Below are 72,089 nucleotides of genomic sequence, written 5' to 3' on the forward strand. Positions count from 1 at the left end.
TGTCCTCATATTTTAGAGGAAGTCAGGCACAGAAATGTGGACTTGGCTTTATCTAAACCTCGTTAGCTAGAAAATAGAATTTCCCTGACTGGTGCTCTTAAAAATAACCAGCTCATTCAGCCTGGGCCAGGGTCTGCTTTTCTAGTGAGAAGCCCTCTGTTTTTTGCTTTCTTTTCTAACTCCACATCTCTGTTGTTCAGCTCATACCTGCATCTGTTTGTTCTCAAAGAATCTTTTTTTTTTTTTTTTTTTATCCACCGAGACTCTGGACAGATAAACCTTTCAGACCCTGCCCACCACCAAAACTTCAGGCTAAGAACTTATCCTTAGAATAAGGACACACAAACCTCACATCAACCCCAAACACCTAAGTCATGTGTCCCAGCCTCTCACTGGGACCTTATCGGCAGCCACTCATCGTCATCTGGTCCCACATACCAGCCTGCCTGGATGGCTGTCAGGTGGTGTATGCTGCTCCCTCCCATACAGTTCAGTTCTGTGCACCCTGTGTCCTCTGTGTGTGGCTTCCCTTCCTGCTTACTGCTTGTACTCACACCTCAGTTGTTAGCTCAGAGACTCCCTGAAGGCTACAGCCCAACCATGCAGGCTAGTTCAGAGTCCTCTATTATCTTCTTGTGCATGGGTGAACATCCTTTCTCCTAGTTAGTTCTTTGTAATTGCCTGAGTGCTCATGACATGTCTTAAGGCTCCTTGAGAGATGCCGGTTATATCTTTCTCTTACACTTGTGTCCGAGACTCTGACTACTGACACACGTGTGCTGAGGGAGACCGGATAATTAGGTTCAGGCATACCCACCATCACTCCAAACTCCACAGAATGGAAATTACATGTTGCACAGTGACAGACACTCCCTGTATTTGCCACCTTCCAGATGACCTAATGGCCTCACCATGCTTATCCTGAGTGGCATCATATCCTGTCTTCAAATTATCTTGCTCCTTATGCCTTTTTCTCAGTCTCCCCATCTCAGAGGTGAAGGAGCACTGATGGACTCTGCTTGAATTATTCCTTCTGAGGAAAGCCTCAGCCTATAGTTTTGCAACAGTAATAACAAGTATGCAGTCCTTATGGGACCCTCATTGAACTATGCCAGATACTTATGTTCTGAATCATTGCTGGTCTATACACCTATCATTATCCTACACACATTTGCAACATCTCCACAGCAGCCTACTTCATCTACTCATTTCATTTTTTTTTTTATTTTTGTTTTTGTTTTTTTAAATTTATTTATTTTGGGAAAGAATGAAAGAGAGAGTGGAGAGGGGCAGAGTGGGGAGAGAGAATACCAAATAGTCTCTGTGCTGGGAGCGCAGAGCGCCACCCACTGCTCCAACTCACAAACACAGAGATCAAGACGTCAGCGTAAATCAAGAGTCAGGTGCTTACCAGAGTGAGCCACCCAGGTTCCCCTACTCATTTCTTTATCATGAGCTAATTAAACAGGAGTAGACAAATTAAAGTTTGGAACATATTTTAAGAACTTATTATGTCTTATAAGGATAAGGAGACCATGGAATAGTTCAGAAAGTAACGAAAGGCAGGAGCTCAACCATTCTCCAAATGCACTGACAGTGAAAACATGAGATTAGGGGCTCCATTAAGGTACAGTGTGAGGGATTCCGTTAGAAATGTTCAGTTTCCCAGGAGGCCAGGGTTAACATTATTAAACACTATTTTAAAATGTTAATTTTATCCTTGTAACTGAGGGTTGTCTGAGCTATGACTTTTCCCAGGGAGTGGCTGGTTTGGACTCTTGGAGCGGAGCCAGTGGATAAAACCCTTCCTGGGCCTGCATCTTCTGATGCTGTAGAGTCCCTCCCTTCTGTGCCAGAGCACTGGCCCAGATAGCGTGCGCAGCTGGGGAAGAGAGCGCTGCTATCAGCGGGGCCAGGCGACTTCCAGCCTGCCATGGCCTCTGGGGCACCTGGGGAGCGGTTGCGCGAGGAGGCTAGGTGCCCGGTGTGTCTGGATTTCCTTCAGGATCCGGTCAGCGTGGCCTGTGGCCACAGCTTCTGCCTCAGGTGCATCTCGGAGTTCTGTGAGAAGTCTGACAGCGCGCAGGGCGGCCTCTATGCCTGCCCACAGTGCCGGGGCCCCTTTGGGCTGGAGAGCTTTCGGCCCAACCGGCAGCTGGCCAGCCTGGTGGACAGCGTGCGGCAGCTGGGGCTCGGCGCGGGGCCAGTGGGAGTGCGCCTGTGTGCGCAGCACTGCGAGGAACTGACCCTCTTCTGCGAAGTGGACCAGGAGGCACTGTGCTGGGTCTGTGACACCACTGCTGAACACAGGAGTCACCACACCATGCCTCTGCAAGAGGCAGCTCGGTGTTACCAGGTGAGAGTCCCTGTGCGCACCCTGCAAAGCGCACGTGGAGAGGCCCCCACTGCGAGTGTGCAAATGCGGCCCAGACATCCGAGCGGACTGAGCCACAGGTGTTAGTGACAAACCCTAGGGACAAACCCACACGATACTATCCTGATCTGTGCCCTTCCCACATCCTGTCTCTCACAGCCCACATTCAAGTTCGGTCTCCTTGCCTTATAGTAACCCCCTTTTGGGACCTCTATTCAGGAGTTCAAATGCACCCTTATTTTAGACTGTCCCTTTTCCCATGAAGTCTTCCCTAGCTTTTTAGTTTCATCTTTTTTTTTTAAGTTTATTTATTTCTTTTGAGAGAGAGAGCAGGGGAGATGGCAGAGAGAAAGGGAGAGAATCCCAAGCAGGCTTAGTGCAGAGCCCCTAGTGGGGCTCAAACCCATAGGCCTTCAGATCATGACCTGAGCCAAGTCAAGAGTTGGATGCTCAACTGACTGAGCCACCCAGGTGCCCCTTCTCTTGGTTTTATTCTTGCTGATGCTGACATTCTGGTTCCAACAGCAAGACCTCTGGTGTGGAGAGTTGTGTTATCCAATTGGTTCTTCGTTACAGGTGTGTGTCTTTATTTTAAATACTTCTTAATAACTCCCAGTTGTATAATGCCTTGCTTTTTCATAATGCTTCTATGTTGATTAATATTGTCACCAAAACAATGCCGGGGTTTGGACACTTGTTAAGAATAGTGTCTGTGAGTACACAGCTCTGATCACTTGTAAAGTCTGCAGATGCATGTGAACCCTGAAGTAAGAGTCCAGTAGGTAAGCACACAGGCCAGTCTCTGTTCAACACCTATTTGGCAGCTGATGATGTGAGCATCCTCAATGCAGACAGGACTCGTATTGGAGTATTTGGCCCTCAAAGTGGCATCTGTGAAACTCTAACAGAAGTTTCCCTACTGATGCTCTTCAAGAGTTCTTTGACATATCCTGATCATGTCTTTTTTTTTTTTTTAATGCTTATTTATTGAGGGAGGAACTGAGAGAAAGAGAGAGCAGAGGAGGGACAGAGAGAGAGAGGGGACAGAGGATCTGAAACAGCTCCAGGCTCTGTGCTGGAGCCTGGAGGATCTGTGCTGTCAGCTCAGAGCCTTGATGCAGGGCTCAAACTTACAAACAGTGAGATCATGATCTGAGCCGAAGTCGGATGCCTAACTGACTGAGCCACCCAGGCACCCCATCTGATCATGTTTACATTCCCAACATCTGGAACAGCTACTACCACAAAGGAGATCAAAGTCATCTTTAATCTACTGACATGTCTAACTGAATACTATCACAATGAAATAATTTGCAAACATTGAATTTCTAAAATAATAATGTTATTATTTTAATTTTGTTTTACTTTTTAAATTTTCTTAATATTTATTTTTGAGAGAGAGACAGACAGAGCATGAGCAGGGGAGGGGCAGAGAGACAGGGAGACAGAGAATCTGAAACAGGCTCCTGGCTCTGAGCTGTCAGCACAGAGCTGACTCAGGGCTCAAACTCAGGAACCTGAGATCTTGACGAGCCAAAGTTGAATGATTAACCGATTGACCCATTCAGGTGCCCCTTAACTTTGTTTTAAATTAAGGTTTTGAGACATTTCTTACCTCAACTTCCTTGTTGACACACCTAGAAATATCTCTTAGTTTTTTGTTTGTTTGTTTGTTTGTTTGTTTGTTTTTTGTTGTTGTCATCTACAAAATTCAGGTGCCAGCTACTTTCTACCTACACTTTTTTTTTTTTTTTCAACGTTTATTTATTTTTGGGACAGAGAGAGACAGAGCATGAACGGGGGAGGGGCAGAGAGAGAAGGAGACACAGAATCGGAAACAGGCTCCAGGCTCTGAGCCATCAGCCCAGAGCCTGACGCGGGGCTCGAACTCACGGACTGTGAGATCGTGACCTGGCTGAAGTCGGACGCTTAACCGACTGCGCCACCCAGGCGCCCCTCTACCTACACTTTTAAAGCATGTTGTCCCTGCTTTCTTTTTATCCAGAAGTTACCTCAATCTAACTTGATTGCATGTAATATGTCTCAAGAAGTTCCTTATATTTCAGTAGTCTTTAATTAAATGCCAGATAAATATCTTTTAAACTCCTTCACCTGTCAGTCAAGACTTTCTAGGGCCCCAACTTCTGTTTCCACAGTTCTTGTCTTAACCAACCATGAGGTCCAACAAAACCAGCCTGATCACTGTGGTCCCCAAACAGGCCACATCTTTTTCCCCTCCTTGCTTTTGCTCACAGTTTCTTCTGCCCAAGGGAGCTTTCCTCTAAGTGTCACAGTTCTATTTCTTGCAAACACTAAAACCAATGCCACTTCCCCCATCTTGTCAGACGTTTCCATAAATTCTACTGCTAGTTTATGTAGAGCGCTATGGATAAGATTATAGAAGTTTCTTTTTAAAGTCAATTGTTGTTTAAGACTTATTAAATGGCTTTAGAAAGAGTTCCCCCCCCCCCATTTTTCCTAAGATTTATTGAATGACTTGGGACAAATTTAAAAATATGCATATTGCGTATCTTTATGGGTGTTCTCTGTAGATAAAATGTATGTGTTTATTTCTAGCAGTGGTTGAAAGGAGATATAGTTTCTGGTTTTTTTGTTAATTCCTCATAAGATTTATGGCATTCTCTATCTTCTTTTCATTTAAGCATTAGTAATTTGCAAGGTTTCAGTTGGCCAAATAATAATAAACAATTTTCTTATTATAAATCAATAAATAATTTTAAGAAATTTAAATATATAGATACAAGGAATAACATCACTTTTGGGGTGCCTGGGTGGCTTAGTCAGTTGAACATCCAACTTCAGCTCAGGTCATGATCTCACAGTTCATGAGCTCAAGCCCCACATTGGGCTCTCTACTGTCAGTGCGGAGCCTGCTTTGGATTCTTTCTCTCCCTCTCTGTCTGTCCCTCTCCTGCTCACTCTGTCTGTCTCTCTCAAAATAAGTAAATGTTAAATCAGATTATTTAAAAAAAAAGGTGTACACTTTCAACCAAGCACTAATTAAGATGCAATTTTGTCTACTGAACATTTGATGCTAACTAGTTTTTATATATCCATTGCAAGTACTTTTTTTTCCAAAAATTGGTGACATATTATATAAAATACACTTATTTCAATTTATTTTATAATTGTGAATATTTCTTGTCATTCAGTATTTTGCAACACACTATTTTAGTTCCATCATGTTAATATAAAATATATTTTTCTCACTCTCTTATTGTTGACACTTGAACTTACAATTCTACTATTTTGTTTATTTTATTTCATTTTATTTTATTACTTACTTAATTTATTTATTTTGAAAAGCACTTGTTAGCATTTCAAGCTACCAGGATGCAACCTCCCAACACCCCATCACCACACCCTTAATCTTCTCAGCTCTTCTGCTGAGGAATTTGACCTTCTCCATAACAGACTGTATTGGGACCTTTCTGTTTCCCCAAACTTTGTAGTAGCCGGATCATACCACATCAATGATAGGGGCAGCTCCAGTCTTGTTTCTCACAGCATTTCCCGGTGTCTGCTCACTGACGTGTCCACTGTTTATCAAGGCTAACAGTAGAGCAGACACTCTGGTTCCTCTTTAAGTGGTAATGTCTCACTTATACCACCTTTTCCAAAGTAACCTGGGCAATATTTGTGGAAGTTGGTTGATACTATGGTGATTCACGAGGCCAGCATTACCCTGGCCTCCTGGGTGCTTCTGTGCTTCCCAGTGCAGCCATGGCTGTGGCTCATGTGGCCCCTAAGCTTCAAGATCTTCTGCAATATGGATGGTATGTCCACAGCCCAAAGGAAAGAGAGTCCTACTATTTTAAATTATGCTACAATGAACATATATTTAGATAAACCTTTAATTATACCTGGCATTAGTACTTAAAAATATATTTATATTTTACTTAATCCTTAATGAGGTTAAACATTTTTATGTGCTCACTAAAGCCTGTTTTAATTGATCTTTGTATTTCCTGGTTAACCTAGTTGATGCCAGGTACTGAAATAGGGCATATACAATGGGTTCAGTGTATCTTTCGAAACAGGTAAAGCTCCAGAGGGCCCTGGAAATGGTAAGAAAGAAGATGGAGGAGGCCTTGACTCAGGAGGTCAATGTGGGGAAGAAAACTATCATTTGGAAGGTAAGAGATTCTTGGAACTTCAGGAGGCTTGCTTTTCCGAAAGATCCAAGTTTGGGTCATTAAATTACTGTTCAACCATTTTCCCTGCTCCAGTACTTTTGTTCCATTTATATACTTGCTCTTGGGAAACATCTCAGTGTCATCCTGGGTCATCCCATCCCCGCAAATGACATCATGTATGTGTGTTCTTTTTATCTCTATTAATAGTACCCCAATCCAAATTGTAAATAGATAGTTTTACTGATCTTAATCTTACTATAATTTACTGCTCTATTCCTAATACCTAGAAAAGAGTCTCATACTATCATCACTAGTTTAAAATATATGTATTTGTGTGTGTATATGCATATATATATATATATGTGTGTGTGTGTGTGTGTGTGTGTGTGTGTGTATAGGATGAATGGCATAATAAATACTTCGCAGCATTGATAGATATGAAATATAGCTAATAGTGATCATCTTACAGATAGGAAGATAATGTGAACTTTCACCTCTTTTCAGTAATTCATATATATGTCCTTTTTTTTTTTTACAGTCCATCAGTTTTTTCACTTAACTCTTCATACACACACACATGCATACACACATACCACACACAGTGGTTTCAATCTGCAGTGATTTTGCCCTCTAAAGGATATTTTACAATATATGTAGATATTTTTGGTTCTCACAATTTGGCGGGGGGGAGTGGGCTTGCTACTGGAATTTCATGCGTGAAGGGCAAGCATGCTGCTAAACACCATACAAAGCACAGGACAGCCCATGGAAGCTCATAATTAAAAAAAAATAAATTTAATGTTTATTTATTTTTGAGAGAGAGATACATCGTGAGTGGGGGATGGGCAGAGAAAGAGGGAGACACAGAATATGAAGCAGGTGCCAGGCTGTGAGCTGTCAGCACAGAACCTATGCAGGTCTCAAACCCACTAACCTTGAGATCATGACCTGAGCTGAAGTCGGATGCTTAACCGACTGAGCCACTCAGGCGCCCCATTTTTTAAAAGAAAAATTTAATGTGAAACTCATAATAAAGAATAGTCTGGTAAGATATCATTAGGGTCAAGATTGAGAAACTATACATAGAAGTTATATGTAAATAATATATAACATATATAGGATTTATTTCATAGAGTATTTCTATTATTTGTCTGTCTCCAAATAACCCTTATTCTGTGATCATATTCTATAATGTTTCTAATTATATTTTTAAGGTTATTTATTTTGAGAGAGAGAGAGAGAGAGAGCAAGCACATGAATGCACACCAGAGTGGGAGAGGGGCAGAAAGAGAGGTAGAGAGAGAATCTCAAGCAAGCTCTGTACTGTCAGCATGGTGATGAGCCCAATGTGGGGCTTGAACTCACAAACTGTGAGATCATGACTTGAGCTGAATGAAACCAAGAGTCAAAGGCTTAATGGACTGAGCCATTAGGTGCTCCTATATTTTTCTAATTCTTTCCTTACTCTTTTCTTAAAATTTTTGTTTTATACACTATCCTCAGACAGATATTTCCATAAGGACCATTTAGGCTACATTTTTCTTCTGTGTTGAGTCTTATCTTTTTCTATTGCTATGCAATATATAGTTAATGTATGTAGTTACATGTAGTTAAATACTTAATGATAATTTTTGTTCTTTTTGGGCTAATAATCCAAGTCTCTCTCCCTCCCTCTCTCTCTGCTCTGCTCCCCAACTTGTGCTCTCTGTCTCTAACATAATAATGATAATTAAAAAATAAAATAAAAAGTGATAGCTTATGCCCTTTAATCAAACCAAGGCATTATAATGTTTAGCAATGAGCCTGGGAATCCAAAATGAGAGACTGTTGGAGGTTAACTTGCCACCTATACTCAGTTTAAAGCTAGTTTTCCACATATCAGTATGAAGAGAATAAAATTTATGTCTCTGTGTGTAATAATGCTGCATCAAAGCATATTCCTTAGGTCTATTTAAAAAATGTAGATGTGAGATTTGGGTGGAAATCAGTATTAATTTCCTGAAGTCAACTCTGCGGTAAATGGCCTGACAATCATTTATTTACTTTTGGGCTATACAGAGAATGTTAGCCTTAGGTTTCACAATTACGATATTACTAAGTAATATTCACATCTCTACTCTCTAAGACTCTTTTTCACATTTACAAATCTAGGTCTCTGTAAGCTCTTAAGTTATTTCCACCCTTTTCTCATTCTAGTGTATATATTTTTTTTAAATCAGGCTCTTTTTTGTTTAAGTTTATTTATTTATTTTGAGAGAGAGTGCAAGTTTTTTTGGGGGGGGGGCAGAGAGAGAAGGAGACAGGGAATCCCAAGCAGGCTCTGCACTGTCAGCACAGAGCCAGACATAGGGCCTGAGCCCACCAACTTTGAGATCATGATCTGAGCTGATCCCAGTGCTTAAGGAACTGAGCCACCCAGATGTCCCTCTAGTGTAATAATCTAGAATGTATTTTATGTATAGTATAATAATGTATTTTAACTTCATTATGCAACTATTCCTTGCTAGTCATTCTGCTCAGCAATTTAATAGATATGCAATTTTAATTCCCATACCATACACCTGTTTCCCATATTTTATTTATGTTTTATTTTATCTTAGAGAGAAGGCACAATCAGGGGAGAGGGACAGAGGGAGAGAGAGAGCATCTTTTTCTTTTTTTTTAAATTTTTTTAACATTTACTCATTTTTGAGTGACAAAGACAGAGTATGAGTGGGGGGAGTGGCAGAGAGGGGGGAGACACAGAATCTGAAGCAGGCCCCAGGTTCTGAGCTGTCAGCACAGAGCCTGATGTGGGGCTCCACTTCATGAACCGCGAGATCATGACGTGAGCCGAAGTTGGACGCTTAACAGACTGAGCCACCCAGGTGCCCAGAGAGAGAGAGAGAGAGAGAGAGAGAGAATCTTAAGCAGGCCTCATGCTCAGCAAGCTCGATCACATCACCCTGGGATCATGATCTGAGACAGTATTAAGAGTTAGAGGTTCAACTGACTGAGCCATGCAGGTACCTCTCTCCATATTTTATTTTATTATTTTTTTAAATAAAGTTTATTTACTTATTTTGAGAGAGACAGAGTGAGTGGGGGAGGGGAAGAGAGAGAATTGCAAGTAGGCTTCATGCTGTCAGCGCAGAGCACACAGGGCTTGAACTCATGAAGTACAAGATCCTGACCTGAGCCGAAATCAAGAGTGGGATGCTCAACCAACTCAGCCACCCAGGTGCCTCTCCCCATATTTAAAATGTGGCTCCAAAACTTGCCTATAAAAGTGCCTTGCACCCAACTCCATGGCAAAATGGGAACCCAAATCCAACTGTCTTCTCAAACTCTAGTGGCCTCTGGTTCCTGCATGTTGTTAAAATGCAGCCCATTCATTCACAGACATTGCCTCCAGCCTCACTGTCCCATACCTTCATGGGGAAGCCAGACGCTGTGCCCCCACTGCTGATGCTCTGATCCCCTGTGTCACTCCAGGAAAAAGTGGAGATGCAGAGGCAGCGCTTCAGGCTGGAGTTTGAGAAGTATCGTGGCTTCCTGGCCCATGAGGAGCAGCTCCAGCTGCGGAGGATGGAGGAGGAGGAGCGAGCTACCCTGCAGAGACTGAGGCACAGCAAGAACCTTCTGGGGCAGCAAAGCAGGGCTCTGAAGGAGCTGGCTGAGGAGCTGGAGGAGAGGTTCCAACGCCCAGCTCTGGGGCTGCTGGAGGTAAGCCTGGGCGCCTCCGGCACAGGGAGGCTCAAGTGCCAGACCACAGGGACAAATAGCCGCTTTCAGAGACAAGTCACATAGTCATTCATGCTTTTTAGCAAAAGGACACCCTAGAATGTATGTGTGAGGCACCTTAATTCGAAGTCCTAGCATCAGAATGAGAAGGGACCCTACACAATTCTATAAAATAGTTCATAGTAGAGAGAAAAGTTTAAGTATTTTTTAAAAATTAAAATTAATTCGGTATCTTACCTATAAGGTTAACCAGAAAATGGACAATCTATGCTATGTTTCCTGCAAAACACTTCTTTTTAAATTTTTTAACATTTACTTTTTTTTTTTTTGAGAGAGAGAGAGAGAGAGAGAGCGAGAGAACAGGGGAGGGGCAGAAAGAGAGGGAGACACAGAATCTGTAGCAGGCTCCAGGCTCTGAGCTATCAGCACAGACCCCAATGCCAGGCTCAAACTCATGAACCTTGAGATCATGATCTGAGCCTAAGTCAGACATTTAACTGTGAGCCACCCAGGGGCTTCATCAAAAATACTTCTTAAAACTTCATAGTCAATCTGTCAATGATGATATGCTGTATTTCAGTGATGGCCAATTCCAAAAGTCTTTGGTGATCCATTTCAATGTCAGAGCTGAAAATATGAATGATGGTTTAACTTGTTCAGCTTGAAGTTTTCCTGTTAAATCTTATGGCAAACACTAATTTCCTTGTCCATATTGCATGCCTATTCCAGGCAAAGTGAAGAGGGATTCAGTGGGTTTCGTGCAGTTTCCTTATAATCAGTAGGGATTATACAGCAGAGACACAAATAACAAGAAAAAATATTTGTTCTTAACCCTCCAGGAGGTCATCAAAATCCCAAGTGAACTGAGAAAGTCATTATTGTTAATGTACGCATATTATCATGATAGAATCTACTGCAGTCAAAGATTTCTGGGCATATTTCATTCTGTCTCATCCCCAGTGACTCATCAGGATATTCTGAACTAAGTAATTCATATCATCCCTTAGCCACTGATCCACAGATTCCACCTTGTCTGAGTTAGTTCCAGACACTGAAAGTACCATGAAATAAATATTCATATTAACTATCTATATAATGTTTACAAGTACAATGAATAAACAGCACTGGTTACATGGTTGGGGGAGGTCATTGAATGAATGAACTTACAATGCATTTTTATTTATTTTGTCTAATTTAATTCATTTTGTCTTCAATATATCTGTATCTACACAAAATTTATTATTATTATTATTACTATTACTATGCTCACTTCCTTGTGAGCACACTAAGTATGAGAAAGGAATTAATTTTCTGAATTTCAGGCAGTAAATATACACAGAAAGTTTAACATTTTCCTTTTTTCTAATTTTTATATATATTTTTAATGTTTATTCATTTTTGTGTGAGAGACAGAGTGTGAGCATGGGAGGGGCAGAGAGATAGAGGGAGACAGAATCTAAAGCAGGCTCCAGGCTATGAGCTTGCAGCACAGAGCTCGATGCAGGGTTCAAAAACACAAGCTGTGAGATCATGACCTGAGTTGAAGTCAGATGCCCAACCGACTGAGCCACTCAGGTGCCCTTAATATTTTCAATAATAATATTCATCATCTTATCTTACTATATCTCAAAACACACCATTACTTTTTTTTTACATTTATTTATTTTTTTTTTAACTTTTTTTTTTCAACGTTTATTTATTTTTGGGACAGAGAGAGACAGAGCATGAACAGGCGAGGGGCAGAGAGAGAGGGAGACACAGATTCGGAAACAGGCTCCAGGCTCTGAGCCATCTGCCCAGACCCCGACGCGGGGCTCGAACTCATGGATCGTGAGATCGTGACCTGGCTGAAGTCCAACGCTTAACTGACTGCGCCACCCAGGCGCCCCTACATTTATTTATTTTTGAAAGAGAGAGAGCACAAGTTGGGGAGGGGTACAGAGAGGGAGACAGAATCTGAAGCAGGCTCCACGTTCTGAGCTGTCAGCACAGAGCCAGATGAGGGGCTTGAATTCACCAACCATGAAATCATGACTTGAGCTGAAGTTGGAAATTTAACCAACTGAGCTACCCAGGTGCCCCACAAAACACACAATTTAAAGCTAGCATTTATTAGCACCAAAAGTTGTTAAAATGATTTATAGTACAAATCTTAGGGAGAATATATTCTAAAATTATTTATGTTGATTGTTATATCCACCTTTGCCTTTCTTCCTCAGTACCAGTAAGCAGCATTTTACCCTCCCACCCCCCAAAGCCTGGCAGTCCCATAAAAAATAATTATTTCCCTGCGTTTATGCCTTCTGAAAATTATCTACCACGTGGGTATTTTTTAGAGGGAAAAGGAACATTTAAGGCAGGTGATTTATTTAAATAATCTCCTTTGAGATTGTTGCTATTAATTAATGACTTTCTTTTTTATCCAGTTAGTAAACCTACTTCCATATGAGTTCGTAGCTATGGTAGGTTGGTTCAACAAATGAGGAATTTGGGGTTTTCTTACAGAGACATTGAGAGTAATATTTTTTTGTCTATACCTTTCATCATCCCTCAAATGAATTCTGGAGACATTTATGGTCTATTTTTACCTTCATTTCATCCACATTAGTTACCAGAATGTATTTCTCTATTAAAATATCCAAATGTCAGAATTATCAATTCAAAAAATAATTAAGTTGGTTGATATCATAGGAGTTAACCTAAACTTTGTGTAGTCTGATTCTATTCAAATAGAGGCAAACTGATTCTATTATGTTAAAATTCATGAGAAAAGTCAACAGCCAAGTTTTGGATTTGGTTAAGAGAGATTCATGTCTCCTCTATTTTCATCTTCATAGTTAATTATTTCTGATCATTCCTAAAGAGATGTTCATAGTTTGTTTCCAATCTGTCAAAAGCAGTTCAGAGGGCTGACTCACACCTGCTTGTATTTCTCTTTTACTTTTAGGGTGTGAGAGAAGCATTGAGCAGGTATGTTTACTTTCTGAATCAGGGAATGGGTTTGGAGATGACAAGGAAGGTGGTTGATAAGTCCTACTGAGAATTATTGGTTCTGTGTCCTTCTCAGAAGTAATGATGTCACACAGGTGGAACTGGAGAACATCCCCATGGAGCTGAAGACAATGTGTCACATCCCTGGGATGAGGGAAATGTTGAGAAAGTTCCAAGGTAAGCTGCGTCTTTGAGCTTGGAGAACTATGGAGCCCAGGGTTTGGCTGTTTTTGTAATGTGTTACTGCAGAAGTCAGTCTGCAGAAACAAACAGAACCCAAAGTTTACTGACTAAAATCAGTAAAGGGCTATTTTTAAATCATGTCATTGGCTTCTTTCTGGATTGTGGAGGCTTTTGTTTCACCTCATCTCCCTCTGGGAGCCATGCAGATAGAGCCCAACCTCCTTTCCGTTGCTGGTAGCTTTGGGAAAAGGCACGGTTATGGTGATTTGGGCACTGCTCGTAAAGGCAACCACACTACAGTGGAACACTGGCTTCCCTAAAGATTTTATTAATTAAAGTGAGTCACATGGCCATGCCAAGTTATAAGGGTGGGTGGGAGAGAACACTTTGTTCAGAAGAAAGAAAACTGGGATATGTGTATAATTATAAAAAATATCAGAGGTACTAACACACATTTTAGCTACATTTAGTTAGAACAACATAGACTTGAAAGTGTGTTTCTTAGTTTATTAACTGTGATTTGAGTAAAATTAGTTCCAATGAATATTCATTTCCCTGTTTATAAAATGCTGAAAAATGTATTATTGTTTGGAAGACTAAATGAATGATATTTGAAAGCAGAAAAATAACCAATATAAAAGCCTTAAGGTACATCAAATAAGAGATTTGATTTTTTTTTAATTTTTTTAACGTTTATTTATTTTTGAGACAGAGAGAGACAGAGAATGAATGGGGGAGGGTCAGAGAGAAGGAGACACAGAATCTGAAACAGGCTCGAGGCTCTGAGCTGTCAGCACAGAGCCCAATGTGGGGCTGGAACTCATGGACCGCAAGATCATGACCTGAGCCGCAGTCCGACGCTCAACTGATTGAGCCACCCAGGCGCCCCAGGATTTGATTTATTATTTGTCACTTGAGGAGGAGCCAATGATATTCAATCAATTACTTTTGTGTACGAATAACTGTGGTGACATAAATTTGTCTATTAGATTTGATTATTCTGTTCTTTAAAACAATATAGATTCAATATTTGTATTTATTTTTTATTTTGTGTATTTTTAATGCTTATTTTTATTTTTGAGAGAGAGAGAGAGAGCACGAACAGGGGAAGTGCAGAGAGGCAGGGAAACACAGAATCTGAAACAGGCTCCAGGCTCTTAGCTGTCAGCACAGAGCCTGATGCAGGGCTCGAACTCACAAATTATGAGATCATGACCTGAGTCAAAGTCGAACACTCAACTGACTAAGCCACCCAGGTACCACTGTATTTATTTTTTAAAATTCACGTTATATGCAGCAATGAAAACAAACTGTGGCTAAATACTGGTTTCACTACTTACAGGGAGACAGCTTTGACCCATATTGAGAAAACCCATGTTACCAGTCCTGCTCCTGCTTAATGATGGGAAAATTAATATATACCAACTGCATGAATTGTTACAATTTATTAAACTCTCATAATCAGTGTCATAATATACCCATTTCCTTTACTGAATTATATAATTAATGAATCAATTCAATAAAATGAATTTATGCCAGTCACTAAGTATTGAAATATATTATTGAACAATAACAAAAAATCCTACAAATCCATAACTTTGTGTTGTAAATATTTACTTAAATTATGCAAAATACACAGAATGTTAGAAGATTATACAGAATATAAGGTAAGGGTAGCCAGAAGTTCGTGGGATAGGGCATCTAAACTTGAATTTGACAATAAAGGAGGGCCCCTTCAGGGATAACTCATCAGGTATCTAATCTGAAAGAAAACATCCCAGGCAATAGAAACAATGAGTGCCCATGCCTGAGATAGAAATATAGAAGATGTGTTTCAGGAACTATGAGGTCTCTGTAGCTGGGGAAGAATTAACAAGGGGAGAGTCAGAGAGGCCAAGACAAGACCAATTAGCACAGGGTGGTATGGGCAGGTCACTGTGAGCAGGAAGCTTTACCTTTGAGTAAACAGGAAATCAGTAAACAACTGTGAATGGAGGAATAGCATGATTATATTAATGTTTTGAGAGGCTCACTCTGTATGCTTCACTGAGAATAAATTCAAAGGGGCAAGGCTTTATGTGGGAAAAGCAATTAGGAGCCTTTGCAATAATTCCATTAGAGATGATTGTGGATTGGATCAGAGTGGTACTGTTGGAGGCGCTGAGGTGTGTACAGAATCTTGGCATATTTTGAAGGTAGAGCTGGCAAGATCTGCTGTTGGATTAGATGTGAGTTGTCAGAGAAAGAGAAAAGTCCAAAATGACCCAAAGATTTAAATCTCTAGAGCTGGTGTAAGGAAGTTGCCATTTACATTGATGGTTAAAGGGCAGGTGAGGCAGAAGGAGGGGAGTTGGGTTTTGAGCATATCAATCTTGTGATGAGTATTAAATCTCAAAAGTTTGATGTCAGGTAGGCAAATGATTTTGCAAATATGGAGTTTCAGGAGAAAGGTCTAAGGTAGAGATATGCATTTGGAGTCAGTAAGCATATGAATGGAATTAAATTAAATCAATGAGCCAACCAGCCCAAGAACTATTGTGTGCTGAGACAGAAAGAAGAGGTCCAGGTCCTGAGACCACTGGTTTCTCCAATGGCAGTGATGGAGAAGAGGAGAAAACAAGAAAGGGGATCAAGAAGGAGTGAGGAGAAAAGAGGGAAGGAAAGCATGATGATGGCTGTCTTTGGGAAAGAGAAAGGAGGTTTTTCAGAACAAGGGTATTCTCAACAGCATTAATGCTACACAGAAGTAATTTAAGGTAAACTCATCAGTGTGGAGGTCACTGAGGAGATGGACACGGACAGTTTGATTACAGTGTTGTTATATCATGATGAGCAATTGAATCTAACAGAGAAGGGTTGGGGAAGGAATTGGAGACAGACCATATTAGAAACCATGTCACAGATTTATTTTCTTATAAATGGAGCAAGGAATTGTGGTGGCTGAGAAATAATGTGTAAAGACATAACATACATCAAATACACCTAGCACAATCCCATGGAAAACCATGTCTCAGTCTGTTATTTATGACTTCTAGAATATGGAGAGACCACATAAGCTCTGATTCTGAGTCTCCTCAGCTGTAATGTGGGGATGATAATGGCCACTCTATGGGTGGGTAAATGCATTAGCAGAGATGAGGTATTATTTATGTGACCAACTCAGGTTTGGGTTTCAACACAAGATCGCTAGAAGTGGTCATTGGAATAGTATTTGTTATTATGATATTAAAAATAAAACGATGTTGATGAAATTTATTATTTTGAATATTTATAAGACAAGACACTGAATATTTTACATCCTTCCTTCTTCACTGAGATTTTACACACGCACAAGTAAAACTTCACATCAATCTGACTGGGACTTCACAGCATCAATATTGGTTTTCTATTGGTGTATAACAAATTACCACAGACTTAACTGCTTAAAACCTCACATGCTTATTAGCTCATAATTATACAGATCAGACATCCATGTGGGATCAGCTAATTTTTCTTCTTATGGTTTCACAAGATCAACATTAAAGTGTTGGCCAAGCTGGTCTTCTCTGAAGAGTCTGGGGAAGAATCCACTCCCAAGTTTATTCAGTTTATAGGCATAATGTAGTCCTGACAGTTGTAGGGCTGAGATCCCCATTTTAAGAATTTGTGATTATATTAGATCCACTCAGATAATCTTCCTCTTTTCAAATAACATAACATAATCCTGAGAGTAGCACCAGGGTCTGAAGGTCATGGAGCTCATCTTAGAATTCTGCCTACCACAGTAACATAACTTTGAAAGTAGTGGATTTCAAATTAATGAAATTTTCCTATGGATTTTGAGAAAAAAAAAATAAATGCGGAAGATCTTCCTAAGAACACCCAAGTGCTCTGAATTTAGATGAAAGGAATCTAAATGGCCATGCACATGGTTTGTCATATTATCAATGGTTATGTTTTTATTGAGGCAATAATGAGTTCTGAATCATGTAGAGGTAACTGAGGAATACACAAGTGAGTGATGAAGACAATAGCCACCTGCAAGGTAAAATATTTATTTCACTTTCTCTAGGAGTTAATAGAGAGAGAGAGAGAAATAGGGAGTATTATGGACTATTATCCATAATATTGTGGCTTCCTAAGTTTTTACCTGTCTTTTCTGACGTTTCATATGTCCCACAAAATTCTTCCCACAGTTGATGTCAAGCTGGACCCTGTCACAGCGCATCCTAGCCTCCTCTTGACTGCTGATCTGCGCAGTGTGCAGGACGGAGAGCTGTGGAGGGATCTCCCCAACAACCCGGAGCGTTTTGATACATGGCCCTGTGTCCTGGGTTTGCAGAACTTCTCCTCAGGAAGGCATTACTGGGAGGTCATGGTAGGAGAAAGAGCAGAGTGGGGTGTAGGTGTCTGTCGAGAGACGGTGCTGAGAAAGGGCGAGACCACACCCTCTCCTGAGAATGGAGTCTGGGCCATGTGGCTGCTGAAAGGAAATGAGTACATGGTCCTTGCCTCCCCATCTGTACCTCTCCTCCACCTGGAACGGCCTCACTGCATTGGGATTTTTTTGGACTATGAAGCAGGTGAAATCTCCTTTTACAATGTAACAAATGGGTCTTACATCTACACATTCAACCAACTGTTCTCTGGTATTCTCCGACCTTACTTTTTCATCTGTGACACGATTCCTCTTACCTTGCCACCTATGACAGATGTGGAGTCAGAAAATTGGGCATCCAGGGGTCATCTTTACTCTGGTTCTAATGTTGGACATGATCATTCCTAAAATTCTGTTCCTGAGAATTTTATGCCTAGCAAGTTTTCCTGGAGTGGAATCGGGAGGATGCAAATATGCTAAGCCCCAAAATGTCCCTATTTAGATCAGCACTTTAATCCTTATTGCTATGGACATTTTTCCATGAGGACAAAACAGAAAATATGAAATATTTGCATCTGGAGGAGGATTACAGAGCATAATAATTTTAGAAATGCAGCAATCTCCTCAAGTCTTTCCAGGTGGTGCTACAGATTTTCTTGATGAGGCTTTCTTCAAGTGAATGGACCTGGTGTTAAACAAAGATTTCTATACATTCATTATAATTTCACATTCATTTTTATATCCTTTTGTTCCAAGTCTTCGATATATTGAGAATAAGAAATGTCATTTTTTTTTTAGAAATGGCAATTCCTAAATTCGTGGAGAACAGTCCAATACAGCATCAGATCTATAATTCTGTTTCTCCCTCTCCTTATTTCCCTTCTCTTCTCTCATTCTTTCTGTGTGTTTGTCTCCATCTCTAACTTTTTCTCTTTCTTGCTCTTGACTTTTTTTTTCTCTCTACCTCTTCTTGTTTAGCCTTCCATTTTTTTCTAGATTAACAAATTCAGGACCATTTCTTTTTACTCAATTTTCCTATGACTACATTCATTTACTCTTTGAATCCTCTTTGTACTGAGACTAATTTCTGAGGATTCTGGAATCCATTTCTTTCATTCTGATGTAACAGATTACCACCACCATACCCCTCTGAGACTGCCATTTTTCCCTTTATCTTTGGAGACATGTTTTAGAGTAGGAATTTCTCAGAATTCTGATGCAACTAGTTCTTTGACTTAGCCATTTACTAGTTTAAGACCTCAACACCTTTCTCTTTAGGTCTTAGCTACTTAATATGGTTCCTATATGTGGAAAAATGATATGGATCTTAGAATTCTATGGCAAATATTTAAGATCATGATTGATATGATTGGTTTTAATTAAACTTTCTACTTAAATACAATATAAAGATGATGATGACGATTATGATGATGATATGCTAATAATATTTGACTTATCTTTAAAATATACTCTCTACTTTCCTAACAAAATTCTTAAGTCATTGAAGGCTAACTTTGCTGTTATATTTCTCTGTATCTGTCTAATAAAAAATTGCGAGGCAAATGCTAAAATTCAAATGTTTAAGTGCCAAACAATTACTAATGAATGGCAAATTTAGTTAACAGTATTTTGATAATAATCTGCCAACATTTTAATCTTCCACTTTAATTCTACCTTGAATTTTAAAGTATTTTTCTCTTCCAGAGATATCTCTTTGACTAAAATCTTTCACTTACTTTCCAATAGCATTATTAACATAGTTTTCTTTCTGCAATTTTTCAATATTTTTCTTTCCAGACGTTTTTCTTACATTTGGAGGACTATCATGAAGTATAATAATTTTAGAAATGGTATGATCTCATAAACTATTACCAAATGACTCTATGAACTTTATTGATGAATCCTTGCATTAAAAAAGATTTATATACATTCATGTTTGGTATATTTATATTTGATCATAAGCAAACAATTCCTCTCTCCATCTCTCCTTTCCAAATGGGGGTATTAATGTATTCTTATCTCCATCTTGGTGACATTTTATAGACCATGAATGCCCTAGGCCTCTTCCATGCATGGTTTGAGTAGAGAACAGGCTCATGCCTTGGGTTTCAGCTCATGTTTCCCCACCATCAGGGATTAAACAGGAGCTGGCAACTTACTGTAACACCTGAGTATTGATGTTACTGTAAGGCCAGGATCAATGACAGGAGTCAATGCAGAGAAAATACACTCAGAGCAGTAGAGACCCTTCCACACAGACATCAGGAGAAACAGAGTCACTTTTCTGAGATCTCACCTCCTTGGGGGTTCCAACACCCATTCACTTATGCTTAATGGGTAGAAGGACAACACCACATAGTCAGGGTGTGAACAGAGAATAACTAGCTCCTATGAGAAAGCAAACATCCTGGTTTCCACTGTTTCCCTCTAGTGCTGTTATCTTACTTTGCATCTTACTATGATTTATGTCAATCATTAAGCCAACTTAAGTGTGCCTTCATCCCTTGTTTCCTAAACTTTGCAAGGTTTTGTGCGTCTTCCTAAAGGTTTCTTCTGTTCTTTATGGAATTCTGGTTCACTAACAGCAAACTTCTTTAAATCCTATTTAAAGATTTTTCCTATTCTCCTGAAACATACAAGAATGTGAGAGTGTGCATGTACGCATGCATGCACACACACACACAGACTTCTCCATCTCAGTGGAAAGCAACACCATCTTTTCAGTTGCTCAAGCCAAGAATCTGGTTGACTTCTCTCTTGATTTCTTTGGCCCTCATCCAAACCATCAGCAAACCCTTGGTTCTACCTTCAGAACATATACAAAGCTTAGCCAGTCCTAACCACTCTGCTGCTATAACTAGTCTGAACTTCCATCCTCTTCCACTGAGTTGCTACATTCGGTTCCTAACATTAGCTGTACTCCAGCCCTTTGCACATCCATTATGGATGCTGCAGCTGGGTTATCCTTCAACTCCCAAGACAGTACTTTGCAATGACTTTCCATTCAACTTAGATAATCTTCACAGCAAAACTTCAAACCCTGGAGTATCTGAACACCAGCTCCTTACCTGATTCTGATTTTGTGTCCCTCCACATGCTTCTGTTTTTATCTTCCTCCCTCTATCCTGGCACCTAGGCTGGGTTTACATCAGACAAGGCACTTCCCACCATGGGTCTTTCTCCCAGATGAGCCCTCTACCTGTGGTTCCATTTTCCCACATATCTCCTTTACTCATCCCATTTTTTTCATTAATCCTGCTCAAATCCAACTTCTCAGTTCAACTAAACTGTCTGAATCACGTTGGAGTCCACCCAGAACCCACTCTCCCAGTCCCCTTTACCAGGCCCAATGGAGCCTTTTTTTCCAATATTGTACTTAACAATTTTTATATTGTTATTTATTGTGTTTATTTTTGTTTGTTTGTTTTGCCTTTTATTGGTAGAATGTAAGCACTCTGAAGGGAGGGATATCGGTCTATTGATAACAGTATTTTCAACATATCTCAAGCACCTCAAATACCGGTTTGTACATGGTTATCACTCAATTCATATTTGCTGAATAATAAATGATTGACTTTCAGGGGAAGCATTAAATCATAGATCTAAAAGTGTTTTCTGAAATGTAACATATTATACTATTATAATTATTATTTTATTATTATTACTATTATTTATAAGTACACAATCACTGTCCAGTAAAGTTTAATGTCAAGTGCTAAATGAGTAGAATCCATTTTTAGGTATACAGAAAATTTGAAAAGAAGGATAAATTTGTGAAGGTAATAAATTCTATGAAAATGATGACTTGCCATTCCCAGGTATGGTCCTATTGAGCCTCCTGTAGCTTTGATTCCCTATGACAATATGCCAACACTTTTGAATTATGCATTACCTCATATGCACTCCATATGCCACCTTTCATACCCACTAAGGGTGTGGGGAGAATTCTGTAAAATTATATGGACTAAAACCTTTTTTTTTTTTAAACGTTTATTTATTTTTGAGACAGAGAATGAACAGGAGAGGGTCAGAGAGAGAGAGGGAGACACAGAATCAGAAACAGGCTCCAGGCTCTGAGCTGTCAGCACAGAGCCCGACGCGGGGCTTGAACTCACGAACCGCGAGATCATGACCTGAGCCGAAGTCGGACGCTTAACCGACTGAGCCACCCAGGCGCCCCTGGACTAAAACCTTTTTTTAAATTGAATCTTTCATGCTTTATGAGACCCTCTTGATCTGAGGTTCACAGAAGAGCCAACTCCAACAGCTAAAGGGTGTCTTGGGTCTCCTCTCCTCCCCATCACTTCTTACCATCATGCATGTCTCTGTTATTATACATTGGACTTTTTGTCTGGCCCAGGTCACTTTAAGGAATGACTAAAATCATAAAGAATGATTCAAAAGTCAACTGCAAACTTTAGATTCTAGTTTTTCTGAAGCTATAGCTCTCAGAGTTAGGTTTACAGTTTAACAAGACTGCATAACCTATTCAAATAACTAATTTGATAATTTCCTACTCCACCCCCTCAATCAGGTGACTGGTTTGTCAAGTGAGTTAACCAAATAAGCTAATGATTCTAACATGTTAAGAAGGTCCTGAATGAAGAAAAAATCGAGGAGAGAGATATATGGGGCTGGTTGGACATAGGAAGTGAAATAGCTGCATTAGGAGTTAGAAAGAACTTAGCAAATTTAGAGTTGTAATTTCAACTCTTAGTGTCCCAAAGGGCACAGAAATTGGGAACGCTGGGATTTATTAAACCTGTCTGCTCTTCAAGCATGGACCCCTCCATGCATATTTTCTGTGCGCTACTGGGTCCCTCTGTGGAATTGTTCAACAGGGAAGAGGGAACAATGGAGGTGGTCTGAATATGTATCCCATACACATTCTAGAAACCTACAAGTTATATTGATTCATTTATATGAAATATCCTCTTTGTTCCCTGACTGTGTAACTATATGTACTCAAAAGTACCCAAATAATCCTTTTGATAAATTCTCTAACTAGTTGATTCAAACTCGTCTGATTTTTCTCTGATATTTCTTGGCTGATTGCATGGATTCAATTTCTATTTATCTATTTACTTTAGTATTATTAAAAAAAAATCCAACCTCATGATGTCATATTTGCCTCAATAAGGGCATTAAAAACATGGTCATGTATCCACAATCTAATAAAGTTAGAATTTCATAATAACTGCTCAAATTACCTCTAGGTTTTTATTTTTTTTCTGAAACTATAAGGTAAGTTAATATATGCTGACATCTTCCTTTCAGATCTAAAAATAAATAAGTAAATAAATGAATTAAACAAAATAGTTCACCCTATTAGCTCCTAAAATTAATAATAAAATGTATATTAGTTAATGCATTTATGACATTTTTCACTAAGACAAAGAGTTCTTTGTCATCATATATAAAATTTTTAGTAAAAAAAAAGGTCAAAATTCTTTTGCTAAGGAGGAAAAAAGGAAAAAAAAAAGCATGATCTTATTCCATGTAGTATGGAACTGATTAGTCCTCAATTGTTTTTCAGGCACATAAAAATTCTTGGTAACAGGGGAGCAAATGGCCCATCAGGATTTATGTTTATAAAACAACAATGGATTGAGGCTTTAGTTTTACTTACATGAAGTAATAAATCTTTTTTTATACAAGGGACAAATTATCATGGTACTCATTTTTTGTCTGGACCTTATGGGAGATTGAACACAATGTGATAGGTATCTACAGCACACCTCAGTGTATGTACTAATGACCCCTGTGGGCTCAGAAGTTTTCCCAGAGCTTAAGGCTGTTGATGAATCAAGACCACCATTATAATACCTCCCCAGTCTTTCCTCAGGAGAGCTACATCATACTATCATTGCCCTCAGCATAAATATTGTGGTCAATTGCATTTAAAGAGGAATGAGCCAAGCCAAGGAGAGGTGCTTTCATTTCCTCCACATCTGGAATTACACCTGGCTAGAACACCCATGTGAACTCAGTAGTCATGGAGAAGGCATTGTAAAATCCCATGGAGGTCCTCCACCTAGATCTGTACATTCTGACTTCTGACTTTTAGTGGAACCTGGTGCACACAAATAAAGATGGTGAGTAGATTTCTGGATTTAGGGACTCAACTCATAAATCTGCAGTTATCTTTTGGTTTGTTTAAAAAAAGCTGTATGATATGAATCAAAGGAACAAAAAAATATAAAATGAGGAGTATCCTCCTTGCTCTTGGAAAGTTTTTGAATTATGACAGACAGACCAAGAGAAAAGCTACACATAAGCACATACATCACAACTCATGTTATTTAGCTATAATAGAGCAATAATCTACCAATACAAAATCATTTTAAAAGATAAGTAAAAGTGCTAAAGAGACAAAATATGAAGAAACACAATATACAAATTCCCCCTTTTTTTTTAATGTTAGAATTGGTGTCAAGGAAGATAGATTTCTCAGGCAAACATGAGAAAATGAGATCTGAGATGGGAGTTTCATTTTGGGGGAGAAAAAAAAAGACATTGAAAAGGGTGTTCTCAGCTTCCAGGAGGGAGATGGGGAAACGTCATCCCTTGCTTGGGAAGATATAAGCCTGAACCATTCCTGCATCAAAACATCAATCCTAGTCCCTATCATCTGCCATTGCAGCCACTTTTTGTGAGCTTAAAACTCTTCATATGGATGCCTGGATGGCTCAGTCGGTTAAGATTCCGACCTTGGCTCAGGTCATGGTTTCACCTTTCTTGAGTTCCAGCCCCACAATGGGCTCTGTGCTGACAGCTCAGAGTCTGGAGACTGCTTCCTCAGAATCTGTGTCTTCCTCTTCCTGCCCCTCCCCCATTCATGCTCTGTCTCTGTTTTTCAAAAATGAATAAATGTTAAAAATTTTGAAAACTCTTTAATCTTTAAAAATGCTTTGTAAATAAACTAAAATCTTTGATTATATGACCATCTGTTTTCCAGGAACTGAAAAAAGTACAATTTCTTTGACTTATGGTTTCAGTGTGGGCATTTTTGCCATAGAATGGTGCATTTGGATACAATGGTATTTCCAGTGTTTGACCAGCACCTACTGGGAGAAATGTATTTTATCCTTTGGTACACACACACTGCCAAATACACAAGTTAAGCGGTTGTTTTACAAGGTAATAGTTCCCTTTGTGCAGGTGAGCTGCTCTTTTATTTCCAATTCCACACAAAATTATGTCTGAAAGACCAAATCTTTAGTGTGTGGGGAGAGGTCAGGTCTCTCCAGTTCAGAGTTTGATACAGCCTTTCAGTTTCTCTGGTTTTGTTCAATGAAGAGGAAATGCTTCTCCAGGGTAAGGCAAACCTGAAAGGCCATGTTAAGCAATTCATTGTTTATTCTTTTGAGCTGTGTCCATGTATAAATGATAAAATGATAGATGTCGCCCAATCTCTCTCCTCACCAGGAGAATAATGACAAATTCACGTAACATACAGTGAAATTTGCTATGTGCAGGAACAGGTGCACAATTAGGTTAAATATGAAGATATTCACAGTGGTTATAGAAGGCTGTTATGAAGAGAAAACTGCATTGGGAGGTGGGGAAGGTGGGGAGGTTGTTCATGCAGAACCAATATGCTGAGAATGATCTCTACACAGAGAAAAGAAAACTGATTCTATTCCTTTAAAAGTTTGAAATTAAAGGAAGAAAATATTTGTCCCATCCCCAGAACCATTCAGAAAATGACCATATTCCATATTCCCCATGAGAGACCTGTTTCTTCCATGGAGAGAAGTGTGTGCTAGCAGCTGGCCTCGTGGACCCTCCCTGTCAGAGCGCCAGGGGCAGGACAAGTGACTTCTGTCTCATTCTAAAGACAAGGAAAGAGTGGTGCCTGGGCAGCTCAGTCTAAGTGTCAGACTTCAGCTCAGGTGATGATCTCATGGTTTGTGAGTTCAAGACCTACGTATCTGCACAAAGCCCACTTCCGATATTCTGCCCCACCCCCTGCCCCTTCCTCACTCCCTCTGTCTCTCTTTCTCAAAATAAACTTAAAAATTTTAAAAACCAAAAAGAGGCAGCATCCTGGTTAAGAGCTTGAATGGTGTGACATAATAACATTTATTCTGAGTTTCCATTGTTGCAAGTCTTTTTGTGAAGTCATTCTTGCCTCCCCATAGAAGATGTGAACACAGGTGCAGTGAGGGGCTCAGTAGGTTAGCGACAAACTCCTGATTTTGACTCAAGTCATGATCTAGTGGTTGGTGAGATCCAGCACCTTGCTGGGCTTCAGGAGACAGTAAGAAGCCTCCTTGGGATTTTCACTCTCTGCCTGCCCTCTCTCTCTGTCTCTCTCTCTCTCTGCCCCTCCCCTGAGCTCCCTGTCTCTGTCTCTCAAAATAAATACATAAACTTAAAAACAAAGTTGTGAAAAAAATTCAGGAGATTAGAACTCAAGTTATTTTGAAAGACAAACCCATGCCCTTTCATAAGCATATGGCTCATTTTCTGCTCCTCTTTCTACTGTTCTCTTATTTCACAGAAAACATAATTTTAGGACCATGAAGTTGTGCAGCTGTTTGTTATAAAACACTGACACCATTACAATGATTGAAAATTTGTTCCTGCCTTTCTTCCTACATCATGCCTTTTTTAGTTTGTTAATAAAATCAGATTTTCTTAAGTCAGATGGGACAATGATCTCTCTAAAGGAGGAATGACAAAGTTAAAAAGACATATTAACAAATTCAGAAAAATAATCATAGGGGAATTTCCTAAATATTATATTATACTAAATACATGCATGGGTATGTGTCCTATCTGATTTCATAATTCATGATTATTGATGATTATTTAATAAAGAAGGAATCATGTACAAATGAAAGCCTTGTTTAAAATGCATCATACTCTTGAGAAGTAGGTCTTTTTCAACAATTCAGTGGATACTTCCAGATATTGTTTCTATTTTAATGTACATTTTATACATAGAAAAATATATAATACATAGAGTTTGTGACCAAAAAATGGCATCAAGGTACATATAATCTGATTATACATTATATTTCACTTTTCACTTGTTTGAAATTAATCTAGGTTTTGGAAAAAAAATTGCAGGTGAAGTTATGTACCTATACTTATTTTCATTTAGTATTGTTTCTAGTTCATAAAATTGTCATTTTTAATCATTTCAATAACTTTAAACATATTTTTCTATTATCCATTTCAATCAATGTTATAATAAAGTTTCTTGATTTTTATTTGCATAATGTGGGTTAATAAATGCAAAATAGATTGCTAGATTCACAATTAATAAGTCATAAAAATAACATGTAATTTTAAATTTTATAATAGGTGTTTCTTTTGTTAAAATTACATCTACAACCTCAAGATATATGTGTACCATTAATTAATGATCTTTATAAAGGTTGTTCCAAAGTTAATATTCTAATTTATTCCTATCAAAAGTTAATGAGTGTATTTCCCCACATTTTCCCAGCTGTGTATGTATCACATCTTTAAATATTACCAATCTAAAAAGTAAATAACTTTATATGTTATACTCTTAGTCACTAGTGAGAATGATTTTAATATTTTTAAATCATGTTTTGTAAATCATTTGTTTTCCTGTGAACTTCTTCAAGTCACTGCCTATTTTTCATTACATGTTTTTTCTCCAATTTCTTGAAAAAAATTTACTAAACAAGGTAGCCTTTCGGCTGTCATATTGAATTGCTCTAGTATTATCATTATTCCTTAGGCTTTGTATTAGTATTTTCTGCGGTAGGATTCCTTATGGATTTTTTTAAAAATATGTAATCAACTTTATTTGTATTTTGCTTCATACCTTTTGATAGTTGCAACTTGTTTAGTGAGATCTAAGATAATCAGGAACAAAAGAGAACAATTATGATTCTTTCCTATATAGTAGTTTTATCTTTTTAAATAAGTCTAAATAAGTTTTTATGGTAAGTTTTTATGAAAAGAATGAATGAAGGATCTATGGTCTACCCACTCCAAATTCCTTGTCATTGATCATGTTTTAATTATTGCATTTCTGTAGTATGTCTGGATGTATATTAAGGATAGTTTCCTCTCACTAGACTTTTTTTTTTCTTCAGAATTTCCTTGACTTTTCTCATGGGCTTATTTTCCCATTCCCTATTTGTATAACACATAACCTTTATGTGACATACATATGAACTTTCATATTTATTATATTTCTTTCATATTAAAAAATCCCAAAACTTACCTGTAAAATAAATAAGATAGTTTGATTATCACAATTTTAGATGAGAAAACTATAAAACGGTAAAGAAACATTCTAAGGTTTCATAATTGTCTCTTGTTGGCTAAAGGATTGTAACATGGGAGATTGGAGTTATAGCCCAAGATATTTTAAATCTATTCTTCTATATTGATCTGCAAGAGTTGTGGTTTATGTTCTCAAAAATACTTTGCTTTGAATGTGATTCATTCTTGGAATTGCAATTTGGTAGATGTTTCTACACACATATGTGATTATCACATCAAAGTTTTATTATTTGTTGCATAATATTGTGATTTTTCCCCTCAAACACTGTATAATACTTTGGAAGAAAAAATACTCTATTTCTTGAATACCATACCCAAATGAGAGAGAGCAAGAGAAAGAGAGGGAGAGGTGTAGAGAGGGAATAATTTTATGTGGATGTTGCTTTACTAATATTCTATTGTCTCATACATTATTTATCTACTCAGGTGCTGTAAAATTTCCTCAATAATAATACTGAAATAAATGAGATTTACCTTTTGAATTTTTTTTCAGTGTCTATTTATTTTTGAGAGAGAGAGACAGAGTACGAGCGGGAGAGAGGCAGAGAGAGAGAGGGAGATACACAGAATGGGAAGCAGGATCCAGGATCTTAGCTGTCGGCACAGAGCCCAATGTGGGGCTCGGGCCCACAAACTGTGAGATCATGACCTGAGCTGAAGTTGGACACTTCTCCAACTGAGCCACCCAGGTGCCCCGAGATTTGCCTTTTGGATAAAGAGTGGATGATGTGTTCTGCATATAGTGGAGATATTCTAAATACTATTAATTGGTTATTGTGGGGCTCCATCTGGGACCTTTGAGATTTGAGCAGGAACTTAGGAACATTTTCCTGTCACTGGAATTAGAATCAATTCCAGCAGTAAAGGAAGAAGGTTCTCAGTTCCATTCCCTGGGTTCCAAACCAGCTCTGCTCCTTTCTAGAAAATGATAATTTGCTTAACACATATCTGTGTCAGTTTCCTTTTCTGTAAGTCAGGAATAAAAAGAGTGCCAACTACAAATCATTGTAGTTGGAGGTTAAATGAGTAAATAAATGTAAAGAAGCACAGAAGAATGTTTGGCTCATTGTAAGTGTTCCCTTATAATGGATATAAGTATTATTAGTATCAATATTCCTCTCAGGTGCAGTAGAGATGGATGGGACCAATGACAGCACCCAGGGAAATTTCATCCTTTTGGGGTTTTCTAACCATCCCCATCTCGAGAGGATCCTCTTTGTTGTCATCTTGATTGCATACCTCCTGACCCTTGTGGGCAACACCACCATCATCCTGGTGTCCCGACTGGACCCCCACCTCCACACTCCTATGTACTTCTTCCTCACCCACCTATCTTTCCTGGACCTCAGTTTCACCACCAGCTCCATTCCTCAGCTGCTCTATAACCTGAATGGCCATGACAAGACCATCAGTTACACAGGCTGTGCCATCCAGCTCTTCCTGTTTCTGGGTCTAGGTGGTGTGGAGTGCTTGCTCCTGGCTGTCATGGCATATGACCGGTTTGTTGCAGTCTGCAAACCCCTGAACTACCTGGTGATCATGAATCCACGTCTCTGCATGGGCTTAGTGTTGGTGGCCTGGGGCTGTGGTGTGGCTAACTCCTTGGTCATGTCCCCAGTCACCCTGCAGTTACCCCGCTGTGGGCGCCACAGTGTGGACCACTTCCTGTGTGAGATGCCTGCCCTGATTCGGATGGCCTGTGTCAATACAGCTGCCATTGAAGGCACTGTCTTTGTCCTGGCAGTGGGCATTGTGCTGTCACCTCTAGTGTTTATCCTGGTGTCCTACGGCTACATTGTAAGGGCTGTGTTACAGATTCAGCCAGTGTCAGGGAGACAAAAGGCGTTTAACACCTGTGGTTCCCATCTCACAGTGGTCTCCCTTTTCTATGGAAACATCATCTACATGTACATGCAACCTGGAAACAGCTCTTCCCAGGACCAGAGCAAATTCCTCACCCTCTTCTACAACATTGTCACACCACTCCTGAACCCCCTGATTTACACCCTCCGAAACAAAGAGGTGAAGGGGGCACTGAGGAGAATGCTGCTGGATAACAGAGGGGTAGGAAAGGATTAAGTGAGAATGAAAGACCAACATCTCCATCTGGCTGTCACTCCATCATGGGCCAATGATGGCATCTGGAACTGTTGGAACAGACCAGACAATAATCTTAATCTATTCTTCCCAACTTATATAACTTTTCTTAGACTTCTATAACTGTTTCAGTTCCAATACTATGTTTTAATGAGTGAACTGCACAACACATAGCATTCCAAAACCACCAAATGATCTATCAAACAGGTCTGAAGAACAATGTGTGATGAATAGTTATAAAGATGAGTTTTCACAACTTATACCAGAGTGCCAAATAGAAAACTGCTTTTCATAATCAGATTTTTTTTCTTTTTTGTTGTTTGTTTTTAATTGGTTAACTTTCTGGGTTGTTGTTTTTTGTTTTTTTGGTTTTTTTTTGTCAGAATGATCACAGATTGATCACTTCTTTTACATGACAGCCATCCAATATGGGAATTTAACACATTGAGTATTTTTTTTTCAAATTCTCATCTGAAGCCTTTCATCAAATCATATTTTTTCTACCCTTTGTCCCCCAAGTCAGGTTTAAATTTTAGATAAACCAAGAAGTTAACTTGTACAAATGACATGTGGGTCATTCACATCTTAATGTACTATTATTTCTCAAGTATGTTTTTATTTCATTGGTGAGAAAAACCTGATATTTATTAAGTTCCTACTATGAGTCAGGTGCTCTTAATTCATCTAATCATCTCCACATTTGTCAGAGATCAGCATGATTATCATTATCTTTATTTTTACCTATGTGGTACTTGAGACTTCAGGTTAAATCATTTGCTCAAGTAGAAATGAACCAGAGATTTACTCCAAGTTTTGTCTGACCCCCAATTCCTGCTGCTTCTACTGCTACAAGAACGTTTAGAGAGCAAAAATCCTTAAGCATTTAAGTTGTCAAAAACCCTGTAGGTCTAAGGAGCATGACTTATGTAATACAGAGTGTAGGGGACAAAAAGTTTCCTGGACGTTTTTCATGTCCCTGTCTTGGTCTGAAAATTAAACTGACAAAGATATATTAATTAGAGAAAAGCAGACAAATTTGTTTGATGTAAGTTTTACATGACATGGGAGCTTTCATAAGGAGGTGAAAACCCCAAAGTATGATTGTCATGCTAGATTTGATAAAGAGTAGACAGTGATGGAGAAATACGATAGGATAAGTGGAGATATGAACAAAATTTAATAAACAGGGGGAACCTTAACAATGCCTGTGTCCTCATATTCATTTCAGGGTCCCTCCCTCTTGGAAATAAAGATGTCCCTTTCCTCCAGGAACAGGGAGGGCTCCCACATGAGGATCTTCTGACCTGCTTCAGGGAGAAGATCAGAAAGTCCTTCCTCCAAAGCCATTTCACAAATTCCTTTATCTCAAAACATTCAGTACACCAAAGTGCCATATTTTGAGGTAGTGTGTACTGAACCCCATCAAGGGCTTCTTCCACTTAATGTGCAAATGAATTCTCTGCAATCTTACTAACATGCAGATTCTGATTTAGGTGGTCCTAGGACAGGCTTGGGATTCTATATTTCTGCAAACCTCCCAGGGGATACCCTTATTCACAGCTGACCCTCAGACCACACTTTAAGGACATAGCATAAAGTTCACCCTCAGCTCTTTTTGCAAGCATTTGGAGAGCAGACACATTCTAGAATAAGCTGAGATGGGATTCATAGACTAAGGGGAGATAAGATGAGGAGGAAATGAGGCAAAGAGCCTGGCTGAGGGATATCCTTACTTCCATTCTCAGTTACTAAGTTTCATTTTCTTCCCTATTTCACAATGACCTGTCATTCCCACCCTCACTTTCTAACATCCTTTATTCTCTCACCTCATCTCATTTCAAATGGCGCCAGCCCTAGTGAGGATCATTTAATTGTGGAAAATCCAGGGCCTCTTGAAAGAAGGCATACCATGTTTCAAGGGGATCCCTATCTGAATATTCAAAACTGCTGTTTTAAAGAAGTAGTGGTATCAATAGCTTGATGGGAGTTATCTGTAGGAGAGTTAGGGTTTCCTCCCAATGCCTCCTTGATACACAGTCTAAGGGGGTGATTTAATAGAGAATTGAGAAGTAGCCCCAGGACTTCTGCAAACCCATATTCTTTTTTTTTCTTTAAAATTTTTTAAATGTTTACCTGAGAAAGAGAAAGAGAGAGAGAGTGTGCACATGAGCAGAGGAGGGGCAGAGAGACAGATGGAGATACAGAATCTGAAGCAGGCTCCAGGCTCTGAGCTGTCAGCACAGAGCCCAACATGGGGCTTGAACTCACGAATCACAAAATCATGACCTGAGCCGAAGTCCAACACTTAACTGACTGAGCCACCGATGCATCCCTCCCATATTCTTTTCTTAAGTTTTTATTTATTTATTTATTTATTTATATTTTGAGAGAGAGAGAGAGAGCAAGCAGAGAAGGGGCAGAGGGAGAGGGAGAGAGATAATCCCAGGCAGGCTCCCCACTGTCAGCACAGAGTCTGATATGTGGCCTGAACTCATGAACTGTGAAATGATGACCTGAGAAGTCAAGAGTTGGACATTTAACCAACTGAGCCACCCCACCCCCTGTAAAAACAATACCTTGCTGGATGCCCTGAGTGAACCTGAGGAGCAGCCACATGGGCTCTGAAGTTGGCATGTTTCTATCTCTGGAAAAATGTACCAGAGGGAATAAAGACGGTTTGCGTAACTCTAAGAAATAAAAGTAGTCCTGTGCACTGTGGTGAGTAATTTTTGTTGTTTCCTCTATTAAGAGCAAAACCCAGTTGAATACATTTTAAGGATCTTATTGGCTTTATTCAGTGACTAGTAAATTGGACAGCATTCAATCTAATAGATAGAAAGGTGCTCCAAAGAGCTGTGCAAAATAAGAGGCTTTTATAAGCAGAAGAGAACAGGAACAGGGAAATCATTCTAGGCAAAAGTGAACTGATTATTCCAAGATTGCTTTCCTTCAAGAGATGGCAGAGGCTTCTCAGGCAGACCACCTAAGGAATGCTGACCAGGCAATTTCTGGTTGGCTGGTGAAAGTTTCGATCTCTGAGAGATGTGAAACTCCAGTGAATTTTTGTTATTTAACAGATTCGGGTCAGTGATGGTGGGATCCAAAGGAAAGTTCTCACAGTGTTTCCATTTGGGGACAATGGGAAACACAGGCATGGTGCCTGTGAACCCTTTTGAGTTGTTTTCCTCACCATTTCTGAGGGCTGTAGGTAATTACGTTCTTCTCAGTATTCTGCTCTTTTTGCATCAACCTCCTTAAATGGCTTTCCAGTCAGTTCCCCATTTGTTTGAAATCACTATTTCCACATTAGGAACTGCTAAAAGGTTAGTCCACAATTCTCCATTTGATCGGAAACCCTCTCTTCTGTCCCTATCCCACATTGAGAACTGCTGGTTGCAGTTCCTCGTTTGTTTGGACTCAGCAGTCGTTATTTATTAAGTTCTGCCTGTTCAATCCATTCCCCAGTCCCAAATTCTGAGAATTGTTGGCTGTGCACACAGGGACTTCTCTTGGTCAGGAGACAGTAACATCACTTGGTTACTGTGATAAATAAGCCCACTGACCCAAAGTAGGAATGAGAAGGCTCAGAGCACAGAGAAGCAAGGCTTTAATCAACTTTCTTGTAAGAGCAGATGTCTGATGGACAGGCACGCTGGGGGCAGTTATGGGAGGCAACTTATCTCCTAGTATGCAAGTCCCTCCCCTGATTCCTCATTGGCTGAGTTCTACAGACTTACAGCCTTACCAGGAAGTCGCCTATGCGACTGGCTTGGTAAGCATCGGGCTGTGGGCCTCCAAATAGAGCTGGACAGAAATGTGGTTTGCATCCCGTTTGTAACCAGGTATGATTGGACACAAATGTGGGTTAAACTCCATTTACAGCTAAGGGTCCTACCAAACTGCTGCTGGCCCTCAGGGAAATTATAAGGGCCATTATGAGGAAAATTCCAATTAGATAAGATTAGTTAAGTGCAATTGAAAGTAAGGGTGCCTGAGAATTCTTCAAAATTCCAAAATAGCTTCATTACTAAGATTTATTACAAAAGGCTAATAAAAAAAAAAAAAGTAAAAGTGCAAGAGGTACCTAATACAAAATATTGTAAAACTGATGTAATTCCTACTGCTCCTGTATTTGAACACTCATTTTAATAACCCTCTATTGAGTTGTCTTTGCAATCTGAAGAGACTACCAGTCTATAAACAGAAGTCTGTCCTGTTAATGGCCTTACAGATAGCCCCATATCTACCTTTGGAGGGAGGCCCCTGGGGGCTCGTTCCAGAGATGATGAGACTCTGAGGGATTTTCTGATAAACGGCTACATCATTCCCTAAACAGCTGAGAGAAACTAAATTAAAATAATAATAATAATAATAATAAAGTTCATTTTTGAGAGAGAGAGACAGAGCACAAGCGGGGGAAGGGCAGAGAGACAGGGAGACACAGAATCCTAAGCTCTAACCTCTGAGCTGTAAGCACAGAGCCCAGTATGGGGCTGGAACTCATGAACTGTGAAATCATGACCTGAGCTGACGTCTGGTACTCAACCAACCTGAAGCACCCCGGTGCCCTGGGAAACTAAATTTAAAATTAATAAAAACCTTTCCAAATTCTGGTAAATATTGAAGTTATAATTCTCCACTAAAACCCCACTCAGAAGCTATAGATCAGATTCTTGACAAACTGACAAAAATATCTAAATATTCTTATAAGTCAGCCCTCCCAGATTGCCTGTATTTGTTCTGGCTCAAAATCAGCAAGATATTTAAAAGAAATTTATAAGTTGCTCTCTAAACAAAGGTTGGCCAAATTGGAAGCTCATATTCAGAGCCTGATAGTAATCATTGTTTTAGACCTTCTTGTTTAAACAACTGAAGGTAGTGTAGTTGAATGTTTGGATGTCATTTATGAGGCCTTTTTATTTTTTTTTTTAATTTTTTTTTTCAACGTTTATTTATTTTTGGGACAGAGAGAGACAGAGCATGAATGGGGGAGGGTCAGAGAGAGAGGGAGACACAGAATCGGAAACAGGCTCCAGGCTCTGAGCCATCAGCCCAGAGCCCGACGCGGGGCTCGAACTCGCGGTCCGCGAGATCGTGACCTGGCTGAAGTCGGACACTTAACCGACTGCGCCACCCAGGCGCCCCTATGAGGCCTTTTAGTTTGCAACTCAGTACTCAGAAAGTGACAGCAAGATACTCTTAGAAATCTTTGCAAAACTAGAAATGCAGCTCTAGAGGCAGTTCAAACTTTACCTATTCCTTTTTACCACTCCTAAAACCTTCCTTATCTCACAAGCCTTGTAAATATTGACCTTGGGAGACCAAAGCTCTATTTGAGAAACTTGTATTCCTTCTACATGATTCCTTCAGGAATTCTTATCTAGACCAGCCCCAATTACTAAGACGAAAGAAACAAAAAACAATAACAAAAGGTTAAAGAAGTTTTTAAAAACTAAAATATGTTCCACAACTTCCATACATTTACTTATCAGAACATTTACAAATTTTTTTTTTTTTTTTTTTTTTTTTTTTTTAATATGGAGAAGTACTACACTAAGGTATTAGATTGATGGAACATGTTTGGACAAGTTGGAAATAAAGACTAGAGTGGACTCACATATTCCTGTGAGAAATTATTTGTTTTTAATGTTTATTTACTTTTGAGAGAGAGAGTGTACACACTCCCTTTACCTACCCAACAAGAACCAAATGTGGTGCTCAAACCCATGAACAATGATATGACTTGAGCTGAAGTCAGATGCTTAACTTACTGAGCCATTCAGGCAGCCCGAACATATACAAATCTTATGTGTTCTCTCCAAAAACATTAGTAATAAAAACCTTTAGCCACAGAAACTATGAGCTGTCTGCATCTGCCTATATGTTCATGTATGTGTGTGTGTATATATATATATTTGTGTGTGTGTGGGTGTGTGTTGTAGATGTGTGGTATTTTCTACATCTAGATGATATTGCAAAAATTAATTTGTAAAACAGCTGTATCTAATTCACTTAAAAATAAAGAAGTGGTTATATGAACTAAATACCCCTAAAATTCTCAGAAATATAATAAAAACTATTATGTAATAAAGACATGATATGGGAAAATATTCAATATGAAAGCTAATTTAGGCTTGTGGGTTTAATTAAAATGGAATGTCTAGAGTTATCAACATTGAATATAATGCAGACATGTACTTTTTGTCTATTTGAGTTTATTTGCCAAATAAGTTTATGTTACCTCTGCCCAAAAATTGTCATCAAGAAAAACAACATATTATGATGAAATTTCATAAGTAATGCAAAAATAATTGTTGAGAACAAGATAAAAGTTTTAGGTGATTTTTAAAAGGTTTTCCTCAATTTTTTTTTTTTTTTTTGTAAACTGAATCCTTGAAGTTTTACCAAGTTAAACTGAATATTGGATAATCATTACATAGCTAAATCATTTCCAAAAAATGTAAAACAACGCAACATTAATTATTGAACATAGGATTACCTAGTTTTTACTTCTTATTGCAGAGGAAATAAATATTTGGAGTCTATTAGTAAATATATTTTGTGCCATGCTGAAAAATTTTCATTAAAAAGCCCATGTTTCTAGAAATTATGAGAAGTATTTATAAATTTGCCAATATACAGAATGCTAATATAAAAGACAATTCATAATTGCTTACTCTTTAGTTTTGACTAGAGTTTAAAGAATTCTAAGGGGGGAAATTATAATATATGTAATTGAAACACTAGAACTAATAAAAAAAATAGAGCTGGCTAAGAATGGAATAAATTTAAGTAACTTTAATTGAATAAGTTTTAGTATTGAAAGTAAGTTGGTATAAAGGGCAAAGTTTTTTTTTTTTTAGAAATTTTGCTCTGCTTTTAATGAGGAATTTAAATAAAGGTTTTTTTTCCCTTTACTTTTTAACTTATCTATCCAGAAAGTACATATTTTATGTTTAGTCAAAATAATTCCCTGCATTTTTTTAATCAGGTCTCTAATTACTTTAGAAAATTAAGTATTTTCTGTTATAAAGCTAAGTATTCTTTAACAATGAACTATGATTCTGTTTGACCAAGTGTTTTAAAACCTTTTGATTTTTTGACAAACTTCCTCCAATCAAATTCTGAATGAAGTCTCTTTGATCTCAAACAATTTTTAGAACTTCCAGAGGGTCCCTGGAAAATTTCCAAAAGCTTTCTTTCTTTACTAGAAATGTATATATTTGTATATATGTATGTATATATATGTATATATATGTATGTATATGTTATACATATATGTATATATGTATATATATGTATATAAATGTATATACACATATATATGTATATATGTATATGTATACACACACACACAACACACATACATATTAGGGGCGCTGGGATGATTCAGTTGCAGTTGGTCAAGCTTCCGACTCTTGATTTCAGCTCAGGTCATGATCTCAGTTTGTGAGTTCAAGCCCCATGTCAGTCTCCATGATGACAGTGCAGATCCTGCTTGGGAGTCTCTCTCTCTCTCTCTCTCTCTCTCTCAAAAAATAAATAAATAAATAAATAAATAAACTGAAAAAAAAACGAAAAAAAAGGACATGTTAAACTAATTAGGCTTATTTGATAAGTTAAATTATGCGGGAAGTATTGTCAAATAAGAAGTAATAATAAGCTGTTTTTATAGGGCATCTGGGTGGCTCAGTTGGTCGAGCATCCGACTTCAGCTCAGGTCATGATCTCACAGTCTGTGAGTTCCAGCCCTGCGTTGGGCTCTGGGGTGACAGCTCGGAGCCTGGAGCCTGCTTCAGATTCTGTGTCTCCCTCTCTCTCTGCCCCTCCCCTACTCATGCTCTGTCTCTCTCTGTCTCAAAAATAAATAAAAACATTAAAATTTTTTTTAAAAAGACTAAAAAAAAGACTAAAAAAAAAGAAGTAATAAGCTGTTTTTATGTAGTACTTGTATAACTATGTTATGAGTTTTATAAATAGTATGAAATTCCTGAAGTTTGATATGTCCTTGTATAATGTTATCAGTAAGAAGTCCAGTTGTTATATTAAAACGTGGCATGTTGCAGATATAATAAAATTTCCTTGTCAATTTCATTATAAAGAACTCTCACTAGATCTTTAACAATGGACATGTAAAAAGTCTTTTTAAATTGACAGTTGTTGTTTTACTCTGATACTTTGCAAAAGTGTTCATGTGAAAGTGCTCCATATTCAAGAAGATTCAAGGAAAAGACTTTTGACAAGTACAGGCTCTCATAACTTTAAGATCATAAAACTGAACTGAGTAAGAATTAGCAAAACTTATAGCAATATTTGATTAAAGTAGAGTAAGAATTAACAGCATGGGACTGAATGAACTGAGGGAAACATAATTTTTATGACTTCTTGTTTGAAACATTGTTGGTTCTTTAATGCTTTGCTTTTCCAGTATTAAGGAACCTATTAGCTTCAGCTATCTATGACTTACAACAACACGGTAAAGTATACATTTGTAGACAAAGGTGACGCATTTACTTTTTCCCCTAACTGCCCCAAATAGATTTCAGAAAACTCTTTTTAGTAGTCTCTTCCTGGCAGTACCGTAAGCTATTTTTATAAGTTCAATGAGAGCCTCTTTTCTTTGTAGTAGGACACATTTGGAATTATCAGCTATATTGTCAAGGATTTGATTAGTTTGTCACATTTGAGAGAGATGTTCATACGACTGGACAGGTTTCAGAAGTTAAGGTTGATTCTATGAAACCAATAAAGCCCCTCAGAAAATTTTCCAGCAGAACAGTCTTAAAAGTAGCTTCAAAAAGAGTAAAATCATTATTCCTGCTGCATCTATGTCATTAATCAGGCCAAGTTTGATTAAAAAAATATTTTTTTACTATGACTATCTTTTAAAAATGGGGGGGATGGTAGAAAGAAAAATATATTTGTACCTTTGAAAATATTAGATTCTAATCTTGTTACTTGTTTCTGAGGTTTTGTTACATACCTGTAAACTGGGATGTATCCTGAATTCTCCTAGTTTCATCAAATATCTGGCTATATTCCTCCAAACTAACCTTTCCAGTTTTATCTAACTGTTCTGATTTGAAATCACTAAGAACAAAGACTGCCATTGTATCTCCTTGAAAGGGACTCTACAAAGTCCTCTTCACTACTTGGATGACAGCCAAACTTCAGGGCCTTGAACCCAAGACATACTTCTCACAGCTGTAGAAGACATTGTGTGACATTTGGCCCTATTTCACTACTGCAGGCCTACAAATCAAATAGACTAGGAAGAGATGTAGTTGACATCAAGGCAGGCTGCTTCCTCCTGAGACAGTGTATCAAAACTTCATGCTTTAAATAAACATAAAATCCTATTTCTCTCTTCTTTCCTTTACTCAGGCATTGGCCTGGAAAGATAATGCCATAATCTTCCAGGCCATTGTTAATGGAAATAAATTTTCAGACTGTTGGATTTGTCAACAAAACAAAACAAAACAAAACAACCCTCTGATCTGTTTATGGTGCTAGAGACCCCCTGGGCCCTTTCCTTGCCTCTGGTTAAGAATCCCATACTTGGGGAATCTTATGTCTAGACTCTGTTCCAAGAAAGGGACACAAGTCAAGGTTATCCAGAATAAAACTGCTTGTGTCCTGAGTGACAGATTCCAATGAGAACTTAAGGAGGCATTCATGATTCAGATTCACTTCCTTTAACAGGGTCATATTTCCCGGTTTAGGAATAAATGTAAATGAGGCTATAATCAGGAACCTCTCCTTAATTTTTTAAAGTATTTTGGAATTATTTTGCTAAGACAATATCTGCCCAAGAAAGAATCTTAGATTCTCTGTCCAAAGTTATTTTTGATAATAGGATAGCCCTTGATAATCTTTTAGTTGAACAAGGTGTCTGTGCTGTGAAAAATACCACCTGCTGTAATTGGCTTAAAACTTCTGGGGAAGTTGAAATTCAACTAAGTAAAATCACTGAGCAAGCCACTTGGCTTAAAGAGGTAACTCCAGTAGGTTTTATCTGAATTATTTGATTTGTATTGACTTGGATCTTAGAGACCATGGCTCCAAAGTGTGCTCCAAATATTGGAAACCATCCTACTTATAATCACCATAGTAATCTCCATGGTGTGTTTTATCCTCTCAAAAACCTTAGACACATGTTTGAAGCTGTTAGCCACCAACAAATTATCTCCCTAAGACTGGACTGCCAGAACAGGAATGAAGAAAATGAGTACTAAAAAAAAAAAAAAAATGTTTACCTGAAACCATGACCCATGAATATCACAGAGATTAAACAAAAATGTCATGGCCTATGGATACTACAGAAAATCAACCAAAGCAGTAAGCAGTAGCTGAGGATAGTGCTAAGGCCTTAAATTCTGATCACACTGTCAGACAAACAGAGTTTGATCAACAGTGGGGAGATGGTTAAAACAAAACAGCAGACCCAAAATAGTCACTTATACTAAGTCCACAAGAGTGAAACAGGCTCAATCCCAGTTTCCACCTTCCCCAGGAATACAGACTTAACTGGTCAGTCTGGAATTTTCTGTTGGTACCAGTAAGGTAATCTGCCACATGGACCCTTCCCATCCCCCCATAGGTAGATGAGGTAGTCCACTGTTTCCTGATAACTTCCCCTTAGGCTTTTCCTTCTACTTTTCTAGGTTTTGTTTGCTCTAATAATCAGGTAACATAAGACAGATTAATAAGAGAAAAAAAAACAAAACATTAGTGACATGTGTGTAGAGGTCCCCTAAAAATGTGAGACCTAAGGACAAATCAGGCAATTGAGGCTGATATGCCCTCCTGAACTAAGGAATGGGATGGCTCCTAGGGAGGAAAAGTGATTCACAGGACAGAAAGAAGAGCAGATGTTTGGGGCACCTGGGAGGCTCAGTTGGTTGAGCATCCAACTTTGTCTTAGGTCATGATCTCACTGTTAGTTGGTTTAAGCCCTGCATCAGTCTTGGCACTGACAATGTGGAGCATGCTTTGAATTCTTTCTCTCTCCCTCACTCATGCTCTGTCTCTCTCTGTCTCTTTCTGTCTCTGTCTCTCAACAATAAATAAACATTAAGAAAAAAAAGAAGCTTAGTAACTAGATGTTTTCTGTGCCATATAGGTAGGTCATTCAGATAAAATTATCTCTGCTAATTTCTGAACCAGGTCCCCTATCTAAATTCATTTATTAGTTAAGGAAGGATCAAAAATAACTACAATAGCTGATATTTTTCTAAACTCCCAAAATTATTTTTTCTCCTTTGGCGATGATATTGCCAATAATATCTGATCTGGCAGAAATTATGCATCCACCACATAAGGAAAATTCCCATAATCTTTTAGAAAATTTATAGTACAGAAATTTAATGTCCCTAAGACACCAAATCTTGTATTATGGAATATTTTCAAAGGGAAACATAATCACAGCAGGCACTCTACTGCTGACAGTCTACAAAATTATGAAGTCAAATTTGATGATAAAAGTCCTTTCACTTCTGATTTTTGTTTCACTTTCTTACCTTTGCACACGTGTTGGTATCATTCCCACTGAAGGTTTTTACTGACTCTACCCCTACCCCAGTCATAGGAAGAACTCTCTAATGTTCTACTAAATCCCAATTAATCTCATATGGAATATTTTACATAAAAGTATTAACATTTTCTATCTAAAAACATTATTTACATACCTATTTAATCTGTGACTTATGTTTTTTTTTGTTTTTTTGTTTTTTTGTTTTTTACATATTACACACACATACACACACACATACACACACTCAGGTAAAATATATACACATAATATTGCAGGGGCAATAGGTGGGCTACCCAAGATGGGCCATCTGGCATGAACATTATTTGAGTTAAAAGCAACCAAAACCCACTAGATTCTGAAAAAGCTCTTTTTCTCCCCCTTCAACTAACTGTCTATACCAGAAAGAGAACTATTAATAGAGATTCCTCTTTAACTAAAGTATTTATCTACATAATAGGACAACATTTGCTTTCTAAACATCTCCTTTCACCTTCCTACTAATGTTTTTCCTCCCCTTTGTATTCTCAGACTCCCATCCTTCTTAGCTCACGAGCATCATGTTACCTCACTGCCTTTGAAATTTCTATGTCTGTGTGGATTCCCTTATGAACACTATTAGCTTGATTTTCTCCTGTTAATCTTCCTCAAGTCCATTTGATTCTTAGGCTAGAACTGTAAAGGGTATGGGAATTATTGGTCCCTGACAATATTTATACACACACTTGTGTGTATATCTGTCTTTGCATATACATGGTGTGTGTGTATGTGTGTGTGTGCGTGTGTGTGTGTGTGTGTTTGTGTGTGTGTTTGTACACATGCACTTAAGATAAAGGAGTTGCTCAGGAAGTTTGTTACAAGTAATGTATATATAATCTACACTCATTGGGTAGCATTAGTGGAGAAAAAATAGTTATTCATTATGCTTCATATGATTTTGGGGGGGATTTTAATGTCCATCAAAACAAGAAATATGGCCTACCTTTTGGCTTATTTTTTTAAACATATTTTGTACTCAATAGCCATAAAACTTACGGATCAACTGACTCAGTATATATTGACATCAAATTTTCCACTACATTTGGACTTATTTAAATTCTTCCTTTATCATAGCTTTTTTTCTAGTTTGAAAAAGTAAAGTTCTTTGTTATTCTGTATCCCAAACATTTGATTACTGTAAGCTCTTCCTTCTCAATTTCATCCATCCTTTTTATTTATTTCAAATACTGCTTGATGAAAATTCCCTTTCAAAACATCTCTCTTGAGTTATTACAACTGGATTATTGTAGCTATAACCTTGTCTTTGGCACTGATGTTTGTAGCTTTGCTCTTTTGTTATGATCAGTGTCAAATATGTCATATCCACAAAAGACACAGGCATTTGAAGAAGTAAAATGGGACATGAACTAGGAAATTGTACTTTGTTGTGTTTTGTCCCATCCACACCATCCTGCCAAAAGGGGTGTCATAATAACTGGATTGATTCTCATCTATGAGACCAATCAACAGTCTTTATTTCCATTGAAGGTATTACCAAGGGGAACCACAACTGCATCTTCCTTCCACTGATGCACTCATCAGTTAAGCAATCTGTTGAGGACCTACTCTTTCAGAGACTAGGGTTATGAAGCCCCCTTGACTTTCTTAATTAGCATGGTGATCTTTAATAGGTGTTCTTAAGTTTATATGATTAATTTACTAACCTTCCTTGTGTATCTATAAATCTTACTTTCCTTTCTAGAAGGAGAATAGAAAGCCCCCATGTTCCAGGAATTCCAGAACATGAATTAGACGTCTTGCACAACACTCAAGCAAGCACTGAAAGCTGTGAACAGCCACTACCAAATCTACACACAATTAGGAATTTTTACAAATCACTGTACACTCTCATTGATAAACTACCCCCATTCCTTTAAAGTCCTCTTGGTTAGACCCAAACCACCAATTTGGTTTTGGGACAAAAGTCCACCTCTTCCCAGGTAGATGGCCCCCTGAATATGGCTCATATTCTTTTTCAATCAACCTTTATCTCTTGAGTATTGACCTTTGAGTGATGGGCAGACAAACTTGGGATTCTGCAACAGTTATAGAAGCAAATATGACTGCTAAATTCCTTGCTATTGGATAATATTGAAAACACACACAAATGTATAGATATACAATATAAAAAGAAAGATATAAAACTATTAGATGAAAAAATGATAGGTGATACATTTGGGGCCACGTATCTCTGTGCAGGTTACAAACTTTGAGGGGGTGCATTTTTTTTTTAAGTGAGCTCTGTGCCCAATGTAGGCTTGACTCATGACACCAAGATCAAGAGCCACATGCACTAGTGGCTAAGCCAGTTGGGTACCCTAAGGTTGCAAACCTTGAGTAATTTTTAAAAAATTTTTAATGTTTATTTATTTTTGTGAGACAGAGCCAAGCAGGGTTGGGGCAGAGAGAGAGGGGGACACAGAATACAAAGCAGGCTTCAGGCTCTGAGCTGTCAGCACAGAGCCCAACACAGGGCTTGAACCTATGAACTGTGAGATCATGACCTGAGCTGAAGACAGATGCTTAACTGACTGAGCCACCCAGGCACCCCACTGAGTAGTTTTTTTTTAACATGTTGAGTCAAAGTGCCTTTTGGAAAATTTGATTTGTATAAAACCATCTGAACTTCTATGTAGAGTCTATGCCTGCTATTTATTTTTGAACTGTTTTTTACGATATTGGTTAAAACCATCTAGGAAATAAAGCCAAAGGAATAATTATAGGAAGAGTGAATACTGATATACTCAGCTGAGGCAGAAGACTTAATGAGGGGCAAAAAAAAGAGGTGACTGAAAAGGAGGTACAGGTGGGGTGCCTTAATGGCTCAGTCAAGCATCAGCTCAGGTCATAATCTCGCGTTTTGAGATCAAACCTTGTATCCGGTTCCACACTGAACATGGAACCTGTTTGAGATTCTCTCTCTCCTTTTGCCTCTCCCCTGCTTGTTCTTGTGTGTGAGCTCTCTCTCTCCCTCTCAAAAAATAAAAAAATAAAAAAGTAAAAAAGTAAAATAAAAATAAAAAAGGAGGTACAGAACAAGCTTATGTGACAGAAGAAAATTTCCAAAAGGAAGCAGCATGACATGTCCAGTATGCCAGGGATTCAGTAAAAGGAAGCTGCAAAATTCCCAGTGAATCATTTGTGACAATCACAAAGACATCGTAACCTTCAATCAAAGCAGTGTTGAGAAAGTTTAAAGAGAAGAAGCCAGATTTCTATGTGCTGTAGACTTAAAAGGCGACAAGACTCTTCTTTTGTAAGAGAAGAAAATAAAGTTATAATTGAGTCCAGAGTTAGAAATGGAAGAAATGAGCTCTGTGCTAGTTGATTTGTTTTTCTTTAAAAAGTGTTGGTAGGGGCGCCTGGGTGGTTCAGTCGGTTAAGCATCCAACTTCAGCTCAGGTCATGATCTCACCGTCTGTGAGTTCGAGCCCTGCCTCGGGCTCTGTGCTGACAGCTCAGAGCCTGGAGCCTGTTTCAGATTCTGTGTCTCCCTCTCTCTCTGCCTCTCCCCTGTTCATGCTCTGTCTCTCTGTCTCAAAAATAAATAAACGTTAAAAAATAAAATGAAAAAAAAGTGTTAGTAGATGATGTTAAGGTTGAAAGTAGTCTGAGATGTGATTAAAAGTGGAGAGATAATGTGGCCAGTAGCATGTCATAGCAAGAGAAGTAGTGATAGATATGACTTAATTCACATTTTAATTCAAACAATAAATAAACAAAAATAAGTTAATTGTAAAAAAGAAAAACTACTGGATGTAATTATCAATAAAAACAAAGTTCTTACTAATGAGAAAGAAAATTAAATCTTTCCAATGTGTAAACTCCAAGAAATCTCCAGAGGCTAGCAGGCATTAAGTTCTAATAAAATATTTTATTTATTTATTTATTTATTTATTTATTTATTTAAGAAAGAGAGACAGAGACAGAGCCAGACAGAGAGAGGAAGTATGTGAGCAGGGGAGAAGGGCAGAGAGAGGAAGAGAGAGAATCACAGGCTCCATACTGTCAGCACAGAGCCCAATGCAGGATTCGATCTCATGAATCAGTGAGATCATGACCTGAGCCAAAATCAAGAGTTGGACACTTAACCAACTGAGCCATCCTGGTGCACCTTTCCCCTTCCTGGTGAAATATTTTTAAATAAATGAAGTATTAACAGAATAAGTGAATGCAGAGTAACTGACACTAGAGCTGTTTAATTACTGATATAAAGGATGTAGGAATAGGAAAAGAACGAATATGAAGGAGGAAAGAAGAAAGAAAGAAAGAAAGAAAGAGAACGAAAGAAAAAGAAAGAAAGAAAAGGGAACAGATAAATCTATTTGAAGGAATAATAGCTGAAAACTTTCCTAATCTGGGTAGGGAAACATGTAGCCAGATCCAGGAGGCAGTTCTTTTAGGAGACAGAAGAGAAAGGAGAACAGTTGGGAAAATCAGCCTTCTGTAGAATGAGGAACATTTCCTGCTGTGTGGTTACAGAAAGGAGAGAAGGTAGCCCTCAGCTTATTGGTGAGCCCATATGGATACAGCAGTGGCTGCTTTCTAAAGAAAAACTGGCAGCTTTAAAATCTTTTGTTTCTGAATAATTAGAAGTGGGACATATTGGACGTTTAGCTAGTCCCTGGAATTCTCCAGTTTTTGTTATAAAAAAGAAATCTGGAAAAAGGAGAATGCCTAGTGATCTCCGAGCCATAAATAAAAACATACAACCTATGAGGGCTCTACAGCCTGGCCTTCTGACACCTGCTGCTATCCCTCGAGATTGAAAAATTATAATTATTGATCTTAAGGATTGGTTTTTCTCCATTTCCTTAAATCTTAAAGATTCAAAGATATTTGTGTTCTCCGTTCCTGCAATTAGTCATGAGGAGCCCATAAACATATTTCAATGGAAAATTTTACCTCAAGGAATGTTAAATAGTCCTACTCTTTGTCAGCTTTTTGTTGCAGAACCTCTCCGATATTTACGATCTCAGTTTCCTCATGCTAAGATCATCCATTACATGGATGGCATCCTATTAGCTATACCCGAACGACGTGATTTACATGCACTGTTTTTAGCAGCTCAGACAACCCTCTCAGAATATGGCCTTATTATAGCAGAAGACAAAATTCAACTTGATGATTCCTTATTATATTTGGGTCAAAAATTAATACAAAATTCAACAATGCCTCAAAATGTTTAAATTAATAAAGATACCTTGCATACTTTAAATGATTTCCAGAAGTTATTAGGAGACATTAACTGGATAAGTCCTATTCTAGGTATACCTACTTATCAACTGACTCATCTTTTTGATATACTTAAAGGGGATTCCAATTTAAATAGCCCTACAAAAGTAACTCTGGAAGCATCCCAAGAATTACAATGGACTGAACAAAAAATCGCTTCCAGTCAGCTTACTCTAATTAACCCCTTGCTACCTGTTTCCTTGTTAATTTTACTGTCACCTCATTCTCTTACAGGAGTATTTTGGCAGGCTAATGGAATCATAGAATGGATATTTCTTTCCAGAAAGCCTTTAAAAAATTAGCTACATATTTAGACAAAATAGGAATGTTAATTTTTAAGAGTCAGGAAAGACTTAAGGAAATAACAACCCAAGACCCCGAGACAATTATCGTACCTCTGTGTCATGCACAAATATCCAAGGCATATCGGCAATGCATTTCATACCAACTTGGAGTTGCAGATTATATAGGTCACATAGACAACCATTATCCCAAATCCAGATTAATTGAATTTATTATAACCACCTTCTTTATCATGTCTCGAATTGTACAATCAGTACCTGCAAATGGACCTAATTATTTTACAGACGCCAACAAATCCAGTTATTCTGCATATTATGGTCCTATTTCTACATGTATAAAATCCCCATAAGCCTCAATACAAAAGGCTGAACTCTTTGCTATATTTCTATTGCTTAAGGATGTTCCCTCCTCCATCAATATCTTAATGGATTCAGCCTATTCTAAACAAGTGATTGAAAATTTGGAAACCATTAATATTTATTCAGATGTCAGAATTGTCAGAATTGTCTGACTTATTTTTTCAGGTCCAACATTGTCTCTAACATCGATCCCATCCTATATATATTACTCACACACAATCTCATTCTGGCCTCCCTGGACCTTTGGCAGAAGGAAACGCTACATCGGATTCCTTACTGGCAGCTCCTGTTATTACAGCACAAGATTTTCACAATCTGACTCATCTTAATGTTAAAGGCTTAAGTAAACACTTTTCTATTTCCCTAAAACGAACTACAGAAATTATCACACAATGCCCCACTTGTGGGCCTATTGTCATCCCTCCATATTCTCAGGGGGTTAAATCCCAGAGGTCAATAACCTAATGATTTATGTCAAATGGATGTTACTCATGTTCTCCAATTTGGTCGCCTTGCATATGTACATGTATCAATAGATACATATTCTTGTTTTATAAGGGCTACACCTTTGTCAGGAGAAAAAATGGCCTACGTTATTTAACACCTTTTAGAAGCATTTGCCACGATGGGACTCCCCTGGAATCTTAAAACTGAAAATGATCTGGCTTATACTTCTCACACTTTTCTTATATTTGCCAAAAATGGGGCATTCATCATACTACAGGCATTCCTTATAATCCACAAGGTCAAGCTATTATTGAACGTGCTAATCGTACATTAGAAACCATGTTACAAAAACAAAAACAGGGGGCTATGGCCTTGAATCCAAAGAATCAATTAATGAAAGCATTATTTACAATTCACTTTTTGGATTTAAGAGGTAAACGAGCTCACCGCAACTGAAAAATATCACACAGTCTCTAAAACCAGACCCCTTTCACAACCAATATTTTGGAAAAAATGATAATAACCAATGGTACCCTAGGTATGTTAAATTGTGGGGTCCAGGATTTGCTCTTGTATGCACAGATAACGGGGATAGCTGGCTCCCAGCCCGGTGATTAAAACCACAATATGAACAGATGGATGAAGAGAAAAAGAGGGACAATTTTCGACCACTGGAGAAAGATATGGAAGAATTAAGCCTTGAGTGGGAGATTAAAAGAACAGAAAAAACAACGAAAGCCAAACCTCTGACATGGGGACAAAGAAGATGACTCTAGAAGCAGAACAGATCTTCCAAAAAACAGGAACACCTAAGCCTTCTACTACTCTGTTCAGTACCATGATGTCAGTTCTTACTTTAACCGTGAGTACTAAAGAGAATCACACATATTGGGTTTATATTCCAAATCCACCTCTTAATAGAGGTGGATTTTTTAGAGGTGGATTTATTAATAATAAATTAAAATTATTTATTAATTTTATTTTTATTTTATTTTTATTTTATTTTTATTTTTTTTTATTTTATTAATTTTTTTTAATTTTATTTTAATTTTATTTATTAATATTATTAAAAATAATAGAGGTGGATTTATTAATTTACATAAACTGAGAAAGAATGATCCCTCTTTCTCAGTTTATGTAAATGATTCCATCTGGTTGCCTGGACCTTATGATAATAGAGGCCCATTTAAACCAGAAGAAGAAGGAAAAATAATTCCTGAATATTCTGTAGGTGCAGATGGGCCACCTATATGCTTTGGAACAGGCGACCACTGTGTTAAATTTTGTTCACAGGCATGGATAGCAGAAATACCCAATGGGACTAATGTCTCTATATTGTACTTACTACAGAGAGTCTCCATGAGAAGTCAAAGAATTACATATGATCACCCTCCTAAATTGCCTCGACGTCAATTAAGAAAGATCATAAATCCTGAGGAACGGGTTAATTGGGAGCTCTGTAGAGTGAAAGGGCGGGACTACGCCAGCCAACTCCATCTTGTTCTGTGTCCTTCACCTTGACCACACCTCCTCTCCTTGAGCAACCCCCCACCCCCTCACCTGCCTAACAGGACTCGGACCATTCCCCAGCCAATCGGCTGAGGCCACAGCCATTACCTCACCAACTGCCCCTAGGCCCCAATAAAACCTTTGTCCTTTTGAAACTCGCTCTCTCTTCCAGGTATCTCACCGCTGCGTCAGTGCAGGTACGGGACTGAGCTAGCTCGAATAAAGGCTCTTTTGCTTTTACATTGGACTGGGCTCCCTGGCAGTATTTGGGGATCACGAATTCTGGGCATAACAAGAGGAGAGGTTTGTAGAGTTCTTAATACTTCCAAAGGAAGTGTCATTAATTGGGCCTCTAGGCTCTGCTCAGACCAAATACTCCAAAAAAGAGCTCTGATGGTGACAATATCAAGAAAACATAATTTCAGATGTAACATCTGAACCCATTATATGGCATGAAGGACGATGACTCCCCCCAGACCATGTTTACCTGATGAGCCAGTTCATTCAGAACTTTGGAAAATTGGTACTGGATTATTAGGCATGGCCACTTGGAAAGACATTTCAAATAAATTCTCTATCTCTTTTAGATTAAATGAGACTCATGAAATTCAACAAGTGTCAGACTTTCTTTTCTGATTATGTTAGGCATGCCTCATTGGGACCCTGATAACAATCATCTTACTTTCCATAATTGTTCCTTTTATACTTGTCTTAATTCTACTATTTCTTTTAACCAGGAAAAACAAAGCTTACATATCCTTAAGGCAAGAAATGGGGTTCGGATGCCTGTAATCATGGATCGGTCTTGGCAACACTCCCCTGAAATATTTCTCATAGATGAAATATTGAAACGTGTCTTACACTGAATCCTATGGTTTGTAGCTTTACTGGTAACTGTTGTACTTGGAATTATAGCCATTACAGCTACAGCAGCAATAGCTGGTTTTACACTGCATCAGACTGTACAAACCACCCACTTTATACAAAACTGGCATCAAGATTCAGAAAGGCTGTGGAATGTGGGACCCAAGGAATTTAACAAAAATCCCCTACCTCTGGACAAGCAGAGCAAGACTAACTCCATTTTGTGCTACACCCACCATCTCATGTATAACCCCCACCATGACATACTTATTGCTTAAGACACTCCCCCACCCTAGTCAAGCCACTGAGCACACCCTTACTGGAAACCGGCTCATATAGGAATGTGGAACCCCTAACCGCCAAAGAATGCAAACCCTGCTTTTGCCCGCCAAACTTGCACACCAATTCTAACCAGAGTGATAGGCTAGTTCAAACAGTTACTATAGGGTAAATTGTAATTCAATTGGCCACCTGTGTGTGGACTGACATGACTATGGAACTTTCTGTGTGTGTTACAATCTCATTGGCCACTGGCCCCTATAAAACTGCTACGCCTCTTAACCTAGGGTCCAAGTCTCTGCTCTGCTGTGTCAGGTATACTTGGGCCCAAACTCAAGCTTGCAAATAAACCCTCGTGCGTTTGCATCGGTATCGGCTCCTTGGTGGTCTCTTGGATTCGAAATATCGGGGGCATTACAGAACAGCCAACAGGTGATTGATAGCCGAATAGAGAGCCAATTATCTGACTTGCCACAAGCTGTTCCTTTTCTAGGAGATCAGTTGATTAGTTTACAACAACAGATAAAGCTTCAATGTGATTGAAACATAACCAGCTTTTGTATCACCCCCATGTATATAATCAGTCTAAGATGTCATGGGACTGGTGCGTCGACACTTTTTTTTCTAATTTTTTTAATGTTTATTTATTTTTGACAGAGAGAGCATGAGTGGGAGAGGGACAGAGAGAGAGGGAGACACAGAATCAGAAGCAGGATCCAGGCTCCAGGCTTAGAGATGTCAGCACAGAGCCCAATGAGGGGCTGGAACCCACCAACCGTGAGATCATGACCTGAGGCGAAGGCAGAAGCTTAACCCACTGAGCCACCCAGGTGCCCCACGTTGACACCTTCTTAATCAAGGTAACACCTCTGCTGATATAGCTCAATTGCAAAAGGACATCTATGAAAATTTCAAAAATAAGCTTGAGATTTCTTGTGCTCCTTTATCTGAGATAACTAATCGAATCTCGGAATTGAATCCAATGAATTACATAAAACCCTTAAGCTTTTCTGCGATTGGTATTTTTATATTAATCTTTGTCTTATTACTTTGCATATACCTAGCCTGGAGAAGAGGACAGCAATGAAGCTGAGAATATACTTCACAAGCCTCTCTCTTTGCCCTCCAGCTTTACCAAATGAAAGAAAAAGGGGGAGATGTGGAAGATCCTGAGAGAAACATCAAAGGAAAAGACTTCAAAAGGGAAGAGCTGGAGAAGGTGCAAGGCCTTAGGACATGTTTACACAGCTGAACACGGCTGTGGCTGCGGCTTGTAAGGAATGTCTAGAGACATTAACATTGTCCAGGGTCGGATCATCCTTCACACCTGACCCTTTTTCATGTTATAGAAACCAATTAACTCAAAATTCAACCTTGAAAAGCTAAACCATTAGATTGATTAACACACTTGCTTAGCTGACTTTATGCACGTAGTCTTTAGCAATTATCCTAATAAAAACAGGCTTCATTCTAGAGTCGGGGCCTCATTCCGACTTGAGTATGAGGATCTTCACTTAACTGCATTTTGTGGACACATTTTTTGCGACTCTGGCCATACTCCCTACAACACTTTATAAGTGAAACTTGATGGAAAAAAAAGAGGAGAAAAATAAAAAGTGTAAAATATTAATAAAATAAATAAAATAAAATAAAATAAAATACGTTGTTTTCTGCATCCAAGAATAAATAATAAAAAAGAACAAAGAAGCAAATAAATGAGACCACATCCAGTTTCTCCAGGAGCTGAAATTTTGCAGCACTCTATGATCAGCAGACTAAGCCTGTGGAAGGTATTTGCGCTGGTGTTCAGGGGGAGGGGCCTGCTGCTTTGATTTTCAGGAGTACTTGTTCTTAGCAAAGAAGAGGTTAGAGGGCACAGGGGTTGGGGCTTGTTGTAATGGCTCTGTTTTTCACACGGTGGCTCCCTTTAGGTCACTGAGGTCTATCTGTGTTTGTAGGCTAGGGGTGAAAACAGCTTCACCATGCTCTCTAGTGTCCAGAGCAGGAAGTTTGGTTTCTCACAGACACACACTCAATAACCCTCCCATATCTCTGGCTTCTATAAACTCCCCACCTTCCCACTGACTGTGTCTAAGCTGTCTTCCTGACAGGTGTCACCTCCCTCCAGAGTTTTATCTCAGGTACGGCTGCATTTCAAAACCCCACACTTCAGAGAGCCCCATCGTTTGACTTGGACTGCCCTGATCCTCTACAGGAGGTTCTCATTGAACTGTGGTTATACCAGCTTGTCCCAGTATTTGTGCAACTGTGCAGTGGCAGTGGCTCAGAGTTTATGGTAAATTGCAACACACAGTAGGTGCCAGGGTTTGCTGGCCTCAGCTGCTTTGTTCCTATATACAGATACTGGTGAATAGGGCAGCACTATGTCACCCACTAAGTCTTTTGCCCATGGAGAGGCCTTATCTCCTGTATCAGATGCACCCCAAGCACGGGAACCCCCCTCCCCCAGCAACCCAGGAGCTCCTCAGACCACACTGCCAGCACCTGTGACTGCACTCTGCTTCCTCACTGGAGCAAATAATTCTAAACATTACACAGTGCTCATGTTGATATTCACCCATTCCACTACCCATCTCCCCTCCAGAAAACTTCAATTTATTCTCTATATTTAAGAGATTGGTTTCGTTTATTTGTTTGTCTCTTGTTTTTTTTATTTGCCTTGTTTCTTAAATTTCACATATGACTAAAATCACATGGTATTTGCCTTTCTCTGACCGACTTATTTTGCTTACCAATACTCTAGCTCCATCCACATGTTGCAAGTGGCAACTTCTTGAGGAAACTCCATACTGTTTTCCAAAGTGGCTGTACCAACTTACCTTACCACCAACAGTACAGGAGAGTTTCTTTTTCTATATATCCTCTCCAACACTTGTTTTTTGTCTATTTTTGATTTAAGCCATTTTGACAAGTGTGAGGTAACATCTCATTGTAGTTTTGACCTGCACTTCCCTGAAGATGAGTAATTTGGAGCATCTTTCATGTGTTCAGTGGCCATCCTTATGTCTTCTTTTGAGAGATATACCATTTTGTAATTGAATTACTTGTTTGGGGGTGCTGAGTTGTGTGAGTTCCTTATAGATTTTGGATACTAACCCTTTATTGGATATGTCATATTTTCTCATTTAGTAGGTTTGGTTGGTTATTTCCTTTGCTATGCAGAAACTTTTCATTTCAATGTAGTTCAAATAGTTCATTTTTGCTTTTATTTTCTGTGCCTTAGAAGACATATCTAGAAAAAAATGTTGAATGGCTAATTTCAGGTAAGTTACTGCATGTGCTCTTTTAGTTTTTTTTATGGTTTCAGGTGTCACATTTAGGTCCTTAGTCCATTTTGAGTGTATTTGTGTGTGTGTGTGTGTGTGTGTGTGTGTGTGTGTGTGTGTAAGAAAGTTGTCCACTTCCATTCTTTTGCATGTGACTGACCAGTTGTCCCAACACCATATGAAGAGACTGTCTTTTTCCAATTGCATATCCATTCATCATTTGTCAAAGATTAATTGACCATATAATCATGGGTTTGTTTCTGTGCTTTCTACACTCTTCCTTTCATCTATGTGTCTATTTTCGTGCTAGTATCATATTCTTGACTTTTGCAGCTTTGTAGTATAACTTGAAATTTGGAATTGTGATACCTTCATCTTTTTTCTTGCTTATTCAAGATGGTTTTTGCTATTCAAGGTTTTTTGTCATTCTATAAAATTTTTTTATTTGTTTGCTCTACATGTGAGAAAAAAATGTGTTAGTATTTTGAGAGGGTTTGCACTAAATCTGTGGATTGGTTTGGGTATTTTACCCTATTTTAACTTCCAATCCATGAGCATGGGCTATCTATTTCTTTGTGTCATATATTTCTTTCATTATAGTTTTATAGTTTTCAGATCATAGGTCTTTCATCTCCTTGGTTAAGTTAGTTCTAGATATTTTACTATATTTGGTGCATTTGTAAGTGAGAAAACTTTCTCAATTTCTCTTTATTTTACTTAATTATTAGTTAATACAAATGCACTGTATTTTTGCACATTGGTTTTGTATTGAATTTACTCAATTCATTCATCAGTTTTAGTATTTTTTTGGTGGAGTATTTTGGGTTTTGTATTTAGTATCATGCCATCTGCAAATAGTGAAAGTTTTACTTCTTTCTTACCAATCTGAATGCCTTCTATTACTTTTCCTTGTCTGATATCTGTGGCTTGGACTTTCAATACTATGTTGAATAAAATTTTTGAGAATGGACATTCTTGTCTTGTTTCTGACCTTAAAGGGAAATTTTTCAGTTTTTCCCTATGGAATATGGCATTACCTGTAGGTTTTTCATATATGGTCTTTATTATATTGAGGTATGTTACCTCTAAACCGATTTTGTTGAGGGCTTTATCATGAATGGATGTGGTACTTTGTCAATTGCATTTTCTGCATCTATTGAAATGATCATATGTTTATTTGTTTGCTTGCTTGTTTTTAAATTTAATTTCATTTTAGTTAACATACAATGTTATATGAGTTTCAAGTGTAAAAAAATAGAGATTCAACATATCCATATATTACTTAGTTCTCATCAAAATAGGTGTACTCTTAATTCCCTTCACCTATTTCACTTATCACCCCATCAACCCCAACTCTGGCAACTATACATTCATTCCCTGTAGCTAAGAGTCTAATTTTTGGTTTCTCTCTCTCTCTTGTTTCCTTTGCCCATTTGTTTGGTTTCTTAAATTCCACAGATAAGTGAAATCATATGGTATTTTTTCTTTCCCTGAATTGCTTATCTCATTTAGAATTATGCTGTCTAGAACCATGCGTGTTGTTGCAAATGACAAGATTTCATTCTTTTTTATGGTGGATAATATTGAAATTATGGTATGTTGTTTTCATCCTTTCTCTTGTTGATGTGATATATCAATCACATTGATTGATATGCAAATATTGAATTACCCTCACATATACAGAATAAATCCCATTTTATTGTGGTGAATGATTATTTAATGCATTGTTGGATTTAGTTTGCTAATATGATGTTGAGGATTTTTTCACATATGATCATCATGGATATTGGCCTGTAGGTTCCTTTTTTTTGTAGGGTCTTTATCTGGTTGGTATCAGGGAAATGCTTACCTCATTAAATCACTTTCGAAGTTTTCCTTCATCGTATACTTTTTTGGAGTTTGGAATAGTTTGAGAATAGGTATTAACTCCTCTTTAAATGTTTGGTAGAATCACCTGTGAAGCCATCAGGTTATGGACTTTTGTTTGATGGGAGTTTTTTGATTACTGATTCAAGTTCATTGTTGGTAATCTGTCTATCCAAATTTTCTCTTTCTTCTTGCTTCAGTTTTGGTGGCTTATATGATTTTATGGATTTACCCATTTCTTCTAGTTTGTTCTATTTGTTGGCATATAGTTTTTCCTAGTTTTCTTTTATAATTTGTATTTTTGTGATGTTGGTTAATTCTCATCTCTTATTTCTGGTTTTGTTTATTTGAGTTCTCTCATTCTAACTTTGTTTGTTTGTTTGTTTGTTTGTTTGTTTCTCAGTCTGGCTAAATGTTTATCCATTTTGTTGATTTTTTCAGAGAACCAGATCCTGGTTTCGTTGATCTCTTCTATTGCCTTGTTGTTTTTTTGTTATTGTTGTTAGTTTGGGGGATTGTTTGTTTTTAGTTTCTGTGTCATTTATTTCTGCTCTAATCTTTATTATTTTCTTCTGTCTGCTGGCTTTAGTCTTTGTTTGCTGTTCTTTCTGAGGCTCCTTTGGGTATAAGGTTATGTTGTTTATCTGAGATTTTTCTTGCTTCTTTGTCTCTTGTTACCATCTTTATTTTAAAGTTTATTTTTCAGATGAGTGTTGCTACCTCAGCTTTCTTTTCACACTCATTTGTATGATAAATGTTTCTCCATTTTTTCACATTCAATCTGCATGTGTCTTTGGGTTTGAAATGAGTGTCTTTTAGGCACCATATAGATATGTCTTGATTTTTTATCCATTCCATCATTCTTCATTTGATTGGAGTGTTTAGTCCATTTACATTCAAAGTAATTATTTCTAGGTGTGTATTTATTGCTATTTTTTTATTGTTTTCTGGTTGTTTTTGTAGTTCTTTGATCTTTTATTGCTCTCCTCTCTTACAGTTTGCTGATTTTCTTTAGTGATATACTTAGATTCTTTTCTACTTTTTTGGCATATCTAATACTGTTTTTTTATTTGTTGTTATTACTAAGTTTATACATAACATGTGCATTAGAAGTCTATATTAAGTTGATGGTCACTTAAGTATGAACCCATTCTTTATTCCTCTCCCTCCTACATTTTATGTATATGATATCATAATTTATATCTTTTTATCTTGTGAATTCTTTGACTGATTTTTATAAATATAATTGATTTTACTCCTTTTTTGCTTTAACTTCTATATTGATTTTACTAGTGCTTAGTCTACTCTTCTTTATTATGTTTGCATATACCTGTAATTTTTGTTGTGTTGTTGTTGTTGTCTTATAATATTTTACTCCTGACTGTAACTTGTCCTTTCCACTTAAATAATTCTCTTTAACGTTAATTCTTGTAAAGCTGGGTTCATGGTGATGAGTTTTTTTAACTTTTCTTTATTAAGGAAACTCTTATCTCTCCTTCTATTCTGAATTATAGCCTTGCTAACAGTGTATTCTTGGTTGCAAGTTTTTTTTTTCCATTTCCACACTTTGAATATATCATTCCATTCCCCGCTGTCCCACAAATTTCCTGATAAGAAAATCAGTTGATAGGTTTATGGTGTTTCCCTTGTATATGACTGCATTTTTTTTTCATGATTTTCAACAATCTCTATTACTACTTTTTTTTTCCATTTTAATTATTATGTATCTTGTTGTGGTTGATTTTTTGGGGGGTCACTGTGCCTTCTGTATCTGGATGTCTATTTTCTTCCCCAGATTAGGGAAATTTTTAACTATTATTTATTCAAATACATATTCTCCTCCTGTTTCCCTGTCTTCTCCTTCAGGGATCCCTATAATGGAATGTTATTATACTTGATAATGATGCTAAGTTCCCTTTACCTATTCTCTGTTAGTAGTAGTAATAGTAGTAGTAGTAATTTTGTTGTTCAGCTTGGTTGTTTTCGATTATGTTGTCTTACATCTCACTGAACTGTTCTTTCACTTCATCTAGTCTACTATTTATTCCCTCTACTGTAGTTGTAATTTCAGTTATGGAATGAAAACATCTCTGCTTTCTGCATCAGTTAAGAAGCATCTCTGTTTGCTTCTTATTTATATTTTTTATCTTTTTGTTGAACAGCTCACTGAGATCCTTCATTCTTTCCTCAATCCAATAAGTATCTTTATGACCATGACTTAGAATTCTCTATCATATATATTGTTTATATTTGTTTTATTTAGTTGTTGGATATGTTTTTTTTCTGTTCTTTTATACTATTGTCTGTCTCTTCATTTTGTCTAACTCTGTGTTTGTTTCTATGTATTAAGACAGTCAGCTGTGTCTCTTGATGTTGAAAGTAGTGGCCTTATGAAGAAAAGGTCCTAAATGCCCTCCCATGTTCATCAGAGGCAGGTGCTTGAAGGGTGTCTCCCATGTGCTGTGTGTGCCCTACTGTTGTGCCATGTTTTTCTTCAGTCTAGTCATCTTCAATGGCCTTCTTACCCAGGTGTGGGCAGGTTTTGGTCCCTGTGCTCTTAAGGTGTGAGTCCTGGGTTACCTTGGACTTGTATTTCCTCAGACCCAGATGTCTGCCTTCAGTCAGTTTTCCAGAAGTGTGGTAATACTCATGTGCAGTCTCTATTCCCTGAATTGTTCCCTGAAAAACTTTCACTCGTGGACAGAGCTGGCAATAAGAAAAATTGTCTGTCCCCCTATCTGTTAAGGTTGTAGTGACCCTGAACTATAGGGCTCTCTATTTTTACTGCCCCCATGAAGTTTTAGTTGTGGATGGGGCTGGGAGTTAAATCAAATGTCTTCCCTACTCCACTGCTGGGGCGACAGTTGAACAACTGTGTGTGGTTATCTTCCTTTTCAACCAGGGCAGGAGTCACTTTGTAGCTCTGCTGGTCACTGTTAGTGCTGTTTGTAGAATTAGAGGAATCACATTCTGCTTTGGATAGACTCCTGCTGAGTGGAGTGGGTTGAACAGGGGCAAATCCATAGGAGAGCATGGAAACTGGGTACATGGTGTTAATAAGGTATGCATAAGTCCCTGACAGCCTTGCTTGAAGAATGAGGTCTGGCTGGAGTAGCACTGGAAAGACTCCTACTGAGTGGGGCAGGTAAGATGGGGCAAATCCACAGATCACAGGAGCAGGGTGCAGACTGTTAGCAAGCTATATTGAGAGTGCTGGTTCACACAGTTGTTAAGGTATCTATACTGAGGGTAGGGAAGATAAATGGTGGTTGACAACTCTTTTGTTCCTGGAGAAGTCTCCCAAAGATTCTTTCCTTTCCAGTGCACATTCTTAGTTAATAAATCTCCTTCCCACATAGTCCAGGTGCTTTTCAAACTGCTGTTTCCATGTTGTAATTTGGAAACTATTTGCTATGCTTTTTCTTTAAGGATGGGGACTCATTTTCTTATTGCCCTTCAGCCCCCTTACCCCCAAGCCTGCCGATTTTTAAAGTTCCTGGTGGTAAGCCCTGATAATTGTAAAAAATTACAGTTAAGCTTCTCTGGTTTTCAAAGCCCAAAGTTATGGGGACTTCTCTTCCCGGTGCAGGTTCCCTATATCTGGGGGTTCCTGGTGTGGAGTCTCCATGCTTTAGGAGTCTCTCCGGTTTGTGGTTAGTCTTGCAGATTTATTTGATTCCCACCCAACTGGGACTCCTCCCTTCCTACCACTTTTCATGTGGCCTCCTCTCCAGGATTAGTTGTGAGGCATCTGTTCTGCTAGTATTTTGTTTGTTTTAGGTTAATTGCCCCAATATGTCAATTATGTAGGTGTATTTGAGGGACAAGTTGAGATTATGATCCTCTCACTCTGCAATCTTCCCAGGCTGACATCTTGAGATACTTTTGGGAAGATCAAAATCTTAGAAGAAAGTTCAAAAATAAAACAAATATTTCCAAAGCTAAATATATTTGAATATATTAACTAAAAATGAAAGGGAAGACACCAATGGATAAATTCAGTTATTATTTCATTAAAGAGAAAACATATCAAAGATTTTTAAGCGTTAGAAAAAAATGGGGCTTCTGTGGTTATGCTCATTAAGGTTTTGGAAACTAGTATTCTGGATAAGATGAAATGTGTCAAGTCTTATTAATACAACTCAGCTAGAATGTTAAGTTCAGTGAAGAATGACTTACCAGATTACTGGAAGCCCATGGTCTTTTATTTGTTTGATCTGGTTATACCAGCTTATTAAAACATAACATGCAAGTTTTATACGTATTAGGCAACTACTATTATAAATAGAAAAGTTTTTATTCCTAAGACATATGGATATAGATATAGATATAGATAGATATAGATATATAGATAGATATCTGACAGGTATCTATATCTATATAGATAGACATAGGTATAGATATATGTCAGAAATCTATCTATATATCTATATCTCTATCGAGATATATCTCGATAGAGATATAGATATAGATAGCTACATAGATACATAGATATTTAAAAGTCAGCCAAATAGGAAAATTAAGGTTGAAGTAAATCAATCTTAATTACATATAGAAAATCACTTTTGACATAACTTTAGGATGAGGGTAATAACCTGTCATAATCACGAAATGAAGGAGATTGTATTAGGTAATGCGTTATTAGGGTTATCTCAGAATTCTGACTACCACACTAAATCAGACACTGCAACACATAGCACTCACATTCTTTGTATTTTTTATTACCAACCTTCAGTTACAGTATCATCCCCAAAGTTAACTAGTTGCTTTGTGTTTATTTTTATGCCAACATAAAATTTGGGTGGTCTTAAATGCTTTTGTTTTTATTGTTTCAATTTTGGAGAATACATGAAATAGCTCAGGTTTACATGGCTGACAGGATCATATTAAATCCCAAAGCTTTCTTTTTTTTTCAATCTTTTTAAAATTTAAATTCAATAACCAACTGCAAAGTAACCACTAAAGCTAAAACCAATCCCTAAATTCAAGTTAGTTAACATATAGTGTAGAACTATTTTCAGAAGGACAATTTAGTGATTCATCACTTACGTATAATACCCAGTGCTTATCCTAACAAGTGCCCTCCTTAATGTTCATCACCCACCTAGCCCATGCCCTCACTTCCCCTCCAGCAATCCTGAGTTTTTTTCTATGCTTAAGAGTCTCTTCTGGTTTGCTTTCCTTTGTCTATGTCTTATTTTTCCTTCCCTTCTCCTATTTCATCTGTTTTGTTTCTTAAATCCCATATAAGAATGAAATCATATAATATCTTTCTCTGACAGACTTATTTCACTTAGCCTAATACATTCTAGTTCCACCCATATCATTGCAAATGGCAAGCTTTCATTCTTTTTGACCACCAAGTAATATTTCATTGTATATATGACCACCTCTTTATCCATTCATCAGTCAATGGACATTTGGGCTCCTTCCATAATTTGGCTATTGTTGATAGGGCTTCTATAAACATTGGGGTGGATGTACCCCTTTGAATCAGCATTTTTGTAACCTCTGCATAAAGTGTGAAAATGGATCTGGGAAGATGGCAGTGTAGGAGGACGCTGGGCTCACCCTGCGTCCTGATGATCACTTAGATTCCACCTACACCTGCCTAAATAATCCAGAAAACCACCAGAGGATTAGCAGAACGGAGTCACCAGAGCCAAGTGCAGACGAGAGGCCCACGGAGGAGGGTAGGAAGGGCGGTGAGGCGGTGCGCGCTCCACGGACTGGCATGAGGGAGCCGGGGTGGAGGGGCGTCTCCCCGGCCAATCAGAGTCCCCGAGTCTGGCTTGCAAAAGCGGAGGGGCCTGACGGACTGTGTTCCCACAACAAGGGTGACTTAGCATCTGGGAGGTCATAAGTTAACAGCTCTGCTCGGAAAGCCGGAAGGCTGAAGGACAAAGGGAGGGAGAGCTGCTGAGCCCACGGACAACAGAGCTCAGTTTGGTGGAGAACAAAGGCACTCGCCAGCGCCATCTCCCCCGCCCATCCCCCAGCCAAAATCCCAAAGGGAACCGGTTCCTGCCAGGGAAATTGCTTGCTAGCACAAACAACCAACTCTGTGCTTCTGTGGAGCCAAACTGCCGGCAGCGGATCTGACTCCCTCCCGCTGCCACAGGGCCCATCCTGAAGTGGATCACCTAAGGAGAAGCGAGCTAAGCCTGCCCCTCCTGCCCCTGTGCACCTTGCCTACCCACCCCAGCTAATACGCCAGATCCCCAACATCACAGGCCTGGCAGTGTGCAAGTAACCCAGATGGGCCATGCCACCCCACAGTGAATCCTGCCCCTAGGAGAGGGGAAGAGAAGGCACACACCAGTCTGACTGTGGCCCCAGCGGTGGGCTGGGGGCAGACATCAGGGCAGGCTGCAGCCCCACCCACCAACTCCAGTTATACACCACAGCACAGGGGAAGTGCCCTGCAGGTCCCCACCACCCCAGGGACTATCCAAAATGACCAAAAGGAAGAATTCCCCTCAAAAGAATCTCCAGAAAATAACAACAGCTAATGAACTGATCAAAAAGGATTTAAATAATATAACAGAAAGTGAATTTAGAATAATAGTCATAAAATTAATCGCAGGGCTTGAAAACAGTATAGAGGACAGCAGAGAATCTCTTGCTACAGAGATCAAGGGACTAAGGAACAGTCAGGAGAAGCTGAAAAACGCTTTAAATGAGATGCAAAATAAAATGGAAATGACCATGGCTCGGATTGAAGAGGCAGAGGAGAGAATAGGTGAACTAGAAGATAAAATTATGGAAAAAAGAGGAAGCTGAGTAAAAGAGAGATAAAAAAAAATCCAGGAGTATGAGAGGAAAATTAGAGACCTAAGTGATACACTAAAAAGAAATAATATACACATAATTGGTATCCCAGAGGAGGAAAAGAGAGGGAAAGGTGCTGAAGGGGTACTTGAAGAAATCATAGCTGAGAACTTCCCTGAACTGGGGAAGGAAAAAGGCATTGAAATCCAAGAGGCACAGAGAACTCCCTTCAGACGTAACTTGAATCGATCTTCTGCATGACATATCGTAGTGAAACTGGCAAAATACAAGGATAAAGAGAAAATTCTGAAAGCAGCGAAGGATAAACGTGCCCTAACATATAAAGGGAGACCTATAAGACTGGTGACTGATCTCTCTTTTGAAACTTGGCAGGCCAGAAAGGATTGGCATGAGATCTTCAATGTGTTGAACAGAAAAAAATATGCAGCTGAGAATCCTTTAACCAGCAAGTCTGTCATTTAGAATAGAAGGAGAGATAAAGGTCTTCCCAAACAAACAAAAACTGAAGGAATTTGTCACCACTAAACCAGCCCTACAAGAGATCCTAATGGGGACCCTGTGAGACAAAGTACCAGAGACATCACTACACGCATAAAACATACAGACATCACAATGACTCTAAACCTGTATCTTTCTATAATAACACTGAATGTAAATGGATTAAATATGCCAACCAAAAGACGTAGGGTATCAGAATGGATAAAAAAACAAGACCCATCTATTTGCTGTCTACAAGAGTCTCATTTTAGACCTGAGAACACCTTTAGATTGAGAGTGAGGGGATGGAGAACTATTTATCATGCTACTGGAAGCCAAAAGAAAGCTGGAGTAGCCATACTTATATCAGACAAACTAGACTTTAAATTAAAGGCTGTAACAAGAGATGAAGAAGGACATTATATAATAGTTACAGGGTCTATCCATCAGGAAGAGCTAACAATTATAAATGTCTATGCGCCGAATATGGGAACCCCCAAATATATAAAACAATTACTCATAAACATAAGCAACCTTATCGATAAGAATGTGGTAATTGCAGGGGACTTTAACACCCCACTTACAGAAATGGATAGATCATCTAGACACACGATCAATAAAGAAACAAAGGCCGTGAATGAGACATTGGATCAGATGGACTTGACAGATATATTTAGAACTCTGCATCCCAAAGCAACAGAACATACTTTTTCTCGAGTGCACATGGAACATTCTCCAACATAGATCATATACTGGGTCACAAAACAGCCCTTCATAAGTTTACAAGAATTGAAATTATACCATGCATACTTTCAGACCCCAATGCTATGAAGCTTGAAATCAACCACAGAAAAAAGTCTGGAAAACCTCCAAAAGCATGGAGGTTAAAGAACACCCTACTAACGAATGAGTGGGTCAACCAGGCAATTAGAGAAGAAATTAAAAAATATATGGAAACAAACGAAAATGAAAATACAACAATCCAAACGCTTTGGGACGCAGCAAAGGCAGTCCTGAGAGGAAAATACATTGCAATCCAGGCCTATTTCAAGAAAGAAAAATCCCAAACACAAAATCTAACAGCACACCTAAAGGAACTAGAAGCAGAACAGAAAAGGCAGCCTAAACCCAGCAGAAGAAGAGAAATAATAAAGATCAGAGCAGAAATAAACAACATAGAGTCTAAAAACACTGTAGAGCAGATCAACGAAACCAAGAGTTGGTTTTTTGAAAAAATAAACAAAATTGACAAACCTCTAGCCAGGCTTCTCAAAAAGAAAAGGGAGATGACCCAAATAGATAAAATCATGAATGAAAATGGAATTATTAAACCAATCCCTCAGAGATACAAACAATTATCAGGGAATACTATGAAAAATTATATGCCAACAAAATGGACAACCTGGAAGAAAAGGACAAAATCCTGAACACCCACACTCTTCCAAAACCCAATCAGGAGGAAATAGAAAGCTTGAACAGACCCATAACCAGCGAAGAAATTGAATCGGTTATCAAAAATCTCCCAACAAATAAGAGTCCAGGACCAGATGGCTTCCCAGGGGAGTTCTACCAGACGTTTAAAGCAGAGATAATACCTATCCTTCTCAAGCTATTCCAAGAAATAGAAAGGGAAGGAAAACTTCCAGACTTATTCGATGAAGCCAGTATTACTTTGATTCCTAAACCAGACAGAGACCCAGTAAAAAAAGAGAACTACAGGCCAATATCCCTGATGAATACGGATGCAAAAATTCTCAATAAGGTACTAGAAAATCGAATTCAACAGCATATAAAAAGAATTATTCACCATGATCAAGTGGGATTCATTCCTGCGATGCAGGGCTGGTTCAACATTCGCAAATCAATCAACGTGATACATCACATTAACAAAAAAAAGAAAAGAACCATATGATCCTGTCAATCAATGCAGAAAAGGCCTTTGACAAAATCCAGCACCCTTTCTTAGTAAAAACCCTTGAGAAAGTCAGGATAGAAGGAACATACTTAAAGATCATAAAAGCCATTTATGAAAAGACCACAGCTATCATCATCCTCAACGGGGAAAAACTGAGAGCTTTTTTCCTGAGATCAGGAACACGACAGGGATGCCCACTCTCACCGCTGTTGTTTAACATAGTGCTGGAAGTTCTAGCATCATCAATCAGACAACAAAAGGAAATCAAAGGCATCAAAATTGGCAAAGATGAAGTCAAGCTTTCGCTTTTTGCAGATGACATGATATTATACCTGGAAAATCCGATAGACTCCACCAAAAGTCTGCTAGAACTGATACATGAATTCAGCAAAGTTGCAGGATACAAAATCAATGTACAGAAATCAGTTGCATTTTTATACACTAACAATGAAGCAACAGAAAGACAAATAAAGAAACTGATCCCATTCACAATTGCACCAAGAAGCATAAAATACCTAGGTATAAAGCTAACCAAAGATGTAAAGGATCTGTATGCTGAAAACTATAGAAAGCTTATGAAGGTAATTGAAGAAGATTTAAAGAAATGGAAAGACATTCCCTCCTCATGGATTGGAAAAATAAATATTGTCACAATGTCAATACTACTCAAAGCTATCTACACATTCAATGCAATCCCAATCACAATTGCACCAGCATTCTTCTCGAAACTAGAACAAGCAATCCTAAAATTCATATGGAACCACAAAAGGCCCCGAATAGCCAAAGTAATTTTGAAGAAGAAGACCAAAGCTGTAGGCATCACAATCCCAGACTTTAGCCTCTACTACAAAGCTGTCATCATCAAGACAGCATGGTATTGGCACCAAAACAGACACATAGACCAATGGAATAGAATAGAAACCCCAGAACTAGACCCACAAACGTATGGCCAACTCATCTTTGACAAAGCAGGAAAGAACATCCAATGGAAAAAAGACAGCCTCTTTAACAAATGGTGCTGGGAGAACTGGACAGCAACATGCAGAAGGTTGAAACTAGACCACTTTCTCACACCATTGACAAAAATAAACTCAAAATGGATCAAGGACCTAAATGTGAGACAGGAAACCATCAAAACCTTAGAGGAGAAAGCAGGAAAAGACCTCTCTGACCTCAGCCGTAGCAATCTCTTACTCGACACATCCCCAAAGGCAAGGGAATTAAAAGCAAAAGTGAATTACTGGGACCTTTTGAAGATAAAAAGCTTCTGCACAGCAAAGGAAACAACCAACAAAACTACAAGGCAACCAACGGAATGGGAAAAGATATTTGCAAATGACATATCGGACAAAGGGCTAGTATCCAAAATCTATAAAGAGCTCATCAAACTCCACACCCGAAAAACAAATAACCCAGTGAAGAAATGGGCAGAAAACATGAATAGACACTTCTCTAAAGAAGACATCCAGATGGCCAACAGGCACATGAAAAGATGTTCAGCTTCGCTCCTTATCAGGGAAATACAAATCAAAACCACACTCAGGTATCACCTCACGCCAGTCAGAGAGGCCAAAATGAACAAATCAGGAGACTATAGATGCTGGAGAGGATGTGGGGAAACAGGAACCCTCTTGCACTGTTGGTGGGAATGCAAATTGGTGCAGCCGCTCTGGAAAGCAGTGTGGAGGTTCCTCAGAAAATTAAAAATAGACCTACCCTATGACCCAGCAATAGCATTGCTAGGAATTTATCCAAGGGATACAGGAGTACTGATGCATAGGGGCACTTGTACCCCAGTGTTCATAGCATCACTCTCAACAATAGCCAAATTATGGAAAGAGCCTAAATGTCCATCAACTGATGAATGGATAAAGAAATTGTGGTTTTATACACAATGGAATACTACGTGGCAATGGGAAAAAATGAAATATGGCCCTTTGTAGCAACGTGGATGGAACTGGAGAGTGTGATGCTAAGTGAAATAAGCCATACAGAGAAAGACAGATACCATATGGTTTCACTCTTATGTGGATCCTGAGAAACTTAACAGGAACCCATGGGGGAGGGGAAGGAAAAGAAAAAAAGAAGTGAGAGTGGGAGAGAGCCAAAGCATTAGAGACTGTTAAAAACTGAGAACAAACTGAGGGTTGATGGGGGGTGGGAGGTAGCGGAGGGTGGGTGATGGGTATTGAGGAGGGCACCTTTTGGGATGAGCACTGGGTGTTGTATGGAAACCAATTTGTCAATAAATTTCATATATATAAAAAATAAAAAAAAATAAAGTGTGAAAATGCTGGATCATATGATAGTTTTATTTTTACTTTTTTGAGGAACCTCCATAATGTTTTCCAGAGTGGCTGTACCAGTTTGCATTTCCACCAATAGTGCAAAAGTGTTTCCCTTTCTCCACGTCCTTTTTAACATCTGCTCTGTCCTCAGTTGTTAATTTTAGCCATTCTGACAGGTGTGAGGTGGTATCTCATTGTGTTTTTTATTGTGTCTCCCTGGTGATGAGTGATATTAAGCATCTTTTTCATGTGTCTGTTAGCCATTGGGTGTCTTCTTTGGAAAGTATCTATTCATGTTTCCTGCCCATTTCTTCACTGTATTATTTGGAAAAACAAAAGCTTGCCTTTAGAGGTTTTGAACAGGAGGTTGTAGCAGTCACAGCTACAGACAGAAGACCAAATCTATATCTATATCTATATCTAATCATCCTCATCTTGAATTGGAGATCCAATTTATTCCCAAATTTTTGACAATACTTGCAGCCATGTTCATAACCGTTAGAGAAGAGACTGGAATATCTTATCCATAGAAGTTGACCAGCAGAAGATAATAAAGTCACAGACCCTAGTATGTATGTGTGTGTGTGTGTGTGTGTGTGTGTGTGTGTGTGTGTCTGTGTATTTTTTAACAGAACCTAATATTTTAAATTTTTTGGAGGACAAGAAGCCAGAGGCACCATAAGAATGTCCTGAAAAAAAGGGACAAAGCAGCAAGAAACTGCTTTCAGTTTCATTGCCAGGTTGGTGGGCCGCCAGGGCTGCTCGTTCTCTCCAGAAGGTGTCATACGGGCACCAGGCCAGGGGTGAAGAATGTTTTGTCTGGTGCCAGATGTACTCATGACCCAGTATGGAATACACTGCACGTGCATGGCTTGTCAAGATGCCAAATACTATGTTGTATGTGCCTGTTGTTACCAATTTGCAAAACTAAAAGAGACTTGAGCCAGGGGACCGATGCTTCGGCTCCTGGAGAGTCTTAGCCCCCTGCTTTCCAATTCTCTCATCACCGCACCTTTAGGACCTGTCTCTCTACAAAATTTCTCACAATACAGTGAAATCCCCAATTGATACTTATATTAGCTACCTATAACAAGCTTTGCCTTCCTCAGAACTTTATTTGAGTGGCTCAAATGAGCAGAGAAGTATCATTAGATATTTAAGGAGATTCATTATCAAGAAAAATATAAACCCAAATAAACAAAAAAGTGAAACTTAGAAGAAACAAACACAGGGCAAGAAGAATAATTAATGTAAGAGAAATTAATTTTAATATATATGAAAGAAAATATAAAGTGAAAAAAAGGGTATGCAGAAATTAAATCATAAAACCAAAATATAGTCTTGTTAATTAAAAATGTGATGGCTACTTAAAAATATCAATAGAAGAGTTAAATGATCAAAATGAAGAAATATTCATGAAGGTAGCATAAAAACACAAAAGAATAAAAATAAGATAAAATAGAATTTATATAGGAGATTCAATATTGAGTAATAGCAGTTTTATAATTGAAGAACAGAGAAAATAGAAGAAAGACATAATCAATGCAATGAATCAAGAATATTTCCCAGAGCTAAAAATCATGTGTGGTCACATTAAAGAGCTTCCTGAGACCCTTGAGGTCAGTAGATGAAAAAAAATGTGCTGTTTGGTATGCTCAAAATACATAATAGATTCACATGCCCCTCTAAAAAGAAAAATGTGTCAGGGACCATTCAACTTCTTAATAGCAAACTGAAAGATAATTGGGCACATTTTAAAATATAATAATATAGCTAGCCAACATTTTATTCATGCCCATCACCCATTTAACCCATCCCCCACACACCTCCCCTCCAGCAACCCTCAGTTTTTTCTCTGTATTTAAGAGTTTCTTATGGTTTGCCTCCCTCTCGGCTTTTTTTTTTAAGTGTTTATTTATATTTGAGAGAGAGAGACAGAGTGTGAATGGGGGAGAGGCACAGAGAGAGACTGGGACAGAATCTGAAGTAGACTACAGGCCCTGAGCTACTAGCACAGAGCCTGATGCAGGGTTTGAACGCATGAGCTATGAGATCATGACCTGAGCTGAAGTCCAATACTTAACCGACTGAGCCACCCAGATGCCCCTCTCTGTTTTTATCTTTTTTTTTTCCTTCCCTTCCTCTATGTTCATCTTCCCCCTCCTAAATTCCACATATGAGTGAAATCATATGGTATTTGTCTTTCTCTTTTTTTGCTTAGCTTGATACACTAATTCTATCCACATCATTGCAAAAATATGTAATTATTTCATATATATATATATATATACACCACATTTTCTTTATCAGTTCATCAGGTGATAGACATTTGGACTGTTTCCATAATTTGGCTATTGTTGATGTGCTAGTTCAAATTTATTCAGTGAGATTTTGTAATTAATTCATTAGTGCATGTGTGTTGACTCTCCCTTTTCAAATCCAAAAAAAATTAAACAGTAATTCATATTCTTTACTATGTCTATGAAAATAGACTGCTGTGTCATTTCCCATAAACTGCCCCATGGAAGAGCTCCAGATGTTATTTGAGCCTTCATTCTACTGGTTCTGTGGAAAAGGGGAAGATAAATGAGACATTGCTGTGCTGTAACTTCTAATATGGGGATAGCTATATGTTGCTTGTTTGTGATAGTAAATTTCTGCTTGAAAAAGAGAGAACTAAATGGTTTATCCAGTTTGTAGAAATTATGAATTAATTTTTGGCTAAAAGGAAATTATAAGAACATTTCCAATCATGACAAAACAAAACAGAAGAAAACAAACCTCAGGTTTCCTCATTTTCTATCATAGGCAGAGCAAAATATATTTATACATGTTTGGTATAACTATATATTATGTATTTGGTATAACTGTGTACACACACACACACACACTCATATATACATATACATATATATACATATGTATATATATAATGTTATATATTTATTATAGTTATACCAAAGCACAGAAGTATGATTGATTTCCCCTTGTGACTTCTGCTTCTGAACCTTCCAATTTATACACTAATGATTCCTGGGAATTTGAAGTCTCCTGAGGCATTAAAATCCCTATTATTCTACATCCTCTCTTCAATGTTTCCCAGGCTTCTCTCCAGAGTAATGATCATGTCATCTCCATAAAAACCTTTCTGTAGAGCAGTTTAGGTCCTTTGGAGTTACATAGGAAAGGACAAAGCTCAGAAGGTATTCCCCTTATCTCTCTCTCCCATGAATTGCTCTCATGACTTATGACATTGAGTAGAGTCACCCACAACCCACCAGTTTTAAGCTGGACCTCTTCTGGGGAAAAGATCAAGAAGATTAATGGCAGGTAGAAATCACAAACCAGAGTAATTTGCTGGAGTTAAACCATCTATAAACAGACAACTTTAGCTTCTTTGATTCTACACTTGGCAATATGCCACCAAAAATAGTAAGGATCTGCATATTGTATTTCTTCTGACACTTTGTTCAGTTCTCAGAGTGTCCATTAGTTTTCTAATTCACAACATTCTTTGAAATACTTCAGAAGGTACAGATACACACACACAAATAGAGAAGCACCAACTTGGTTCTTAGAGAAGTTAATTTAATGATGTCAGGACATACTTGGAAATTAGCACATGGCACACATTGGCCAATTCAAATAGATATAAAATTGTATAATTATAATTTATTTCTATTGGAATTATCTTATAAAATACACTACATAAAATAAATATTGAATTATACTTCAAATAAAATAACAGGTATGCATATGAAAAATCATACAAAATAGAATGAGTAAAACATAGCCACATCAGTGACCCATAGAGTAAAGAAGATATTTTTAAAGTTTGTTTATTTATTTTTGAGAAAGAGAGAAGAAAGAGAGCAGGGTTTGGAGGGCAGAGAGAGAGGAAGAGAGAGAATCCCAAGCAGATCTCACGAATCCTGAGCCAATATTAAGAGACAGACGCTTAACCAACTGAGCCACCCAGATGCACTCAATACAGAAGATTTTTAACTGCAGTAAGTTAATCAAAGAAAATGACCTGAAGAAATAGTATGAATTAAACTTGAAATTAACTGACAGGCAAAAGTAAGGAGAGAAAGCAGAAAGGCATTCCTAGGTGACAGAATTTGTGAAGGAAAAACAGCAAGGACAAAACCAGGCATAACATAGAAAGTCATTTTATCATTCAGGACCAAGACAAGATATAGTAACTGGCTGTAGTACAAAATTTGGATGTGGGAAAGACAAAAACTGAGGTGCTAAAATTGAAAGCTAAAGTAATATGAATGTACAATCAAAACATTTTATTGATATTATGGGTAATCAGGCACCAGGAACCCACTTCTGTCACTGCCACCAAGCTAATTATGTTCTATAAACAGCAGTGAAATACAGCATTTTTTTATATTACATGTATAAAGATAACTGTGACATTCACAATGTAGTCCAAATAACTAAGTTTCCTGGCACAAAGTGATTGTATTTTATAGTATAACTTAATTGTGTATGTGTATAATAACTATGTATGATATGTATAACTACATATAATAAATAGATATATAACTATGTATATGAATACATAAATATATAAATTGGAGATTCACAGACAACAATTGAATCTTGAACAAAATATGTGATGAAATTGTCCAGTAGTGATAAACCAGATAAGGAAATTATACATAGATATAAAAACATACATGCCACAGAGTTTGTACAATATTTAACTGCAGAGTAGTAACTGGGAGACA

The 72,089-nt window shown here is 38.1% G+C and overlaps 2 protein-coding genes across 3 annotated transcripts; both read left to right on the plus strand.

The window, feature by feature from the left end:
- The first annotated feature begins 1,861 nt into the window (after positions 1-1,861).
- On the plus strand, positions 1,862-21,864 carry TRIM58 (tripartite motif containing 58). 2 transcript variants are annotated; one of them, XM_047875773.1, is made up of 6 exons: positions 1,862-2,356; positions 6,436-6,531; positions 10,006-10,236; positions 13,202-13,224; positions 13,322-13,422; positions 17,604-21,864. In XM_047875773.1, exons 1-6 carry the CDS (start codon positions 1,934-1,936, stop codon positions 18,191-18,193), a joined length of 1,464 nt encoding a protein of 487 aa, XP_047731729.1. In that variant the 5' UTR covers positions 1,862-1,933; the 3' UTR covers positions 18,194-21,864. The 2 variants fall into 2 exon arrangements, with proteins under 2 accessions (XP_047731729.1, XP_047731737.1); XM_047875781.1 differs by lacking the exon at positions 6,436-6,531.
- Positions 21,865-29,194: 7,330 nt separating this feature from the next.
- On the plus strand, positions 29,195-30,139 carry LOC125175329 (olfactory receptor 2W3). The gene has a single exon (XM_047875789.1). It carries the CDS (start codon positions 29,195-29,197, stop codon positions 30,137-30,139), a length of 945 nt encoding a protein of 314 aa, XP_047731745.1.
- The last annotated feature ends 41,950 nt before the right edge of the window (positions 30,140-72,089 follow it).

The sequence above is a fragment of the Prionailurus viverrinus genome, chromosome A1 (assembly GCF_022837055.1).
Source record: "Prionailurus viverrinus isolate Anna chromosome A1, UM_Priviv_1.0, whole genome shotgun sequence".
Classification (NCBI taxonomy): Eukaryota; Metazoa; Chordata; class Mammalia; order Carnivora; family Felidae; genus Prionailurus; species Prionailurus viverrinus.

Coding starts and splice junctions, on each gene's coding strand:
- LOC125175329 (XM_047875789.1), top strand. CDS start 29,195: ATGGATGGGACCAATGACAGCACCCAGGGAAATTTCATCCTTTTGGGG.
- TRIM58 (XM_047875773.1), top strand. CDS start 1,934: ATGGCCTCTGGGGCACCTGGGGAGCGGTTGCGCGAGGAGGCTAGGTGC. Junction 13,225..13,321: donor GTGAGAGAAGCATTGAGCAG/GTATGTTTACTT, acceptor TGTCCTTCTCAG/AAGTAATGATGTCACACAGG. Junction 13,423..17,603: donor AATGTTGAGAAAGTTCCAAG/GTAAGCTGCGTC, acceptor TTCTTCCCACAG/TTGATGTCAAGCTGGACCCT.